General features: G+C 42.3%; 1 protein-coding gene across 2 annotated transcripts; it reads left to right on the forward strand.

The window, feature by feature from the left end:
- Positions 1 to 8,665: 8,665 nt before the first annotated feature.
- Positions 8,666 to 14,099, forward strand: ADCYAP1 (adenylate cyclase activating polypeptide 1). Of its 2 annotated transcripts, none has more exons than XM_059039981.2 (5): positions 8,666 to 9,339; positions 9,666 to 9,776; positions 11,976 to 12,107; positions 12,554 to 12,652; positions 13,762 to 14,099. In XM_059039981.2, the coding sequence occupies exons 2-5, from the start codon at positions 9,667 to 9,669 to the stop codon at positions 13,949 to 13,951; spliced, it is 531 nt and encodes a 176-aa protein (XP_058895964.1). In that variant the 5' UTR covers positions 8,666 to 9,339; position 9,666; the 3' UTR covers positions 13,952 to 14,099. The 2 variants fall into 2 exon arrangements, with proteins under 2 accessions (XP_058895964.1, XP_066872178.1); XM_067016077.1 differs by lacking the exon at positions 8,666 to 9,339 and adding an exon at positions 9,375 to 9,564.
- The last annotated feature ends 57,990 nt before the right edge of the window (positions 14,100 to 72,089 follow it).

Here is a 72,089-nt window from a genome sequence, read left to right on the forward strand (position 1 = left end):
CATTTATTGGAAAAGTAATAACGAAAAGCCATGAATTATATTTAAAAATAAACCTCATATTTATTTTTCTTATTATAAAATACATGTTCATTAAAAAAAACTTTCGGAAAAAACACATAAGCATTAAAAGAAAATAAAAAGAATCCATGATCCCCTTCATAATTCCAACACTGTCAATGAATTTTGTTAATGTTTTGGTATATTCCTTCCGGAGGCACATGTATAAACATTTTGCTTTTACAAAGCTGGTATTGTACATGTGGGTTTATAATCTGTTCTCTGTCTCTTTTTAACAACATGTTATAAGCATCTCCTCATGTCATTAAAGATTTTTCTACAGTGTCATTTTCTTTCATCATTCTGCAGTGGAAATAAAGTTCCATGGTAGGGATATACTAAAAAAAATTAATCAGTCCCCTACTATGGGACATTTTATGGTTGTTTTCAAATGTTTCTTATTATAATCAATGGTGCTGTGATTAGGATTGTATTAATCTTTTGATAGACCTATGCTTATTTTCTCAGCATAAATTCATAGAAGTAAAATCAGTGGGTCAAATTTATGCATAATTGACAAACTGCTCTCTGAAAAGATGGATCAGTTTACACTCCTGCCAATAGTGCTTGAGAACACATATTTCCTGGCATATGTGATAATACAACATGGTAGAATATAAAAATATCATTCCAATTTAGTAAATTAAAAAACCAACACTTTAATTGGCATTTGTATGACCATTTATGCTACATAGAATAGATCAAAGGAATAAATATAAAAGATGTAAATATAAGGAAATAAACACTATTATGGGGCTTCCCTGGTGGCGCAGTGGTTGAGAATCTGCCTGCTAATGCAGGGGACACGGGTTCGAGCCCTGGTCTGGGAAGATCCCACATGCCACGGAGCGGCTGGGCCCGTGAGCCACAATTACTGAGCCTGCGCGTCTGGAGCTTGTGCTCCGCAACAAGAGAGGCCGCGACAGTGAGAGGCCCGCGCACTGCGATGAAGAATGGCCCCCGCTTGCCACCACTAGAGAAAGCCCTAGCACAGAAACGAAGACCCAACACAGGAAAAATAAATAAATAAATAATTAAAAAACAAAACAAAACACTATTATGTAATTTTCAATGCAAAGAGTAGGATACTAGGACAATTGACTATCCAATTGGAAAAATAAAGATTTTGTGCAAATTTATTGGCCACTCGTATTTCTAATTTAGTGAATTGCCTCTTTATGACCTTCACCAACTTTGCATTTAGGTGTGATTGTCTTTTCTTTATGGATCTATTAGTGTTCTTTGTACTTTGAAAATGTGAATTCAAATTTTCATGTTTATTTTTCATAAGCAATGGCAAAATTTTCCTGTTTTCCTGTTTAACTATTTAACTTTATTTGTGAACTTTATTTTAATACAGAGAAATTTTTAAAAATTTTAGTCAATTTATCAATCTCATACTTTTTGGTTTCTTTTAAATTGCCAGCCATACAATTTTCTTTCCAATTCTAAAAGTATTTCTATATTTTTTTCTAGTATTTTTGAGATTTCTTACATTCAACATTTTAATCCACTTGAACATGTTTGATGTTTTTGTAGGACATGAGTAGCGATCTAATTTTTTTTTTCCAAATGGATAATTAGTTGTCTTAGTATTCTATTCTTTCCCTTGGAAATTACATAGTAGTATTAATTTCTTCATATTTATATACTTGATATTTATTCCTCTGATATATTATTTCATCAGCACCACACTGTTTTAATTACTGCAACTTTATCACATTTTTTAATACCTGTGAGTGCAACCTTATTCATTACTTATATCTTTAAAATGTCTTTAAAATGATACTTACACATAACTTCATTTATTTTAAAATGTCAAGAAAAAGCAAGAATAATTGTTCTAACTACTGCTTTAAAACTCATGTTTTGTTAAACAGTCGTGTGCTTTTATGAAAGTTGATGCTTCTTTCCCCTTTAATAATAATAATGGTAATTATACAGTAATAACAAGGAGACCAAATGGTAGGAGAAAGTACAGTAACTTTGGAAACAGGCAGTCCTGGATTGGAAACCTCACTTTGTCATTTGTTAGCTGTGTGCTTTGGTCAAGTTAGTTCACCTTTAAGAGTCTCAGTTTATCCATTAGTAAAAAAAGAATAAAACTACCAAATCTACTTCTCAGGGCAATAAGAGGATTAAATGGGACATTGCTAATACAGAGCAAGTCACTGCTGTCAAAGAAGGACCCCAGTAAATGTAGTTTCCCTTCCCTTATATTGGTCTAAGATTTATTGTTTGTAAAACATTTTTATATACATCACCTCATTTGACTCACAAAAGTCTTGACTCATTGGCAATCATATGATTTCCGTGGTATTAAATTACACGATGATTTAATAAGATATAATGATGATATAATGGGTATTAAATGGTCATCTTACAAGATAATTTTTTTTTACTTAAACACATCACTGAAACTTCTGCTACACTCTTAGGTATGAAATCACTTTAAATAATGACTCAGGATGGCAATAGTTTTAACCTTTTCAACAATTTGATAACATAAGTAAGAATATGTGCACCATTAATGCACATATTTTTAGACACATATCTCTTTTCTAAAGCAAAGCCCATAAGTATGTGATATGTTTGTAGTCTAACTAAACCAGTTTCTGTTGTGTTAATAGCATTGGATTCCAATTACATTAAACATCATTTTTAATTTAAAAATTAATAAGAGAAGAAAAATTTTCTTTTCAGTTGAGTCAAATCATGGATTAAATCTCATATTAAATTAGTAATTTGTATTTATAACAACTCTGGAACAAATAAATATGTAAACTAGTATAATATACTACTGTCATTAAGACTGTCTGAAGTCACTGAGACTTGAATTTGAGTGTCTGCTTTACAATGTAGCAGCTGTGTGACTTTGGGTAAGTTACCTAAGCACTTTGAGTTTTAGTTTCTCATCTGTAAAATGGAATAATAGTAGTATCTAGAAAGAAGATTGTTTGAGGGTAAAGGAAATAACTCGAATCAAGCATTTATTATAGTAAGTGTTCAATAGATATTTTTGCTGTTGTTATTGCTATTATTGACTGGCGAGTAGCAAAATTATGCAGCCCCATTGGAAGGAAGGACTTAAAAAATTTTAAAGAAATAATAATTGAAGCTTTCAAATAGTAAACTCATGGCTAATATAATTGTATTTCAAGCAGATGATAGTTTCTTAAAAAATTAAATCATGCCTCTGTATATTTGGGTGGAGAGAAGAATTAAAAATTAATTAATTAAAAAATATTTGTAGAGATATTATTATTAACACAAAGTGTTAGTAATAAGGATAATGAAAAACAAAGGCTCCAAAATTATTACAAACAGACCTGTATTCACAGATAGATAAGGCTGAGTTTGAACCCCAAGGACAGAGGTTTGGGATGCTATGAACTCATAGCGCAACATCCTGTTTTTATTTATGCATAAAAGCCTTGTTTTATTTTGCACACAGATCTTCCTTCCAACTTTTTTAGAGGCTGTCACAAAAACTCATTTAAGATATTGGGTTTCCTGTATCCTCTTCAAGCTTTTCTTCCTGCATTTAAGACTTACATGAGCAGAAGATTTAGACTGAAGTAGAGAGAAGACTTCCTTCTCCTTGGCTTTTAAGAGGACATGTTCTGGAAATCTCTGGAGAATCTGACAGATGCTGCACAGTGAAGTATGGGGTATATATTTTTGGAACCTAGGGTAGGGGAGGAAAATCCTTCTTGTCTTCCCTTCTAGGTTCTTTGGTTGGCCTACTAATTAAATTGACATAAGACAGATTAACAACAACAGCAACAAAAAAACCAAATTTAACTTGTGTGTATGGAAGCCCATAGAAATATGAGACTACAAGAAGGACCAAAGCAGGCAGCTTTTATACCTTCTGGACAAAGAAAAACATAAACTTGTGAGGAATTGACAAGACAAAGAAGTTTGGACTTGGGGTAGTAAGTTAGTGTAGAAGTAACAAGGTTTGTTTATATACCCTTCTTGGCCCTAAATTTTCTATCTCTGGTGATAAGGACACACCTTCTACCTCCTGGGACAGGGAAGGTACTTTCACATGGGAGATTTATTTCCTGCTTTTAGTGGGACAAAGGAGGGTTAGTGTTTTCTTGAACCAGCTGTTTCAAAATAATCAATATGCCAAAGTGGTATATTTGGGGCAGCCTGCCCTGAACCCCATAACCAGTAAGCTAATGCTCAGAACCAGGCCTTAGAAGAGCCATATATATGAGATAGTTGAAGTCACCCAAACCTTCAGCAAAGGTTCAATCCTAGTTTGTGCTTCTTGAGTGTCTGCTTTGTCTTAAAACTGGCAAAATTTCTCGGCCCTGTGAACAGGCAGTTCTGTTCTTGAATTAGAAAGGGATGCTTTCGCTCATGTGGTTTGGAAAGGCTTCCTTTGCTGATTGTTTTCAGAGTGTGTGAAGCACTAGATTCTGAAGGTCAGAGAAACCATGACACATTCTGGGTAAGCTCATCAGCTCTTCACTACTTCATGAGTTCAGAGGGGCATGATGCAGGCAGTCCAGTAAATGATGGTCATGATGTTCCACTGCAGAACATTTGGGTTTCCCTACAGGTATAATCGGTATGAAGTGAGTCATTAGTCATCACATTTTCTGGAAGAGTCAGGAGAGAAAAGTTTAGAGTGAAATTGAATACAGTGTTGCAATTTACTCTTGTCACTCATATGAGAGGATAATGTTTTGCAATGAGCTTGCTCACTGAGAAAGCTTACTGTAGCCTGGTTCCTAGCTAAGTACTGACTTATAAATGAATAGAATGAAAATATAAGACTTTCTCAATCTGGTTTAATGTTATTTATACTAGGAATGTATGAAGATGTGTGCAAACGTGTCCTTTCATATGGTAAAAAAAAAAAATCCATGGGGTAGGGGATGGGGATGGTGGTGGTACAGAGCAATGGGGAGAGCTACACAGTCTAAGAAAGGAAAAATGAACACATGGAAACTGTGTAGGATGGGTAGCTAGGCCAGAAGGAAAGTAGTGGAAATCTCCTTACCCTAGGGAACTGAGTCTTGTTTACGCCAGGTGTTTGCTAATGTTGTGAAGCCTTCTGCAAATTCAAACTCTCAGTAATATACTAGACATATTCCTCCTGTTTGAATACAAACCTCCACTTTTTCAAGGGCTAATGAGTTCTTTAAAATCGAGTGTTATTTGAGGGTTCAAGGCTTGAAACTTCAAGGAGACAGATGTGTTTGTGACCAGGAAAAACAATTCAGGGAAGTGTTAGTTTGACTCATAGCTAGCATCCACCATTTCAGACCAAAAGTTTTGTTTCCATATCTTAAGGACCAACGGGATAAAAAGGAGTTGATAACATTATATGTTTGAAATTAAGGATCTTTGATCATTTCCAACAAATATTTCCAAACAGCCTCTTCTGGGTAGGTCACGGCTTAGCGGGAAATTGCCTGCCTTCTGTCCCTCTCCCTCACAGAGGACCTAGGTGAGGCTTTGCACTCTGAAGGTTTCCGTGGTACCACTAGCTTCTCTGACTGAACATGATTCCAGTTACCTGCCATTCTTTGCTTCCATGGTCGGGAAAGAAACTGCTGCCGAGGAATTCTTCTACTTCGTATGGTGAACGTTGGGGGTAAGGGTCGGGACTGTTGGAAAGAAGACTTGAAATTCCTCTGCGTTACCTGTAAATAGGAAGTTCTAACTCTTGGGTCCCTTCTTCATCCCCTCCCTCTTCTCCCTGTGTCACTGTCAATTACACTTGGGCATCTGGAGGTTTCTCTCTCGTCTGCATTTGTAGTGAGTGAACAAGTCCATATCTGCCGCCGCGGTTTCCTGCGCGGCCCTGGCCGGGACCCCTTGCAGCTCACACGGGGTGGCTCCGGGCCTCTCCAGCCTCCTCGCTGCTCCCCCAAACCCCCGGACACAAAGGCCCCCTGAAAGCAGCGTCAACACTCGAGTTAGAACGCTCCCCAGGTTAGAAGCAAATTACCACTCTCAGGGAATTTGGGGGTAGTTTTGGTCTTTGAGACATCGGACGCCCCATATTCCCCTCCATCGAATAGACAGCAGAAAGGGTCTGCGCTCGCGCCGAGGGTCTGTCGAGGCAGGGGTGCAGCCCCAGACCCTCCAAGTTCTCGAGCCGGGTCCTCAGCTTCTAGCTCCTCCCCTTCCTCAGCCTTCCCAGCATCTCCCGGCCCAGCGGCACAGGACCAGACCAGAACTTTCAACAATAGGATAGCATCTTTGCCCACGGGACACCAAACTCGCCTAATCGGAGACGCTGCAATGGGACGAAAGTTCTGCTGGACGACCCTTTTCCGGGTTCGAGCCCCCCAGGTAGCAGTGGGTCGGGGCTGGGCGGGTCTTTGGATTGTGCTGAGCAATGCATGGGTCTCCGAAGCTTGATTGTTTTTGGAGTTCACTGGCCAAGAATCTCAAATTAAATTCTCTGCTTAGTCTTTCACTTCAGTGAACTGGTTCGGGCCTCGAGGCCGATAATTCTGGCGTGCTGGGCCCTGAGGTCCGAGCTCACAGGGCCCACGCTCAGAACAGTCCAGTGACACATCTTTTGTAAACCAGAGGCGCAGGTCGGATTCTTGGGGTGGGTGGAGCCAGCAGTTCCGTCCTCCTCGCATAAAGTTATTGGTGTTTGTGGATTTCCCCCTTTTATAGTCCATGAAGTCAACAAATTCCCCACACGGTGGCTCCCTTTACTAAAGTTGAGTAGTGAAATGGTACAAGGAGTCTTGGAAATTTTCAGATATTTCTAAAGATTTAATTCATTTCAGAATTCTCGTGGGAGGAAAGAGTAGGATTTTAATCGGGTTCACCTTTGACGTGAAGCAAGGCGGAAGACAGGAAAGCCACGGTAATAGCTCCGGGAGCTTTTAGTAAGAAAGCCGTCTCTGCTTGATTAACCGGTCGTGTTCACCGCCGGCTCTTTGTGTGCGAGCTTACTCCAAAGGCAGAGCTGAACACGGAACACACGCATGTAAACACTCCAACAAAATCAGCGAACATATGCAGTGGAGACAAAGAGATTCATCCCCATGTAGATGTGGTTTGAATCTTTATTGCAGATAGGCAACCTGGAGCATCCCCAGGAATAAACCAAGAGGAAGTGGCCGTTTCTGGCCATGAATGGTCAAAACGAAGCAAAACTTTGTCACCTTGGAGGAAGTATGAAATCTCAAATAAGAGAGCGGGAAAGGCATTGAAAATGAGCAGCATTATAATTTTGTCTTAGAAAAAGCGTGCAGAATATAGCTTCTCTAAATGTTAGATCTAAATCATAGTAACAGGAAACACTCCCACTAAATTGCCATTTCCTCTCATTTTTGTTTAAGATCCAAATAATTAAAATGCACACTAATGGTTATCGATGGCTCTGTTTCCTTTTTAAAAGAAATAGACCCGAGTTCTCCTACTGGAGTAGAAATTTACAGATCTTCTTAAATAACCCCGGGACTTGGAAGCTTCCGGGTGGATATGGTCTTCCCTTATTGCTTTCCTCGCCCCACCTCATTTTCAGTTAAAAAATTTTAGCCATCCCCAACGAAGAGATTCCTGTTAGAAACCCTCAGTAAGTGAACTTGTACTGGGTATCCTCGTGCTTTCCCCGTCTGTCTGTATTTCCCCAAACAGAACTCAAGCTGTAAATAAAGGGGAAAAACATATTTCTCACTCCCAAATTCTTAAAATTTCAGTTTTTGTGGAAAATACAATTTCACAATTTCAATGTTAAAATTAGTAAGAGCCACAGAAAGTGTGAAGGCGTCCAAATAGGTCATCTAGAGATCCAAAAACCAGGACTAAGGGGAGACAGAATGCTCTTTACTCAGAAGGGCAGGGGCAGGGGTTGGACAGTTCTCACCATTAAGGGCATTCGTGGACACTGCAAGGGAGGAACACATCTGAACAACGGGGGGACTTGGACGATGAATCGCCACATTAAGGGCACCACTACCAAATCTTCAGAGGCTCTGGTGGAAAATTAAACTAGTGGCAATTCTCAATGTTTGCAGCATCTGCGACCAAACAGTTCAGCACTCCAAGCCTGGACAGCTCCACAGGCCGCGCTCCGGACACGGCTTTAACTCTAATCAATTCTACTCAGAGCCAGACTGTCAAGGACATCCAGACTCCTTAGCGATTTACTGAAAATCCTCCAAGACTTCCCTTTAAAAACAAAACGACTTCCACATTTAATTGTCTATCTAAAAGAACATACGCAAGAAATTAGGAGATCTAAATTAAATTTATTAATAGGAGGGCTTGATGGTGCTTAATTCCAGAGCTCAGAGCTCTGATTGCTGGGGCTTGATGAAAAAGCAAAAAGAAATAAGAAGGACATAGTTAAAAGCATGATTTTCACCATTCTCAAAATTCTATGTATTCTTTACCCATCCTTGAGAAGTGGGTAAAGTTGAAAACAGTCAAAACAATTAAACTTCTTTAAAATTGTACTGTATGAGTGAAAGGTGTTTATGAGAAGTCGATGACTCCGGATCTTATCCAAGAGGACGGCACAGAATAGTTAATATGTTCCTTGAGGGACTAGGATGCTGACGTCTTTTTCTGATACCCGATCATTACGTGACTGGAAAAAAAAAAAAAGGAAGTCATTCCATGAATAAAAATCGGAGCGCAACAGTGCAACAAAATATCCTGTACTTAAAGGCCATAGGCAGACAGATGTTGACAGAGAAGGCTCTTCCAAAAACCATGTTCGGATAGATTTCTGCTAACTGCACATATAAATAGGAGCAGAGGGCCGGTCACCTCTGCAACCACCGGCAGCAGCAGCAGAAGCCGCAGCTTCAGACGCAGCCGGAGGGACTTCTGAGCAGAGAAGGCGCTGCCGACTCGCGCAGCTGCCTGACCGAGCGGCTCCCACAGACGCCGGCTGCGCCGCGGGCCTCTCTCTTCCCTTCGTCTCCTTCTAAGACTTTCCCCCTTTCCTTATCACTTCTTTCTCTCCGTGGACTTAAGGCCACTTTGTCCCCCAGACCTCTTAGCTCGTCGCCTCCGTCTTCTTCCTTCTTCATCTCTCTCCTCGCCCCCTTCTCTCGGTGTCGCGCTCCCTCCTAGTTCTGAGCGCCTACAAACTTTGAACAGAATACTGGCCTCAGCGCACAAGCCCTTCAGCGCCTCCGGCTGCTCCTGCCCGTTGCTGCGGCTGCTGCTCGGACACGAACGCCAGACGGCGATGCCTCTTGGGTTGTGACTCCAGCGCAGAAACTTGGAGAAGCCCTTTGCCCGCCGTCCTACTTGGCAGCAAGCCCTCTCCTGGCAGCGGTAAGAGTTGAATGGTACGGGGAAAAAAAATCTTACCAAACCAACCAACTCACGGGACTGCTAATTCTTTCGCCAGCATCAGGGTACGAGTTAGCTCTCCTTCGTACTGGATCTGGCGAGTTATTGGGCATTGGATATATACATATATTTTCTAACTATAGCGAGAAGGCAGTGGCGGGGGCGCGCAGGCTGTCATTAAGCCGTATTCAATACTGGGAGTCAGAGGTGAGCGCCGTCCCTCCCTCAGTTCAGGGAGTTTCTAGGGGTCGGAGGGTGGAAGGCCAGGGGCATTCTGACTGCCGTGTGCTCTTTCGCGTCCTGCGCAGAATGACCATGTGTAGCGGAGTGAGGCTGGCCCTGCTGGTCTACGGAATAATAATGCACAGCAGCGTCTATTGCTCACCTGCCGCCGCCGGACTCCGGTTTCCTGGGATCAGGTAGGTGCTGGCCTCCCGAGCTGAGCTGAGGCCGGGGATTCCCTTCCCCCGACACCTCCTTGTGGTCGCCCTCCTGCAGTTCCTCGGTCTGGCTACGACCGGTTAGGCTACCACCACCTCCCCATGCGCCCCCACTGCACGGCCACCAGCCTGGGTCCTGTCGCGGGTCACTGGCCGTGGCTCAGCGGGAGGATCCCTGCAGACTCCACTGGGCCTCGGCCCCCCTCCCCCAGCCCGCCGCAGCAGAGGCGCCCCGGTGGACCGAGCGCACTTCGGGCGGGCTGGAGAAACCTCCCCTCCCCCAACCCCTCCCACGGCAAGGGGGCAGGGCCGGGCCCCGAGTTGACTTCTTTCCCCTATTCTTAGCTTGAGTTAGGAGAACTTTGGCTCCCGGAGCTAGTTTGGGGTGGGGGTGGGGGTTGAGAGTGAAGCTCCCGTGGACTTTGCTTTGTTACAGCTTGTTCGGGACTATCGGGGCGGGGTCTCCCTCTCTCTCCTCTGCTCTCCTTCTCACCTCAGTTCTAATTCTTTCTACTGGAAGAGCTTCCTCTCAAGTGATAGGTTTTCCAACTGCATTTTGAGTCTTGGGGAGAGGGAGTGTTGGCCGGGTAGAGTTAAGAAGAAGCGATTTGAGAGAAGGAAAACAAAGATGAGGGAGGGGGAAATAGATGAAATGGATGCAAAGGAGGAACAGAGAAAGCAAGCTGGCAGGCAGTACTGGGAAGGCAGCCCTACCCACTCCAGGCAGGAGTAACCCTGGTTTCCCCCCCCCGCCCCCCGCCCTAATTCCTGGTTTCTAATCGGTCGGCGCTGCCCGGGTTCCCCGCTGCAGCCCCAGAGTCCCGGGCCTGTCAGCGGGAGAGTGGAAGCTCGCCGCGCAGCGCAGCATCGGCACTCCGCTGTGCACCGGGCTCCCGGCGGCGAGGAGCGCGCGTTCTGCCCGCAAAGCTGCTGCTCGGAGCGGCGCCCAAGAATGATCTCTTTAGGGGTTGCTGACCATTGATTTGGCCGGAGAGATGGGTTCTGGCTTCGGTATTAGGATTCCAGCATCTGGGCACGGGCTACGGGGTGGAAGTGCCCAGAAAAACCAGGAGACTGCGAGCAGCCGGGCCAGGGCAGAGTGGCGCGTCGCCGAGGAAAGGCTGGGTGTGGGGCGAGCGCAGCAATGCCTTGCCTCTACCTCTCCAGGGATGGAGGAAAGGCGAGCGAAGTAACGAAGTATGGCTAACCCCTCCTAAAGCGCGCTACTTGCCTTGGCCGCTTTCCTAGTCTCTCCAGCGGCCGGAAAGCTAGTGGGTTGTGTATACTAACCCACCTCTCCCGTCCTATATCAAGGATTGAGTTGGTAGGTAAAGGCGACTGCGAGATCGTTGTCTCTCGGTCCCCTGTTGACCCTTTGACCCCTCTCCCTTTGCCTCTGGGTTGAGATGCTGTCCCGCCGCCCCGCCACCGCTAACATATTAGCGCGAACTATCTACTTACTGGACTTAAAAGTCCTATTTCACCCACAGCTATTTTCAAAGTCCCGTGTGCCTGGCACTTTCTCCGGGCAAGAGGTACCGGAGGGCGCGGACATGCCACAGAATGAACCGCTGCCAAACAGGCTAAGTTTAGGGGCATCTATTACTCATGTTCCTGCCAGATCCTCTCCCGCCCAAAATAGAAGCCGGAGGTTCTCCGTGACCTACATCTGCGCAGGGAAGGACTCCCCTGGGCTCGGAGGCTGGGTGGGGGTGGCTGCTGGCGTTGGCCGCCGGACTCCCCAGCCATCCACCCTCTGGCTCCCGGCCTCCCCCATCCGGTCTTCGCGTGGCCAGCGTCTCTCTCCTAGAGCCCTTCTCATCTCCGCCCGCCGCTGCTTGTGGATGGAGGCTCAAGCGCCAGGCTGGGAGAGGAGCGGTTCTTCTCCGTGGCCAGGTGTGCTAGGTCGGCGCAGACTCCTCGGCTTCCCAGTGCCCGTTGAGGCCGCGGCCCGGGCAGGGCGACCCTGCACCCGCGAGAGCAGGGGTGGGAATTTCCGTTGGGTGTAGTTTTCTCCTCCTACTTCTACCCGCACCCCTGTCCTAGAAGAGGCAGTTCTCCGAGGGGAGCCTTTAGGAAGAAGGAAAATCGTGAGAGCCCCTAAGGATCTTTGAGTCCTCGCAGAACCGGGGAGGGACCTGTACTGACCACTCCTTGTGCCCCCGGCTACCGCTGCAGGCCGGAGGACGAGGCGTACGACGAGGACGGAAACCTGCTGCAGGACTTCTATGACTCGGATCCACCCGGCGTGGGGAGCCCCGCCTCCGTGCTACGCGACGCCTACGCACTCTACTACCCGGCGGAGGAAAGGTACCACCGCGCGGCCCCGCGCCGGCCCAGGGCTGGGAGGGAGAAAGGGGCAAGGGGTGGCCCATCGAGTAGGTTCTTTTTCATAAAAGCCCTCAAGCCTCTCCTCTCCCGGGATGGTTCCCACGAGAGCGAGAGAAAGTTAGTAGCTGGCCGGTTTGTGTGGACATGAGGGCCGCGTGGGGACCGAAAGGTCCGTGGCCCAAGGAGTGGCAGTGAGTGCGCGCCCCGGCCGGGCTCCACACCTGCTTTCCCCGGAGGGCAGGACGAACTCCGGTTCCTGGCACTCACGGGAACATCCCAAGAGTCATTCCCGGTTGCCTTGACTCTGGGGTTTTCCGCGGCAGCCTCCCGGAGCACCGGGGGGGCGTGCATGCCCAGCTGGGGACCTGGGGCTGCCACCTGGGGACAGTCAGTGATTCCAGGTGTGCACTTTGCCTCCTTGTTAGAGATTTCACCCACGGGATCCTTAACAAGGCCTACCGCAAAGTGCTGGACCAGCTGTCCGCCAGGAAATACCTGCAGACGCTCACGGCCAAGGGCGTGGGGTAAGAGTTTGCGAAAGAGTTAACCCGCGCGTAATGGCGCGCCCGTGCGCGCCCGGGGTGGGTATCTGTGCCAACGCGCGCTGGGCGGGCGGCGCAGCTTCTACGTCCGTGCGTGCACGTGGGGCCGAGGGTGCGTCTGCGCCGCAGGGTGTGCCGGGGCAGCTCCCGTACGCAGACTAGGGTTTGGAGACCGCGCCTTAAGTTTGGCCAGAGAGCTCGGGAACTGGGCGAGGAAGGGAGAATGCAGGAAACCCGGGGAATCTGATCCGTTTTGAATAATTGAAAAAAAGAAAAAGCCCCCCTCCCCACCCAAGGCCTTCAAAACCTTCAAGCTTCGTGGGACGATTGGCTAGGATATCCTCTAAGTATGACTTTTTCTTTCCTCATTTTTCTTTCACTGTAAATTCAGTTCGAAACAAATCCTCAGATTTGGACTTAAGGAAACAGTTTTTGCTCGTGCCAGACAAACCCAGAGCACAGGGCTTGCGTGGAGCATCTCTCAGCAGAAGGCAACATTTTAATAAAGCCCATGGGAGAAAAGATTACATTTTCCGCAATTAATAATTCATGCGATGAAAAATATTGCCTACAGCCTGTCGACTTATATTATTATCACGTTTTTCAATTTAGCGCGCAGGAGAGGAGTGTTCACGTCTGACTAGGAATTGCGGGATCGATGTAAACTCCACGGCAGCAGCCAACTTGGAATTTAGGGCTCTTCGGTTATTTTCTCTGTACGTGGGGGCGGGTGGGGGTGTGCCAGGAACGGTCAGGACGATTGAGCGCAAAAGCACGGATATTCAAATCTCAGAGGGCAGCGTTTGCAGAGAGGTTGGCCTTAAGTCGCTTGCCTTTGGCCCGGACCTCATCTGGGGCCCATTCTGTAAGGACTTAGTGCCCCAAGATTGTCGATGGGGAGGGAGGAGTGAGGGTTCCCATCACAGCCCTCCCTCTGGCAGCTCTCTGGCCAAGCAAGGCGGCGCGGTGGGCGTGGAGAGCCGGCGCCCTCCCTGAAGACTCCTGCTTGGGGTGGGGCCCGTCAGCCTCCCGCAACTATTCAGCTTGTGTCTCCCGCCCCACCACCCTCTTCCCGACCTCTTTCCTTGCAGTGGGAACCTGGGCGGCGGCGCGGACGACGACTCGGAGCCGCTCTCCAAGCGCCACTCGGACGGAATCTTCACGGACAGCTACAGCCGCTACCGGAAACAAATGGCTGTTAAGAAATACTTGGCGGCCGTCCTAGGGAAAAGGTATAAACAAAGGGTTAAAAACAAAGGACGGCGAATAGCGTATTTGTAGCGATGAGTTACCAGCTACCCTGTGTATACAACCCTGACACACTGAAAAGTCATTTTCCCAACTGACTGAACAGTCATCGCTCTTATGTTCTGTCCAAACATGTATTTATGTATGAAGTAAAGCCATTAAATGAATATTTTGATAATAATATTGTTTTTCTTTTTACAAAGCACTAGAGAATGCACAGATATACTTTGTGGACCAATTATTGATATTGATATATATATATTACAAATATATATTAAGAATATATATATAAAAGTATAATCGAAAGCAGTTCAAAGTGTGCACAAGGATTGAAAATTCGCCTGAGCTGTTTGTTTTTATATAAAATAAATAGAAAAATAGACAATCATTGTTTTGAATATTACTCCTATTTTTGTAAACTGGAATTAAAAGGATAGTATTTTTATCCACTACAGGCCTGAAGATATTAATACCGACCATTTGCTACTGTACATAAACAGTGATGCCCTGCTCCAGGGAGATTTTGAGTAATGATTTGGGAGAATTGCTGAAGGGCACTCTTTCCCAGTGAGTCTTTGGGGCAGAAAGGCTGCTTCAATCCCAGCTGGACTCAACTAGCCACTGTCCCCCTCGCTGGGTGGCAATTCCAATACTTCTGCTTTCTTGGATTCTATTTTTATGTGTATTTGTTTCTCTTCAGATTCTCATCCCAGAAGGAAATTCTCCTGATAAAACAACAGCTGGACCCAAATTGCGCTTCTCCCCAGGATTCATACCACTCCCTGGGGGAGGAATTGGACTGTACAGAGAAGGGAGACTTGAATAGGAAGCTCCCTTTTCTGTACTTCCAGGGACCCCAGTATTCCAAGGTTTGGGCAATTGGAACAAAGTGAAGGAAATGTAGGAATATTGGAAAAGGCAGGGCATAAGGCAGTAGGAGGAGGACCCTCCTGTAGAGGGACTGGCTGGGGGCTGCCCCAGGCCTGGGAGCTGGGCATAAGCCGAGTCCCACCCTAGTCCCCTGCCTGCCTGACTTTGGGCGCTGGGTATTGGAAATGGATGCAAAGTACAATGTGTTTTTCTCCAGTGCTGTCCATGCTTCTCATCTTGTGAAATGGCCAGGATCCTCCCCTTTGAACCTTGCTCTGTAGGAGCCACCCTTTTCTTTCGTGGTTTTCTGAAGACTCTTCTTTCCCACCCTCTGGCACCAGTTTTTAAAGTACTGTTTACCATTTTTCATTCACTTCTCTTAAACTTGTAATGCTTCTTAATTTTTTTTGTTGTTTGATGCTAGCACTTATTGTAAAGTGTAGGAACCCTTGTGTAGTTACCACTAAGTAATTATGCACTAAATATGAATCTTTTGTTTCTTGTTGATTGAGTTTGTAGGTAAAATGTATTTTTCTACATTATGGCTTATTGCTTAGTAAAATTTATTTCATAAAACCAACCTTTGTCATATTAGAATGTGTAGTGTTCACATGTTCGTCAGTTGTACTAACTGATAAATCATTTAAACCTCATCTTCATATGTATGAGTACTATCTTATATTTGTGGTCAAGAGTGAGGTAAGCAAGCTCCAACAGGCCCCGAGAATGTCCCCTTGTATTCTTTCTTGGCTACAGAAAGCATGTCTGTCTGTTTCCTATCAATTCCTTGAACCTGTCAAGTAATCTCAATAAACAAAAGAACCTTCACCCAGCAACCAGATCAAGCAACAACAGGCAAACCAGCCAGCCAAACTCCCAAATTTCAGGCCCAAGTTCTTTTGAAAAAAAAAAAACCAAAACAAAACAAGAAAAGATTAAACATTAGCATGTAAAGTTTAAAGGACCTTTCCTTTTCCTTTACGGATTTGATCAGTATGAAGTCATAAATCAAAAAAAAACTGACTTGGATTTGCATTCCCAGGCGGGATGGATGCTGCCAGGAGATCACATTGCAAACAGTGAAAGCACAGAGGCATTCGATCTATGCCTGAGTCCTGTGTACAGAATCAATCTTTCTTTAATTCTGCAGTCTCCTCAGGCAATGTGACACGGGATGCAGTTTGCAGCTTTAGTGCCTTTCTTCGCCTTTTAAATCGCCACGAATCACAGATGGCTATTTAGTGGCCCTACAATGCTGCAACACATCGGCTTGCATTTTAGTCTTAATTATTTGTTTCTTGGATAATGGGCAGAGTTTTTTCTGTATTTGTGTCAGCTGTTAGTGGTGAAATAGGGCTCTAGTTAACCTTTTCTTTACGAAGTCTAATTTAGTGTTCCCGTGGCTAGTTGCAAGCATTTACAGTGATCACCCAGTTTAATCTTTTGTATACTTTTTAGAAATGCCAAGAGCCTTACTAACCTGGAGCAGATTTATGATATAGTGATAATTTAGATAGATGTTAGTCTTGAAGCTCTTATTTTATGTGCAACTGATTATAAAAACATCTTCCCGAGTATTATTACACACATGATATCTATAATTAGGACTTTGATAACTGTTATATAAAGTGTGTAAAATTTGTATGAATAAATTTTTATAAACAATGCAACTTCGTCTAATGTGTGGGGAAAAAAGACATTCAGGAAATAACTACTTTAAAATCTCTTAAAGTATTTTCTTTAGCAACCATAAGATTTTTCATGTCTGGAATATCTATCTAATCATCCATGTATTTTCATAAATTGTACTTTAATATCTGCTTGATGAGTTACTGAATTCGACTAAAAATTTAAAGTAGCTACTCAGATGGAGACGCCTAAGAAGACACTAAGCTCATAAATAGGTGAAGATATTGGAACCTTTATAGGATGCTCAATTTAGATTAATTTCCGTCCCCTAGTGTGTAAATACATTGCTCAGTATTCAGAAAGTTGCTATCCAGTGGTGGGAGATAGTAACTGGGTATTAGTTACACCTTTGAAATAGAAATCTAACATTGTTATTTTGTAAGTAAGTCTGCACACTAAATTGGTCTCCATAAAATTCTGTATAAAAATGACTTAACTTTGGAGGTTTAAAAATATGTTTAGAGATCTATAAACAACTGTCTTTGGTTAAAATGCTTTGGGCGAAGGAAAAAGGATATGAGTAAGCAAAGAGTTAATTAAATATCTTTAAAAGAAAATGTACTTTGAAGTCCAGGACAAAATGTGAAAAGTCATTTGTGGATTTTTTTTTTTAGTCATATTAACAAACTTTAAAGCAAAGCCTTCATAGGAAGTTCCCATAAATTTCTCAGTGGTGTTTATTTTGGAGCCCTTGCTATTTCTGGGTTAAATAAAAGTCACTTATAATAAGTCACATACAATTTAATTTAAATTGCCAAATTTTCATCCTAAATATTAATGCATACAATGAATAAATCAATAAATATATCACAATAATATTAAAGGACCAGTAAAGATCTGCAAGGATTCAAAAACTCTTTAGAACTTAGCTCAGTATTTAAGGCCCAGAATCGTATAAGGAGGAGCTTATGATCTAGAGGTCTCATTTGTAGTGTATCTAAAAAAATGAACAGTAAAATTCATATTTACATTGGATTTTATTGGATAAGGAGTTTTTCTTCTCCATCTTTTAACTGCCCCCCCTGCTGCACCCCCCCATGGAGTCACTGAGTGTATATATATATATATATATATATATATATATACACACACATATGTATATATATAGTATGCTAGTGTGGTAAGTGGCAGAACGAAGAAAAATAAAGCTAATTTATTTGGTTGAGGGCTAATGACTTGTTGAGAAAATAGAAATAAGCCCCAGACTGGCTGACTTCAAGTGAAGTTAATTGTATTTAGCAACTTTCTATATTCTCTTACATGGGTTAACTCAAATGATGGTTTTTCCTTGGAGGGATTGATATATTTAGGTACCCAAGAAGTCATCAGATGTGCCCTATTGGTGATAGGGCTGGGGACACATTGATTGAATACAGTATGTATTTACTGAACACCTAAAATGGACCAGGCACACTGGCTGAGAAAGCTTAACTAACACATGGGAGTTAAGCTAGTATTTTTTGAAAGAATATTTTTCTGCAACAGGATCATATGGGGGAACTTGTTAATAATGCAGATTTCAGGGCTTCACCAGAATCAGTGAATCTGCATTTTAAATAAAAACCATAGATTAATGGGCAATAAAGTTTGAGACTGCCTAGATCTAGAATTTGGCAACATATGTAGGCACATATGGGACTATTTATTTTCATATTAATAAGCAACAGGTTATGCTATCCATACACAGTAATAAACACATCAATAAGCTGTATTCTCCCAGGATGGACATTAGGTTCTTGGGAAGTTGTAATATTTTCTTTAGGTCACTAAGTCCATAGTTAGCATTATTTTACTTATACGTTCTGGTTGGACCTCTCTGTTAGAGGAGCTTCTGGAAGAAGAGTGATCCTGTAAATAGAGTGTAAGTAGTTCAATCACATGACTGAGAGATTAATGAAATGATAGAACCTGTGCAGCTTGCTGGCAGTAACTGCGGATCCAGAAGTCAACTTGCAATTGCATTATGTCCAAATTTGGCTTGAATGTGTCCCCCCAGCTGTTTACAAGATGATTTTACTTGGAGGCTCCACTGACCTCACACTCAACCCTACTGTTCACACTGTTACAGGACTGGGAATCAACATCAAGCCTGAGCTCTTCTCTTTGTTTGGAACCCTTCTTTGAAGAAGGGAGATGCCTGCTTCTCTTTTGGCCTCACCACTGGCTTCCTACGCTGGTTCGCAACAGGTCAGCCTGTCCTTGGTCATTTCCCCTTCAACCAGGTAGCTTTAGCTCCTTCTTTTTATCCCTCTGATATTCGGGGTAGCCTCCACTGTCACAGGGTCCAAAGTTCCTCCTACTCTGGACCCAACATGATCCTTCTTCTTTAGAAGGACAAGTTTTTATCGGTCTTGGAAACGTGAACGCTCCTTTTCATCTCCCACAATTCCTCCGTGGCCACAATGTCCTTTCTCAACCTAACCCAACCTAAATAATCTGTAAGGGCTGACTCACACCCTCCTTTTTTAGGGATCTTCCTCAGCCTCTCTGAGTAACATATTGATACCTCCACCACCATCCTTGCACTTGTTTCCGGTGACCCTTACTCTCTGCAGCAGTACTTCTGATCTTTTTTTTTTTTTTTTTGATGTACGCGGGTCCCCCACCGCCGCAGCTTCTCCCGCTGCAGAGCACAGGATCCGGACGCGCAGGCCCAGCGGCCACGGCCCACGGGCCCATCCGCTCCACGGAATGTGGGATCCTCCCGGACCGGGGCACGAACCCACGTCCCCCGCATCGGCAGGCGGACCCCCAACCACTGCGCCACCAGGGAAGGCCACTTCTGATCTTTAATTCCACGCTGCTCTGCCCTGTTACTGAACTGTTTTGTAAGTGCCTGGCTTGTCTCCCCAGCTCCATGACCTCCTGGAAGTCGTGGATGACAAAATGCACGTTAATGCCCAACACACTTCTGGGAACATAATAAATACCTCTTTTGAGTGATGTAAATAACCAGAGGACTTGCAGAATTCACCTTGACATTTCCCCCTTAGTCTAATAGGACAGCTACAAAGTGTATGTCGGAAGTGAAATTAACTTATTAATTAGGTGTTCATTATAAATCAAACTAGATCTTACTCCAGGAAAAGCTACATAGAAAAGAATGCCAAATTAACTAGGTGTGTTTCTGCGATAAGATAAAATGAACTTTAAATTTGTATGTAGGCAAAAGGCTGCGACAGACTCAAGCCACCAGGCCTTAATTTCTTCATCCTGATAAAGAAGAATTGTATTTCCAAATTAGAGGGAATTCACCTTATGCCTCAGGAAAGTCATACTTTTTCCTAGAATAAAGGAAAAGGGATTTCTTGAGAAACAGACTGGGAACTGGACTGCTCTCAAAGTGATCATTAACAGGGTAGTTATCTGCAGCTGTCAAACTTCTCCCATTAACAGAGATATGATTCGGAACATAAGTTCATAAACGGGAAGAGGCACATAAGGAAAGACATTTTTTAAAAAAAAAATTTATTTATTTATTTATTTATTTTTGGCTGTGTTGGGTCTTCGTTTCTGTGCGAGGGCTTTCTCCAGTTGCGGCGAGCGGGGGCCCCTCTTCGTCTTGGTGCGCGGGCCTCTCACTATCGCAGCCTCTCTTGGGGAGAACAGGCTCCAGACGTGCAGGCTCAGTAGTTGCAGCTCACTGGCCCAGTTGCTCCGCAGCATGTGGGATCCTCCCAGACCAGGGCTCAAACACGTGTCCCCTGCAATGGCAGGCAGATTCTCAACCACTGTGCCACCAGGGAAGCCCACAGGTAAGACATTTTTTTAACTAACAGTGGAACATCGTGGTAGGTGATGTCATTTGGTCTAAGTTTATTTTCTTCTAGCTATATCTTTGCTATATATTACAGAATCCTAATTCAGGGAGGACTATTACCTGTAAACCTAAAAGAAAATAGACAATATGATATGCATCTGAGCACATTCGCCCTCCTCTTGTTAACTAACTGGATTTACTCTTGAACACAGGTCCCTCATGCAGCTCTTGGCTTTTATGGGATGCAAACTGCCCTTCTAGCTGTAACTAATCAGGATAATTGTCCCTCCTGACCACAATTCAGGGCTTGACATGTTACGCATTTCAGGATAGTGGGATTAGAGATTTTTTTTTTTTTTTGCTGGAAGCTTCTCAGAAAGAAGTTCTTTTTTTATTTCTGAATGGCGTGGTGTATGATTTAGCACAACATATAAGAAGCCAGCCTCGCAATGGAACTGACACCATGAAAGACAGACAGGAGTGATAGGAAGAAACACGTCCCTGAAAACAACACTGAGCCCTTGAATCAAACAAACCCTGAAGCCTGAACTGAACGTTCCTGTTAAATAAGCCCATAAATCCCCTTCATTGCTTAAGTCCGTTTTGTTTGTTGTTTGTAAGTTAAGAACTGTGTTGCAAGTCATGGAAACCCGACTCATACTGGCTATTTTTTCTTCATAAATCAGGAGAGTGTTAAAACTGGTCTGCAGAAATTCCAGCCAACAGGAAGTGTTACAGCTTCCATTGCCCCAGTGTTCCAAAGCCTTCACACTCTCTGCTAAAATTTTACTTTAATGTTTAAATATTGTAAAACATCTAGAGGTAAACCCAGTAACTGCTTTTAATTATAGTAAGAAATATCCTGTGAGGACCCTCACCATCCTTTGCCATCAACTCTGTTACTTCTCTGAACCACTAGCATCTTAGAACTGCTCTGCTCTGAAACTTTTTTGAAATCCTGCCTTTCCCTGTACCCATGAAACTTGTGATAAAACTCAATAGAGAGCCACTTTGGAAGACAATTTGGCTGTTTTTTACAAAACTAAACATACTCTTACCATAAGATTCAGCAATCAGCCTCCTTGGAATTTGTCCAAAGGAGTTAGCAACTTATGACCACACAAAAACCTGCACATAAATGTTTAGAGAGTCTTTATTCATAATTGCCAAAACTTGGGAGCAACCGAAAGAAATGTCCTTCAGTAGGTGAACATCTATGATGTTCTGATGTGCCCACCCCTACAGTCCTTGTGAGAGTTCAAATGTCCAACTGACATATTCACCTGGATGTCCAAGCTCACTAGGTACCCCAAGCTCAGTATGTTCCCATATGAATCATTATCCACATTTATTCCTCCTCTCTGTTTTTGACATCATTATCCATCATGTCACCCAATCTAAATACTTCAGTGTATTCTTCTCTTCCTTTTCCTCCTCTTTACTCCATTTATTTAATCGGCCAGTAAGTCTTAATGGATTTTCCAATCCCATCTTCTGCGGAACTCCATATTCACATAATCTTTTGCTGTTTTTACAGTAGCCTCCTAACACTTTGGCTACACTTACTTCTTCCTAGTCATTCTCCTCTGCCTCCAGAATGATCTATCTAAGATAAAATCCTGGTTATCTTACCTCCTTATACTGGCCTGAAAAAATTTTATGATTTCTTCTGGCCTATTGGATGGAGTCCAAAGCCTTTAGCATGTCTTTAATAATTTCCCTCTAACCTACATTTCTCTTCTCACCTATCACCTTCTATTTGTGGGTCCCTCTCTCTAGAATGATCTTCTATCCTTTTTTTTCCCCTGGTGAAATGCTACTAGTCTTTCAAGGAAGGACTAGCTCCTTTCTCTGTTTTCCTGCTGCATTTCTTCAGACTATTAGACATGTATACACATCTTTTGCTGATAGGATGAGAACCTAAGGACCATAATTATTCAACTTCCAACACTTAGGGCCTGTAGTTTCTGGCACTAATGGATACTCAGTCACTACATGTTGAACTGAAATTAATTCCATGAAGTTGGTGGATGATTATTCTTTATTTAGACACTAGGAAAAAAAATAATTTAAGGTATAACATGAAGTATTTTGGTTGGATATTAGGAAGGATTTTGACAACAACAAATACTTTTTGAATGATTGAGTCAAAGCATATTCCTTTGAATACCCAGTGTTTGTGTGCTGAGGTTGTTTGAGTTCTGCAGGATTGTTTCCCTCTTTGTTTTTCTTATTCTCTTCTCACCCTAGCAGGTGATAAATCTTATACTCTCAGGTGACAGATGGGAACAGCAACACAGAACTTGAGCACAGTAGGTGCTCACTGGAAGTTGTCCGTTGACCAAATGGATCTGTTTTCTGAGAAAACATAGGCCACCAATTTAGAGCCCAAATTCCTTGGAGTTGCTTAAAGGCCCCAAGTATATTTGACCTTGTGCATTGACTTGTGTTTCCAAAATTTAAGCTTTGATGAGAAATTAAAAAAAAAAAAAAAAAGAAACACATTCACACAATGGACATGAGACTTTCTTGAGTGGTTGGGAATTTTCCAACTTGCTTATATATGCAGATGTTCTTGGATGAGCCCCTGCTAAGATCTCTTCTGGTTCTCCCACTTTGAGTGTAAATAGGGAGCATCAGAGAAAGGCCGTCTGACTTCTTTAGTGTCATATACTTGCCTGTGGAAACCAGATGCTCAGTCCTACAGTGAGCTGGGGAAATAAATGATGCTCTTAGCATTAATTAGATGGAAGCTATCTTGGGATTGTGATTTTGCAGGGGCACATCTTGCTCACATAACTTTCATAATTATGTAAGGAGCTGATGATCCCATTTGCAGATTCTGTCTTCTGATCATGAGATTATTTATTGTGCTTCAATTAGAAAGAGCGAAGGAGAAGAAACAAAAATGTGAACCAGATCAATCTGCTGATTGCGAGGCATCCTGGTGAAAAAGGATATTGAAGCTGCTAAAGCAAGTCCTCTAGATTTCCCATAAATCTAATCAGTGTGTGTTTTCCTGTAGTATCATCAGTAATGGAGAAAGTATCCTGTCTTTTCTTTCTTGGATCTTTGTTTGAGATGTAGTAAGGGAGAACTACTGTTTTTTTAAAAAAAAAACTTTAAAGCTGATAATCAGTCTATCTTTTTTCTTTTTTAAACATCTTTATTGGAGTATAATTGCTTTACAATGTTGTGTTAGTTTCTGCTGTATAACAAAGTGAATCAGCTATATATATGTATACATATATCCCCATATCCCCTACCTCTTGTGTCTCCCTCCCACCTTCCTTGTCCCACCCCTCTAAGTGGTCACAAAGCACCGAGCTGACCTCCCCATGGTATAAGGCTGCTTCTCACTAGCTATCTATTTTACATTTGGTAGGGTATATATGTCAATGCTACTCTTTCACTTCGTCCCAGCTTACCCTTTGCCCTCCCTGTGTCCTTAAGTCGATTCTCTACGTCTGCGTCTTTATTCCTGTCCTGCCCTTAGCTTCATCAGAACCATTTTTTTTTTTTTTAGATTCCATATATATGTTAGCATACAGTATTTGTTTTTCTCTTTCTGACTTACTTCACTCTGTGTGAAGTAAGACTCTATGTCCATCCACCTCACTACAAATAACTCAATTTCGTTTCTTTTTATGGCTGAGTAATATTCCATTTTGTATATATGTGCCACATCTTCTTTATCCATTCATCTGTCGATGGACACTTAGGTTGCTTCCATGTCCTGGCTATTGTAAATAGAGCTGCGGTGAACATTGTGGTACATGACTCTTTTTGAATTATGGTTTTCTCAGGATATATGCCCAGTAGTGGGATTGCTGGGTCTTATGGTAGTTCTATTTTTAGTTTTTTAAGGCACCTCCATACTGTTCTCCATAGTGGCTGTATCAGTTTACATTCCCACTAACAGTGCAAGAGGGTTCCCTTTTCTCCACACCCTCTCCAGCATTTATTGTTTGTAGATTTTTGGATGATGGCCGTTCTGACTGGTGTGAGGTGATACCTCACTGTGGTTTTGATTTACATTTCTCTTGTGATTAGTGATATTGAGAATCCTTTCATGTGTTTGTTGGCAATCTGTATATCTTCTTTGGAGAAATGTCTGTTTAGGTCTTCTGCCCATTTTTGGATTGGGTTTTTTGTTTTTTTGATATTGAGCTGTATGAGCTGCTTGTAAATTTTGGAGATGAATCCTTTGTCAGTTGCTTTGTTTCCAAATATTTTCTCCCATTCTGAGTGTTGCTTTTCATTTTGTTTCTGGTTTCCTTTGCTGTGCAAAAGCTTTTAAGTTTCATTGGGTATCATTTATTTATTTTTGTTTTTATTTCCATTTCTCTAGGAGGTGGGTCAAAAAGGATCTTGCTGTGATTTATGTCAAAGAATGTTCTTCCTATGTTTTCCTCTAAGAGTTTTATAGTGTCTGGGCTTACATTTAGGTCTTTAATCCATTTTGAGTTTATTTTTGTGTATTGTATTAGGGAGTGTTCTAATTTCATTCTTTTACATGTAGCTGTCCAGTTTTCCCAGTACCACTTATTGAAGAGGCTGTCTTTTCTCCAATCAGTCTATGTTAATAAGTAGCTTATGTCCCTGAAATTACTCTGATGGCATCCTAACATAGGAGGGAAAAAAATAAATTTATGGAATAAGGGTTTATCTGACTGTACCTTGAAATAACTAACTTTTAGTCATTCTTAATAAGTTATCTCTGTGTAGACTCAAGTCGTTTAGCCTTTAGGCTTAGTTTCATTTTTCATTCAGTTTATCTAAAAAATTATAGACAACTGATCCCCAGATTCTTGCAAAGGTATTCAACTCAAGTCTTTGAAAGTATTCTTTCTGGTTCCTTTAAATGACTCTGAAGAAATCTGCCAGGGAACTGAAGGGTTGGTGAAAATGGGGGCTTGCACAGTTACATATTTTAGAAATTACCATTAATGTGATAAACACAAAGGATCCATTTTTCAGCAAAGGATTTCAGAAAATATAAGGCTGGAGGGGGTTTGATGAGTGTGGCTTCCTAGGTCTCCCCAGTTCCTTCGGGGAGATGGGCTTGGGAGGGTAGCAAAGGTAATTTGCCTGCCAAGGGTGGGTCCTGTCAGGCAGAGGGAAGCCCAAACTAAGGGATTTCCAAATCTCTTTTACCCCCAACTACAGTGCCCCAAATCCCCAACTTAACTACTTTATATAGTTATAATAACTGACCTTAGCAAGTCACCTGTGTCTAATGTGCTGCTATATTTTCTGATTTTACAACCTTTGCCCCACTGTGTACAGATTATATAATAATGACTGGACTCCACCAATTTATAGTCCCATGGAATGAACTATGTAAAGATGACCAGTTGTGAACACATGCAAACAGGACTAGCTACATAATTTTGGGAGCCTACAGCAAAATGATAAGGCAAGACCCTTTATAAAATTACTTAATAATTTCTAGACAACAGCAAAGTACTAAGCCAAGTGAAGACCTGTTGTGAGCTCAGGGCCTAATGGGAGTGTACAGATCATACGGCCATGAAACTGGCTCTGGTTCTAGATTTGGGAGTGCTGAGTATGGCAGGTCTGGCCAGAGCTTACCCCAGAACCCTGTCTTTATTTGTTCTTAAATGTTCTATCCTTAGTGTGTGTGTGTGTGTGTGTTGTGTGTGATTTGACATGCACATAATTTTATTGTCCATTCAGTTTGCCATTTGCAGTCGAGGAGTAGAGGAGAAGTAGAGAAAGTAGAGGAGAACAGATTTTTTAAATTGTGGCTAAAAAACACATAACATGGGGCTTCCCTGGTGGCGCAGTGGTTGAGAGTCCACCTGCCGATGCAGGGGACACGGGTTCGTGCCCCGGTCTGAGAGGATCCCACATGCCATGGAGCGGCTGGGCCCATGAGCCACGGCTGCTGAGCCTGCGCATCTGGAGCCTGTGCTCCACAATGGGAGAGGCCACAACAGTGAGAGGCCCGCATACCGCAACCCCCCCCCCCAAAACCCAAAAAACAAAAAACACATAACATGAGCTCTACCCTCAACAAAATTTTAAGTGTGCCATACAGTATAGCTTCCTGTAAGCACAATGTGGTACAGCAGCTCTCTAGAACTTTTCATCTTACGTGACTGAAACTCTCTACTCATTGAACAGTGACTCCCTCCCTGCCCCTCCTGCCAGGTCCTGGCAGCCACCATTCTACTCTCTGCTTCAGTGAGTTTGACTACTTTAGTACCTCATGTAAGTGGAATCATGCAGTTTTTATCCTTCTGTGACTGGCTTATTCACTTAGTATAATGTCCTCAAGGTTCATCCATGTTGCAGCATAGGCCAGGATTTCCTTCTTTTTCATGGCTGAATAATATTTCATTGTAAGTATGCACCACATTTTCTTTATCCACTTATCTGCCAATGAATATTTAGATTGTTTCGACCTCTTAGCTAGTTTGAATAACGCTGCAGTGAACATGGGAGTGCAAATCTCTCTTATCTTCATTGTGTCTTTTTATTTGTTTGTTTTTGGCTGCGTTGGGTCTTCATTGCTGCACGCAGGCTTTCTTTTAGTTGCGGCAAGGGGGGGCTACTCTTCATTGCAGTGTGCGGGATTCTCATTGCGGTGGCTTCTTTTGTTGTGGAGCACAGGCTCTAGGCACACAGGCTTCAGTAGTTGTGGCTTGCGGGCTCTAGAGCGCAGGCTCAGTAGTTGTGGCACACGGGCCTAGTTGCTCCGTGGCATGTGGGATCTTCCTGGACCAGGGCTCGAACCCGTGTCCCCTGCATTGGCAGGCAGATACTCAACCACCGAGCCACCGGGGAAGCCCCAAACGAATGTACTTTTATTAGTGGTATTTAGACCAATTAAGATACAATGAAGGGCTTCCCCGGTGGCTCGGTGGTTGAGTATCTGCCTGCCAATGCAGGGGACACGGGTTCGAGCCCTGGTCCAGGAAGATCCCACATGCCACGGAGCAACTAAGCCCGTGCGCCACAACTACTGAGCCTGCGCTCTAGAGCCCGCAAGCCACAACTACTGAAGCCTGTGTGCCTAGAGCCTGTGCTCCACAACAAAAGAAGCCACCGCAATGAGAATCCCGCACACTGCAATGAAGAGTAGCCCCCCCTTGCCGCAACTAAAAGAAAGCCTGCGTGCAGCAATGAAGACCCAACGCAGCCAAAAACAAACAAATAAATAAAAACAAGAAAAACAGTACATTCTTTTGGAAATAGTGTTCAACTGTTAAATGACTAAAATAGAATAATTTTACTGCTTTTTCAGGCTGCTCTCTATTGAAATGACCATCTTAGGTTACCCAGCTGGCAATGCAAGCATTGAGCTAACATTCCAGAGGACTAAACCCATTCTGGGAGAACATGAGATGGTCCAGGCCCCACGGTGGACTCTCTGTGAGGGTCAGTGACACATGGTGCTGCCTCCCTGACCTCTGCATGGCTGCATTCCATCAGCAGAGTAAAGAAAAATACCGCTCTGGAAAGGATGCTCTGAGACTGAGTAAATATTTGCTAGCAGGGCCTCAGCCCCTCCAGGCAGAGAGACCTAGGGCATTCAGTCATGAAGACCTTATCATTGAGAGCTAAGTCTTGACTTTTGTGTGTTAGCAATGCCTCTAGCAGCATCAGCTGGCTCTTAGCTGATTCTGCAATCTGTTTCTTGTCTGCCAAAATCTTAGTTGTTGGGGGTTTAGTTCTTATTCTTGATTAGGGTGTTTCTGGGGCTTTTACTTACACAATCATGTTTTGCTTCAGGGAGGAAAATGGGGAAGTTCAGGTTACAATAGCTTCCCTTTGTGAGGAGCAAATAACTTGGTTTAATATGCAGGTGCAAAGGGAAAAAGAGAGAAAGCAGGCTGAGTGATTGCTGGCCCTGCAGTGATAAACTTTCTAACAAGCTCCAGGTACATCTGGCTTTCTCAGCTTCAGCCTCTTTGCTGATCAAACCTGTGAGCAGGTGAATGAGGGTAAGGCTTCCCTTTATACAGATAGACCTAGGTGTATAAGTCACCTATGCACGTTCTTGGGCTATTTGTACCAACAGAGGCTTCACTGAGCACCTACATATACTGCGAATTCCTTCTTTCCTGTTGTGCTAGATTGAGCATCCACTTTGTTCTGAAATTCTGTGATTCTCCAGTCATCTGTGATAGTGAGAAGTGGTTACTCTTATTATATTTTAAGCTTGTGAGCTGCCCTGGATCTCTCCTCGCTAATGGTCCTGCTCAGGAAGGGTCAGGGTAGGGTTATATACAGGACCACTCAATGTGGGCCACAGGGACACAGCTGAGGAGGGAGGGAAAGGCACCAGGGGAGCTGTGGTGAGTGAAGCCCACACTGAATGAATTGACAAGGCGGTGCTGTTATTAGTGATATTTGGGAATGAATATGACCCCGGCTTTTATTGTGTGATCTCCTTTTGGGAGCTTGGAAACCAACCTTTTATTGGTCTGTTCCTGAGAGTGTTACATCCAGAGTACCGTGTTCTGTTTTTCATATCTAAAGGTGTGTGTGGTAAAATTGGAAAGGGACCACAGATGAGCAATGGAATTGATTAAAGGCATGAAAAATAGGACTCATGCCTTATGAGGAGATGTCAAAGGACATGTAGCTATTTTACTGGAGATGAAATACTGAAGGGATTCTTAGCAGGCGTTAAAACATTAAATATGTTATTTAAATGGCACTGATTATCTCTTCTCGAGCAGACCTATGGAAGCTAACAGAAAATATTTGTTAGATACAAAAGAGCACATTTTTAAAAAGAAAAGATGTCTGAACATGGGAATGGGTTTCTTAAGAAAACTGAAGAATGCTTCTTTTTCACTATTTACATCCAGGCTAGATGACCCCACTGGGTTGGATAGTTGAGGGGTGGGTGGGGCTGTATCCTCGAGGCCTCTCCCAGAACCTGTATTCTGTGGTCTCAGATCTCCCTTTGACCCACGGGAAGATGTTAGCAACATACTGTCCTGGATTAGGAGGGTAGGGATACCTTCCTTACCTATCTGACTATTTGCTTCGCTCTTAAGTTTCTCCTTTAGCCATTTGCCCCACACTTTAGGGTAAACTGGCTCTCCTGATATGAGCAGACTGTAGAGTATTGCTAGGGAGCATGTGTCAGTTCTTGCCACAGGGGTGGAAACCCAGGGGTGGAGTCTGGCCACAACTGTGTGTGTTGGAGGGGACAGAACCATTTGGTACAGCCACTGCTTGGCCTGACACATGTAGGCAGAAAGGTATGTTTCCAAAAATCTCAGCTTCTCTACACTGGTGCCAAATAGAAATACGGAGACAGAATTTAGGAGGAAAGAGAAAGGGTAGCCTTATTTCTTTGCCAGGCAAAGAGGGAACACAGCAGGCCTCCAAAAACTGGGCCACCCCCCTTGGAGAGGGTAGTAAGAAGTTATTATTATTTTTTGCAGTACGTGGGCCTCTCACTGTTGTGACCTCTCCCGCTGCGGAGCACAGGCTCCGGACGCGCAGGCTCAGCGGCCACGGCTCACGGGCCCAGCCGCTGTGCGGCATGTGGGATCCTCCCGAACCCGGCCATGAACCCGTGTGCCCTGCCTCGGCAGGTGGACTCCCAACCACTACACCACCAGGGAAGCCCCAAGAGAAGTTTTTATAGTAATGGTTCAAAGAGGGCGTGATCAGCTCAGGAACGTTTTTCTGATTGCTTGGTGGTGAGGTAAGTGGGAGTCAGCATCCTCAACCTTCTGGTTCCAACTGGTCTGGGGTTTAAGTGTTTGTGGGCAGCATACCATCTTTAATTGTTAATTAAACTTTTCCTACCTGGAGGGGGTTTCAGTGTCTGCAAAACAGCTAAAAGATATCTTGTGTGTGTGTCCATTGATATGGGGAACCAGGACCTTGCCCGAAGGCTAAACTATTGTTTCTCTTGACTCTGTTTCTCCCTTGTCTAGGATCACCTCCCTTCCCCAATTAACAACTGCTTGAATCTGCCCTTTGGAACTCAGGGAAGGTCATGGAGGCTGGAAGAAGGCATTATTTCTTGTAATCAAAGAAATGGGGGACACAGAAAGGCTTTATGTCCAGGAGCCCCACAGGGCCCTGCTGGGTATCAGCTATACCAAGAAGACTTGCTGGATTTTGCAGACCATGGTTAGCAGCCCAGGTCTGCCCTATAACAGCTGAGTGAAATTGGATCAGCCACTCAGTTTCTGAATCTCTTATTCTTTCTCTATGAAATGAGGATGAAAATAACAATACCTAATTCACCAGGATTTTATGAGATTCAAATGAGATGAGAAAGTTCTCTGTAAACTGTAAATTCCCATGCAATGGTCACTGGCCTGAGTTAGCCTTTTGCTTCTACTTAACCTGGCTTCTGGTGTCCCTGTTCCTCTCACCTGCTGCTTGCTCCTCCTGCCTAGACCCCCATGTGGCTGCTGGACTGTCCAGGTTTCTGATTTCCTTCCCTGAGCGAGATTCAGGGCTTCTCAGCCTCCCTGTATGTAGCCTTCCTCTACTTCATTCTTTCAGAATCCTAATCTCAAAGGAGTGACTATAAATTGGCTGTAATGGGCTGATTGGACAAACTAAGCTCTCTAATCACTCAGATTTTTTTTTTTTTTTTTTTTTTTTTTTTTTGCGGTACGCGGGCCTCTCACTGTTGTGGCCTCTCCCGTTGCGGAGCACAGGCTCCGGACGGACGCGCAGGCTCAGCGGCCATGGCTCGGGCCCAGCCGCTCCGCGGCATGTGGGATCTTCCCGGACCGGGGCACGAACCCATGTCCCCTGCATCGGAAGGCGGACTCTCAACCACTGTGCCACCAGGGAAGCCCATCACTCAGATTTTAAATGGGCAACCGTTGCCAGGTGATAGTTTCCTGATCCAGGTAAGATGCATGGGCTCTTTAAGAAAACGCTTAAAGGATGGAGGGAGTGCCGGTGATGACTGGAGCCTCAGGCTTCTCTGAGAAGCGTGTGGGGGATTTCTGCTAGACCCCCTGTTAATCACCAAGACACACCATGTGGCATCTGCCTGCATGGCTCAGTGCAAATGGCATCAATTGAGGAGAAGCTGGGCCGGGAGAGGGTGGGTTTTCCTGTCTTCCCTGAGATACACACACTCATTCAGACACAGACTCTCTGAGGAGAACAGTCATTCATAGAGGTTAGGCTGGGGGCAATTTGGAGAGCTAAATTCTGAACATTTGTCAGTAAAATAATGCTGCCTCTTAAAATAGCTCAAGGATGTTTCTGTGCAAGGTGCTTTCTGTGGATATTTGCATATAAATATATTTATATATATAAAATCTATGTCTATGTAAAAGGTATATCTTTAGCTACAGTACGTATAAAAACATATTCAAGCACATGCCCAAATATAAGTCATGAACCAAAAATTATTGAATTTACATAAGTTACAATATTTATGTCCTAAGGATGGCTAAACTTAGCTACAACTTCTAATTTGCAGTGACGTCTTTCTTTAACAAGTTTTATAAGAGGGATGATTTAAGTCAAGGAAGAGCAGTGACTCATTCACATGGTGGGCCCATGGCTGAGCTAAGTTTAGAAAAGAAGGGAATGTTAGGATCTTCTGGGGCTTAGAGTTTTACTGTGAAGTCATTTTGCTCTTCCGTACTGTTTTTTGACATTCATTAGGTAAAACCAAGAACTTGTAATGCAATAGCAAAATTCTCATTTTCCTTATTTAATTAGTTCACTTAATATAGCTTTCTGTTTTAGGCTGTATTCTGGGTCGCCAATCAAATAGTTTGAGCTTAGTTTGGTTGTTTTGTAATTCATGGTACAAGATGTTACCAAGTTGATTTTTACCTTTAAATTTTGACTAAAGTAAAAGCCTCCAGCAATTAGATATGGATATAGAGAGACAATTGGGAAGAGTAAGAAATTCTTTTGCTCTTAAGGGAGGCATCAAAGATCTGAAAGATACATTGTTCTACATTCATTCAAAAAACCTGATCTAAATTCTAGGGCGGCTCTAAGGAAGAGAAATTAGCCTCAAGGAGTTCCTATTATTCTGGGAGGAAGATGGAAATGCAAAGTAATTGTGATGCAGGGAGAGAAATATAAGGTCAGGGCTGGGGTGGCCACTCCAGGCGGTCACTCACTGATGGATGTATGCAAAGGCTAGGAAACATGGTGTGTGTGGAGCAGCAAGGCCTAAATGAGTCCCCTTTGGATTTTACTATCTGGGGCTGTTTTGTTTTGTTTTTGCGGTACGCGGGCCTCTCACTGTTGTGGCCTCTCCTGTTGCGGAGCCCAGGCTCTGGATGCGCAGGCCCAGCGGCCATGGCTCACGGGCCCAGCCGCTCCGCGGCACGTGGGATCTTCCCAGACTGGGGCACGAACCTGTGTCCCCTGCATTGGCAGGTGGACTCTCAACCACTGCGCCACCAGGGAAGCCCTCTGGGGCTGTTTAAATGCAGAAAACCTGCCTCCAGCTGGAATTTCTCCAAGGAATCCTGTGTAGATGTTGCAGAGGGAGGAGTCTGGAGAGCTTTTAAGAGTCTTTAAATTCCTCTCTAACGGATTTTTAAGATTCTCCAAAGATGAGAATTCAGATACTCTTGTTTCTGGTAGTCAGGACTTGTGACCTGCACACCTTTTCACATGCCTCATGCATCATGGTGTTGGGCACTGGTTCGAAGTCTTGACTGCGCTTTTGCAAATCATAATGCCCAGACTGTGATGGAGACAATTAATCAATATCAGGGTGGGGGTGGAGGTCCCAGACGTCAGAATTTTTAAAGCTCTCTAGGTGATTCCAATGTATAGCTAAGATTGGGTATCAGTGGTACAGGGCAAAGTGTGATCCCTTCGACCAGCAGCATCACCATCACCTGGAACTTGTTAGAAATGCTAATTCCTAGTTCCCACCTGAGACCTACTAAATTGGAACTTCTGGAGATGGGGTCCAGCCATCTGTATTTTAACAAGCTCTCCAAATAAGCACACGAAAATTTGATTCAGCAACTCCATACTTCACTGATTTGCTACCTGGGACTGCTTGCTACCATGACCTCACCTGGCCACAAAATGGCTGTTCTTTTCTAGTCTGGATAAGAATCAATAATTCCTCATTTGTTCCAGCCCGGTCAGACTGGAATTTTCAAAAGGACCTTTACTGAGGGAAAGCAAAAAGGGAACAAATGATATTCGAAAGCATAAAAAAATTGATTATTCGGTATACTGATAACTAAAAGTCGACTAAAGTCTGTTCACTTACTAATTCATTTAACACATCTGCATTGAATAGCAGAGACACAAAGATAAATTAGAAGCCTCTCTAACACGAAGGGGCTCAGGGTTTTAGGGAAAGACAGATCCGTAAATAAATGTGTGTAAGGAAGTGTGAGAGGTGCCATCACAGGAATCTGGTCTTCACAGAACTCATTCGCAGAGGTGGGCCCAGATTTTGTGGGACCCAAAGCTTGTACATTTCTGGTGGGCTCACTGAAAGAACAGAATACACAATTATGAAAAACAATTAGGTGCGGGCCTTGAAATGCAGTCTGAAGCTGCGACTCAGTTAGCTGGGTGGTAGATGTGTACCGCTGCTTGTCACAGTTTAGGTGATAGTCTCTTCAGGGCAGTTCCTATATTAATCTTTCTCACTGATGGATCCTCTATATAGCACAGCGCCTGGCACTTAGTAGGGGCTCAGTAACTATTTGTTGAGAGAAATAATGAATCTATGCAGATGAAGGAGGATGCACAGGTTAGTTCTGTCTTTATCCAGCCTTGGTCCCATGCAAGGCCTGAGAAATCTCTTCATCCAGAGCCCACTCTTCTCTCTAAGGCAGTTCTAAAACCTGGATTTTCTATACTAATATTACCTGGTGCTCTCATTGCCCCCTCAAGCATGGACCAGTGAATAAGAAAGGTCCACCCCATCCTAGCTTCAAGAGTCCTACTGTATTAGGTTTTTTTGTTGGAATGTTGCTGATACAACTTTCACCTATCTGGAAGCTTCTTTGTTCTAGCTTCTGAACCTCTTCTACTTGGTCTATATTATGCTTAATTTAGCTACGCTTATGCATAAACCAGATGGTGCTAGCAGGTTATACCAATGAGTTAAGCTTGGCCTTCTCATCATTGTCTTTGTCTATAATCTGGTTTGATGTTAATGTTCATTGTATGATTCAAAATGGTGGACTCCATCTTTTCTCAGCATGGAGGACTTATTTCTATATTTTCCACCCTCAGTCAGACAGCCACCCAGATCTGCTTCTCCCCTCTGTGCTTGCCTACTCACTTTCAGCATTTGGTTTAGGGAGCATATCAATTAAGACCTCATTTGCATACCCAAGTGGCATGCCCTGACCTGAGCCAAATGCTTACTCAGTGCCTGTGTGGCTATGATTCTCCCAGGCATTCTGCATAGAGGCTACTTGGTACAATTTCCCATTGCCTTGGCCACACCTCCAGTAATATAGCTCTTGCAAGCTTGTGACTGAGGTCTACAGCAGTGATCCCCAAACTTTTTGGCACCAGGAACTGGTTTCATGGTTTTCCATGGCTCGGGGTAGGGCGGGGGCGATGGTTCAGGCGGTAATGAGAGCAATGGTTCAGGCAGTAACGTGAGTGATGGGGAGCGATGGGGAGGGGTAGATGAAGCTTCACCTGCTTGCCTGCTGCTAACCTCCTGCTGTGCTCTCTGGTTCCTAACAGGTCGTGGACTGGTACCGGTCCACAGCCTGGGGGCTGGGGACCCCTGGTCTACAGGGATCTTCATATTTACTGCTTTGTCTCATTGCCTTTGGGATTTCTAGATGCCTTTGTTTAAGCTGCTTAAAATTTGCCCAGGTTGTCCCATCTTAAAATTTTCTCTATTTTGGACACTAATTTTTTTCCACTTCAAAAAGTTATTACAGGAGACTTCCCTGGTGGTCCAGTGGGTAAGACTCCATGCTTCCAATGCAGGGGGCCTGGGTTTGATCTCTGGCTGGGGAACTAGATCTCACATGCATGCTGCAACTAAGAGTTCACATGCCACAATTAAGAAGTCCACGTGCTGCAACTAAAAGATCCCACATGCTGCAACAAAGATCCTGCGTGCTGCAACTAAGACCCAGAACAGCCTAAATAAATAATAAATAAATAAACAAATAAATAATAAATATTTTAAAATAGCTATTACATTCTGAAGTGCTGGTAATAATCTGCTTTCCATCTGGAGAAAACCATAAGATGAAAAGATACATGTACCCCAATGTTCACTGCAGCACTATTTACAATAGACAGGTCATGGAAGCAACCTAAATGTTCATCGACAGATGAGTGGATAAAGAAGATGTGATACACACACACACACACACACACACACACACACACACACACACACACACACTCTGGAATATTACTCAGCCATAAAAAAGAATGAAATAATGCTATTTGCAGCAACATGGATAGACCTAGGGATTATCATACTAAGTGAAGTAAGTCAGACAGAGAAAGGCAAATATCATATGATATCACTTATGTGTAGAATCTTAATTTTATATATATATATATATATAAACTGAATCACTTTGCTTTGAATAACATTGCAAAGCAACTATACTTCAAAAAATAATTCCTAAAAAAGAAAAAAAATTTGCTTATTAATTGGGTGATGGTTACATGGGTGGGTACAGTTTGTGGATGTTTATGGAATTGTACACTCCTCTGTAAGTATGTTATACTTTAATAAAAAGTAGACAACTATTTATCAAAATGTGCATATTTGTACAAAAAGCTTTTTATTTATTTCGGCTTTATAGGCATAGAACTACTGGATTACAAACCTTTTAAAGGCTCTTGCTAAATTGCTTTCAAAGGAGTATATGAGTTTACCTTCCCTTCATCAGCAAGTAAATCTTATTACTTAAAAAACATTTTGATAATATATAAGCAAAATTGTTTCTTTTTTCTAATTTAAATTCCTTTAAGTGTCTACACTTGTGTCTATACTTATACATGTTGAACATGGTCCAATTTAGAAACTTCAAATTATAGAAGTAATCTCTTTGTATATTTACACATACATACATATATATTTATATATACACATAAAGCACACATGCCTATGCATATCCATATATGTAAATATATACATTATATATATCCATATACCCATTGTGGAAAAGCTGGAAATGTAGAACACTAGAAAGAAAAAAATTGGGCTAGATGATCTCTAAACTCTGAATGCTATGACCGTAATATCAGAAATTTCATATCCAAGGCCAAATGGCAAAAGTCATGATGAAGGAGGCTGTCTCAAATATCATTTCTAACCAGAGCTGCCTTACTTTTTAGTCATAAATAAAAACCTAGGTACATTTAAATCTAACTGAATCCCACCCTGAAATGGTGGACACCATTGTTGCATGTCTGCAAGTTGTATCCACATTTAAGCTCTAAAGATAGATTCTTTTAGATAGAATTCCATTAAGCATTCAAATGACGAATATTTCACTCCTACTTAGTTGTACTTCACTTAAAAGGTTATGATTTCTTTGCAATTTTGAGCACCTACGAAAGCCTTGCTTGTTCTGGTACATTCTGAATTTCGTTTAAGAGACATTTCATTTGGAAACAAGCAACAGTGAAGAGTCTGATTACCCTAACTTAGGAGTGATTGCTGCACAGAAGGTGCATCTTATTCCAAAATGCATCACTGTGTTTATACTTCTCAACTCTAATAGTCCTCCATCTTTCATACTGAAGGACAAAATGCCTATTGCTACTCTCTCAAATGCTCAGAATACTAAAGCTTTTGTGTCAAGCCTTGCAAAGACTGAAACATTTTTCACGCAAGTGTTTACTTCTAACCATGCTTTTGAAGCAAGTACTTGGGCCATTAACACTAACCTGTCTTAGGTTGGTTCCCTAGAAGAAGATCCTGAGGAGGATGCTCCAGAAAGCAATTTATTGATTAGGAAGTGTCCCCTGGTAGGGGGTTGGGAAGTGTGACTTAGAAGGGGAAGAGGTCAAGTGAGAGCATAGCCTGAAGCCAAGTCCAAAAAGGCGAGCACTCCCTTGAGTCGTCTACCTCAGGTTGCAGAGAAGAAGGGTTTTATCATCTGCACCTGTGGTCATACAGGGTAAGGCTCCCCAGGGGACATACATTTGGGTTTGGACAGTGGGAGGGAGATCACCAGAAAAGAGGCACAGGTGCTTGCAGTTGGGAGTGAATATTTACTGGGAGCCATTGAGCACGAAAATGGTGAAGGGATTCAAGGACATATGAAATCTTGTTCCATGTCCCCAAAACTTGTCTTTGTGACCAGTGAGAATATTCTCTCTAGTTTCTGCCAGCTAGAAAGTGCAAATACCATCTTGCATTTGGTGGCCAGTTGAATAAACTGGGGTTCCGAGACATGAAGTCACAGCAGCATTCTCATTGTCCAGCTCTCAGAGAAATTTGGCATAAGGGTGCACCTGTCTACAAGGGGCCTTTGTTGTCTCAACTTTCATTGTCTGGTTAGCGCTAGAAAAGTCCCATTCCAGTAGTACCTGCCCAGTGTTAACATATTAGTGGGTCTGTGACTGAGGGCATCTCAGAATCTTGTGAGGAACTGGAGACACCCTTTGCACTAAAATTTTCTTACTGCCTTTGACAGTGAAGGTCTTTGCTTTCACAGGCTTTGGGGGTGAACCTTCTGGATCTTGTGAGGGCTGCATCTTTTGCATTCTGCTTTGGGATGTCTCTTGTGTCCATGGTTAAGCCATAAAAAAGCTTACTGGTTTGAGTCATTACTGAAATAAATATAAGATCCTACTCCTCAATGACCAGACAAAAGATTGAATTAGAAAAACTTCTGTATTTCAAAAAAATTTCTTTTAGAGACCTCTCATTCTAAACAATTGTTTTATTGGTATCCGTGGAAAGACCAAATTGAAAAAATGGCTATTAAGGAGTATCCTAGCCTTAGGGACTCCCTTAACAATACGAAAGAACAGAGATTAGACTTAAAAAGTAAAGTCTACATCTCACATAATTTCCCCTTCTTAAGATCTGGCCCTGTCTCCTCAGCAAATTCCCTTAGCTCCCCAAATTCCTCCACCTTCCCCAGAAAATCCCTTAAACACCCTGCTGCCTGATTTTTTAAAAAATTAATTAATTAATTAATTTTGGCTGTGTTGGGTCTTCGTTGCTGTGCGACGTCTTTCTCTAATTGTGGCAAGCGGGGGCCACTCTTCATCGCGATGCGCAGGCCTCTCACTATCGCAGCCTCTCTTGTTGTGGAGCGCAGGCTCCAGACACGCAGGCTCAGTAGTTGTGGCTCATGGGCCTAGTTGCTCCGTGGCGTGTGGGATCCTCCCAGACCAAGGCTCGAACCCGTGTCCCCTGCATTAGCAGGCAGATTCTCAACCACTGCGCCACCAGGGAAGCCCCCTGCTGCCCATTTTAACTTCCCTTTCTCTGCAAGATTTACAGAGAACACTCCAGCCTAATATCTATGGTATACAGGTTATTCACATAAATTCTGAAAGTCAGGAAGTGAATTTAGCAGAAGCACCCAGGACAAAAAGTTGGGTTCACTTTGCTATCCCTTACAACTCTTCCTACTCGCCAGGGCTCTGTAATCAGGCCTTGCTAGCTTTAGGCCTTCCTATGCAATGCCCTTTGCAGATATATAGTCTAGAACTCCACCCAAAGAATTCATGTTCCCCAGACAGCAGCAGATCTTTTAAATTATAAAGCCCCTTCACTTCTACTTTTGTAAGATTCTACCAAATTTAAGGAGGGATTAATGGCTTTTCAAAACCCCATTCACAGTGACCTTGTTTGGCTGCCAAGGGGTGTTCTTCCCACCCATATTAGACTATAATTATCAGATAAGTCAGACAGCCCTCGTGGAGAAAATCCCCCTTGGAGGAAACAGATGACCAGAAATTCTCCCAGGCCTTCCTGCAAATTACCAGGAAATGGCTCAGCCAGAGGCTGAGACTGAGGGGCTGTTAGAGACATTAGTGGAGGCTTTCCCCTCTAAGGTGAATTGGTCTAAGTTTAAACTGAGCACTCAGAAGGAAGGAGAGCATCCAAGGCCTTTGTTGAACGTTTTATACAGAGTTTTGAAAGGTATACTGCACTAAACCCCGAAGCTCTAGAACATAAAAAATCTTTTAATTTTCGCCTTAGCAGGAAAATTTCTCCCTGATACAAAAAGGCAGATTCAAAATTGTGTGGTTAGTGGGCTAATCAACCTCTAAGCATTACAATGAAAGCATCACTCAATTCTTTGAGGATAGTTTGCAGGGATGCAAGAGAAAAAAAGAGTTAAATTCTTGAGTTGCAATTTGAAACTTTAGATAAACAAAAGCATAACTCTGAGAGCAACTCAAAACCCACTCAGACCCTTTCTTATTTGCCTTCAGACATTTGCAGATATTGTAAAAAATCAGGACATTGGAAGTATAATAGCATTTAAGAAAGAGAAGGAAAAATTTAAATAGTAATTATCCTAGACTTCTGATAATAGACAAATATACTCCAAACCTCCTAGGAAAAATTTAAGTTCTTTCTCTGTCCCTTGAAGATATAAATCTTACCATGTCTTTAAAATGTAAACACCCTAAGAGATAACTAAAACAATGCTCACACATGCTTGGGACTGACAGAAAAAAGTAGGGAAAAGAGGCTTTCTAAAATACAAACTGCTACTAAATAAAGCTCTCTGGCCCAAACTGTAGTCCACAGCCTCCGTAAGATTATTTGTCAAGGGCAAATACAAGTTCTGAAAATCTTCTCCATAAATAGTAAAAAGCTTTAGTCACCTGAGCTGGTAAACTTATTTTAACTGTTATTTATTAGCTAGTGAGTTTTATATTATTGTACCCCATTCACAGCTAAAGTTTTGTAACAGAAGCTATAGGGTCTCTATGCCTGTCTATACTGTCTCTGTGTTTATGTATATTCATGGATGTATGTTTATGTATATATACACATTTTTTTCTACCTTCAGATGGTACTGCTAAAATAAATTTCTAAAGAGCTCATTTAATTGGCATAAAGACAAACAAGTGCTATATAAATTAAGTATACTCTTAGAGATATAAAAACTAATCCGAATGTTTTTCAAGTTCATTTGATCTAGGATAATATTCAGTAAATAAAAACTAGTTTAAGTGTCTTGGTTTAATTAAAACATGCATAGTTTTAGAGTTATCAACATTAAGCATAATACTTTTATTTTACTTGGTTTACCAAAAGTCAAATAAGCTTGTAATGTCCTGTTCTAAAATTTGTGAACAAGAAAAATAAGATGATGACTAGCTGCTTTAACGTCTCTTGAAATTTTCATGAGTAATCTAAGTATGACTGTTAACGGCAAGTGAATTAAATGCAAGTGGAATACAAATTTTAAGTGAACTTTTCAATAACAATTATGTTTTATGATATGTCTACTTAAATATTTTCCTAAATCTCTTAGGTAACTTACACCCTTAGGGTTTTGCTAAGTTAAAGTAAATGATGGAAATTTATTTAATATCTAGATCATTTCCAAATAAAATAAAATACAGAAACATTAGTTATTAAACATAGGTTTATCCACTTTTAGCTCCTTATTACCCCCCAAAAAATTGTACTATGAGAAAGCATTTCTAAAGGTTATGAAATATATTCATAAATTTGCCAATCTAAAGAATGCTGTTATAACAGTTCAATTCTTTGAAATGCTTACTTCTTAATTTTTAATAGAAATTAAGGTTTTTAAGGGTTAAGAATTCTAATAAAATTAAAACTATTAGAAATAGTAATATTTGCAAATTTTCCCTGCAACCCTGTATACAAGGAAAGTAAGTTGTGTTTTTGGCTTAGAAAAGGTATGAGGTATGGAGATGTACATTTTTAAGGGAAAAGAAGTAAAGTAAGGTTGGATATTTTAGAAAGGGAAAGAGCAGTCGAAAGGGAAAACTATGGACATAGAAATTTGGAAAGAGAGAGAGAGAGACAGATAGATGGTGGGGGAGAGAGAAAAAGAATCTTGTGTGGTCAAGTTGGCTAAAAATTGAATTGTTATTATAAGGGTTTTAAAAATAAGCTTTAACACCAATAGTATACTAATGTAAAAGTACAATTTAATTTTATTTCATCTGCTAAAAGGAGACAGTTCTTTTGGACAATGGGTCTACTCTCGATAAGACATTGTGAAAGATTTCTCTTTACTTTTTTTTTTTTTTTTTTTTTGGTATGCGGGCCTCTCACTGTTGTGGCCTCTCTCCTTGCGGAGCACAGGCTCCGGACGCGCAGGCTCAGCGGCCATGGCTCACGGGCCCAGCCGCTCCACGGCATGTGGGATCCTCCCAGACCGGGGCACGAACCCGCGTCCCCTGCATCGGCAGGCGGACTCTCAACCACTGCGCCACCAGGGAAGCCCTCTCTTTACTTTTTAAGTAATCTGCCAAGAAAGCAAAGGTTTTGTGTTTTATCAAAATAATTTTTTATGTTTCATATTATCTTTATCATCAGGTCTTTGATTACTTAAGTAAACTGAATCTTCTAGATACTAAAAGAGCTAAACTTTGCTCAGAACTATGTAACTTTCTGTATGTGCCCTTGAAATTTTTTTATTGTCACTTTGGTTAAATGGCTAATTAAGTATTGTTTCATAATGATCTGTGATCCTTTTGAGTCAAGTGTCCAAAACTTTTTGATATTTTTTTGGAAAACTTCCCCAAATCAAGATTTAAATGAAGTCCTGTTGACCTCAAACTAAATATGGGATTTTCCAGAGGGTCCCTGAAACATCTTAAAAGATTTGTTCCATCTCCTTATAAAAGAGAGATGTTACACTAATTAGGCTTATTTGATATGCTAAATTACATGAGAAGAATTGTCAAATAAGTGATGCTAAACCTTTTTAGGTTACTTTTGTATGGATATATGTTATTAATATAAATGTTCCACAAATTGTATAAAATTCTTAGAAATCTGATATCTCCTGGTATGTTATCACTTATAATTCTAGTCATTATCTTGAAGTGTTGTGTGTCACAGAAATAATCAAATTTCCTTGTCAACTGCATTATAATGAACTCTCATCAGATCTTTAACCATGACCATTTAAAGTCTTTTGGCATTTACAGTTATTGTTTGATGGCTTTGGCAAATGTGTTTCATCTTTAGAGAAATTCATAGAAAGGACTCTGACAAGTACTCTAGAATACAGGTTTCTGATAACTTTCAGATCATACAGCTGAACTGAGTAAGAATTTACAGAACTTTAAGGAAAAACTGGATTCATAAAATTGCTAACAAAGTTCAAGGTCAACAAGAATTAATTGCATAGGACTGAAAGAACTAAGGTGGATGATTTTAATTTTTATGACTGAAACACTGCTGGTTCCCTGAATTCTTCTAGTTTCCTCCAGTATTTGGGTACAACTCTCCAAATTAATGTTTCCAATTTCTCTACTACCCTTCTTGACTTGGAATCACTGAGAACTAAAACTGCCCTTTTCCCAAAGCTGTGCAAACTAAAGTTGGACAACTTGATATAAACTACAGAGAAGTCAACACAACAGCTCATATATGGACAATCTTCAGGCCTGTTGCTGTGTTATCACTCAGAAAGGTTATCAAAGACATTCAAACTGCAAACTAGGAAATCTGTCAGGTTGCCACTGCCTGCCTTCACTCCATCTGAAGATGTTTTGAACCCAATATCTAGAAATCTTCTTGACCGACTACTCTCAAAGCTCAGATTGGGTTTATAACTTGCCCCAACCATTGACTTGTTTTTCTTTTGTTTCCTTAGAAATGTTTATTAAAAACCTTGTTGCTAGCACAATACAGGCCTAACTTTGGGAGCCCACCTTAGCATCACCACCTCCTGAAATAAGTTTGACTGAACCAACCTATTTTCAAGACTAAAAGAGGAATTCAATGAAATAATGGAGCAATCTGCCAACACAGCTTCTGAATTGTGAAACTTCTTGGAAGTTTCAAAGGTAGGACTGAAGGAGAGCAGAGTATGGTACCCCAAAATATGACTCTTTGGCATATTGATTATTTTGAATCAAAGTTACTTTAGAAACAGCCAGTGAAAGAACATTCTGACACTCCTTTGTCTCCCTGAAAGCAGGAAATAATTCTCTCATATGAAGTTACTCTTCCTGTACCAGGAGGGTAAAAGGCATCCTTATTGCCAAGGATAGGGAATTCAGGGCCACGAAGTCTGTGTAAACAAACCTTGTTACTTCTTCACTAATCCCAAGCCTAAACCTCTTTGTTTGGCCAATTCTTCACAAATTAATTTTTTCCTTGTCTAAGAGGTATAAAAGCTGCCTGCTTCGGTCACTTCTTGGAGTTTCATATTTTTATGGGCTTCTGTACATTTGAAATTAAAATTTTCACCTGTTAATCTGCCTTATGTCAATTGAATTATTAGACCAGCCAAAGAACCTGGAAGGGAGAAGGGAGTTTTCCTCCCCTACACTATCAACAAGAAAGTATTTCTCAAGTAGGTTGAAATGTATTTGTTTCCCTACACTTCTGGTCCATTCAGAACAGATGCCTGTTGTCATGGTAACAGAAACAAGAGCAAGTAAGAGTTTCTGAGTGCCCTAGATGCTTTTGTACAGGGGGAGGGGTGAGGTTGAATTGAAATGTGGACTTAAAATGAAATATCATTTTCATCTTTCTCTCTCCGTAGGGGGCAGATGTCATGATTATGCCTCAATCTATTCCCCAAGAGTAAGCATATTCAGTCAGTGCATTTGAAGATGAAAGAAAAGAGAGAAAGGGAGATGAAGAGAAAGGAGGCTTCCTTTTTCCCTTGCTCCTTCCTAAACTATTTCTTCCAGTGACATGCTTCTGGAAATATTTTGCCTCTCTCTTGGGCTCATGGACTATAACCCAAACACATATCAGTTTTGAGGAAATTTATAACTCCTCCCCCATCTCTATATTTCAAAACACATAGGTTAGGTTCACTTTTTAAAAACATAGATATGATCTAACTGGTGTTTAATGAAGAAGAGTGAATTTTACTTATTTATTGTGTCTAACCCAAACTGTGCTCCCTTCCTGGAAACTCTCCTTTCAGTTTGGATGCCCATTTCCCTCACTTCAGCACTGACTGAGGCTCATGGCTGCACATCTTCTCAGTTCTGTCCTTTTCTGTCCCTTCTTTTTCAAGGTACAGCAGACACTCACCCATAGCACACTCCTGGCACCAGGTGCACCGTACGTGCCCCATGCTCTGACTTACCACCACTTCCTCTGGAATCTTCATGAATCAGCTCTGGTTCCCTCATGCCATCATGGGGCATAGCCTGCCTGATTCCCAGGTACCTCCAACTCCAGAGTATCTTTCCTTTCCTGTGCGAGTGTTGAAAGGCATCCATCCCCTGCCCCCAAGCGATTTCTACATTCAACACAATAAGCAATTATAACCTGGGGTCAGAGACCTGATGTCTGAGTGGGGTGGGGCAAAGCTGAGCAAAGGTGAAGATGAGAGAGTCTCAGGAAGAGAAGAGGCAGAGACCTAGAGAGGATGGTGGTGCTCGAGGCAGTGGAGTACACGGCAGACAGCAGGCGCTCTGCAGGCTGCCCAGCCAGCTGGCACCCAGAGGTTGTCCCTTCCACTGTGGAAACTCGGACAAGTTATTGAATTATTGAACTTCTCTATACCTTAGTTTCCTTATCTGTTGAATAAAATAATATTTTTACCCACTTTAGAGTCTTGAGAATTCAATGGAATAATGTATGCAAATTACTTGCTGGTGTACCTGGCATCTGCTAAATGCTCAATAAACTTCATTATTATGTGTGAATATTATTACCACCTGAGATGAACACTGTTGACATTTATAGGCTGCTTAAAGAAAACCTATTCATCTGAACCAAGGCCCTTCTGTTGGTAAGTTTGAGATCATAAGAAATCTCAAAGGTTTAAATGGGCAGGTTCTCACCTGTGATACTTCATTAAACATATTCAGGACATTTGGATATTTGAAGTTCAAGAAAAGAATTTGAGGAGAGCACTCCTAATATTTGCAAAGCCAGGGGCAGTAGTGTACATAGACGTCCACAAACCATGTGTCTAAATTCTGAAACATACATCAAGCTACGAAACTGTTAACTGTTTTACTTTTCATCTTGACACACACATTTTCATGGCAACCCAGAAGTCTGCTTTTTTTTTTCAATAGTACTTTAAAATAGCATTTATTGCCTGTGTTCCTAGTTACAAAATTAGTATGTGTATGTAATACTAATTGTAGTTACAATTATTTTATCAAGCATTTATCCTACGTCAGGTACTGTGCTTCAACTTTATATGCATGATCTCATTTAGTCTTAATAACAATTTGACGGGGGATGTCCTATTGTTATTTCCATTTTATAGACATGAAATGTGAGGCAAAAAAACCATAAAACACATAGAAAATAAAATGACCCATAATGCTATCCTCCAAAGTTAACCAACACCTTGATGCCTGTTTTCCAGTAATTTTGGAAGGCAGCTTTGAATTTAGAATTCTTGGTCTTCTTGGTGGTCTGTGCTGAAATATGGTGACACAGGGAAGGCAAGCCCTGGTTCTTAGCCTGAGGCCATCTGCCTCTCTCCCCATCCCTGGCTCTCTCTTGCATGCACTTATGTGGGCATCCTTCTCCACTGCGTACATTAACCCCCTCAGGCTGAGGCATGAGCACTCTAGGTGTGGTCCAGCCTCTGGGGGAGGGACCCTGGGAAATGGTGCTGCACAGTTCTGGAAGTAGCTTGGGGTCGTTTGACCTGGAAACTCTGGGGTCCTAGATACCCAGAGCGTGTTCTAGGAGGGGGGATGTGGGCTTTGGGTATTCATATCCCTTTGGCCCGGCAGACTCTGTCACTGGCAGGGGCGGTGGTTGCAGCTGGACAAGTGCCAGATAGGGGATCCAGGACAAGGGCCCTCTTGCCTGGGTCTAAGGGAGGTACTTCCTTCCTATTCCTGAGGAAAAATATATCTGGTAGTAGCATTTTAAAATTTCTGTATAACTTAGTGAAGGCCCAATTAAAGCATATTTATAGCCTGTACTTAACAAATAAGTCTAGTAATGCATTAATATAATTATACGCTAGTAGCAGAATTACCTTTGTAGTATCAGTATCTCAGTGCTTGCTTATAGTTTAATGAAACACATTTAGAATCAATACCATATGTTGTTGAATTAATTAAAAATACCATTTGTATTTTGGCTGAATAAATACGAGTCACAGATTTCAACAGTTCATTCATTCATTCAACAAATATTTATTGAGCGCCTACTCAATAGATACTTGCCAGGCACTGTACTAGGCACCTGGATCTGCATCTTGTAAACAATTGACACAATGCAGTAAATTGGAGATTCAGGCTCAGAGAGGGAAAAGTCTAGGAGTTTTCCAGAAAGGATGGGGGTGATTATTTGGTTAGAAAATATTTCTCGATTCATAACATGCTCTTGTTTTCCAACACCACTTCTTGATTTCCACTTGCTTAAGAAAATGTAAATTACAGAGTTTAGAAGCATTCCTCTTCTAAAAATGTATCTTTTCTGCAAATACGAAATCCTTCTTATCACTTATCTTATGCTTCTTTGGAGTCATATTCTAAACGTATAGACTTGGGTTGACTCTCCTATTTGTTACATGACTAGACTATATGATGGTGGGGTCCAAGGGGATATGTAGTGATGGCCTGATCAAAGGCATTTGGGTGAATGCTAGCATCTCTCTCCAGGGATGAAAAAACTGGGATATAGCAGGAATTGGATCTCAATGGCTAACATTTAGTAGATGCCTAATACAAGTTGGTTGGGTATTGTAACCCCACACTATGCCAGAGGTTCCACCCTAAAGGTTTAGACCTCTGTTAACAGTGCCACCAGACCACCGATGTTTTAATGACCATAAATCTAGTTCCTGCTTTGCTTTTACTTTGTGGTTGTATTTATGTATTTGAAACAATGGAAATGGAAAGCATGAAGCAGTCTTAAAAAGAGTGAGTTTGTGAAGCTGGGAAAATTGTGAATAACAGACTCCCATTTAGAGATCATGGCCATATACTCTAGCTAAGTTAGAATTCTTTCACCATTTATTTGAACATCCATTTCTGAACAACATTTTGGTATGACATTTGAAATATTACCTGCACAAATATATGCCTATAATTTATTGAAATCTTGTCAATCTAGAAATGGGAAAAAAGGCTGTGAGGAGTCAAACCATGAAGCTCCTTGTATCATGGGCAGTAGCCACCTTCTTTAAGAAGTGACAGTAAGGTCCCTCTTTTCCTCACAGTACTGGAGTTCTTTAATTTCCTTGGGCATACAAGTTGAAATCCATATTTCATCTAGTAGGAATTTATGTGGATAAATAAGCTCTACTTTTAAAATATGACTACCTTGGAGAACTGATCTTAGAATAAATGTTTTTCAGTCCTGTTGCTTTCTTTCTGTTACCTCGCTGAAGTCAGCCACACTGGTGGCTTGGAGGGAGGGAGAGGAATGCTGGCCCTCTCAGTACGAGGAGAGCAGTCCTAGGTAGGTCCTGATGCAGGGTCCTGATGCAGGCTTCTGGGAAGGACCAGGGCAACTTCAGGGAGATGAAGGGGAGAGAGGGGGGCACTACAATTTTTCACATTGTCTCAAACTGAATTACCTAAAGACGTTTGAATCCACTTAACATTTTCTTTTTTCTCTTGGTAGAGGAAGCATATAAATTAAGTAGAAGAATGTTATATACTGTCTGAAGCAATCAGAAAACTGAATGTGTGTGTGTGTGTGTGTGTGTGTATGTGTGTGTGTGTGTGTGTGTGTGTGTTTAACTTTTTCTGACTGTAGGTTGCAGTGGTCTTATTTATTTTCCAGCTTTTTGGAGATATAATTGACATATTGTGTAAGGTTAAGGTATACTATGTGATGATTTGATACATGTACATATTACAAAATGATTACCATAGTAGGGTTAGTTAACACATCCATCACCTCACATAATTACAAATTATAACTGGAAGTTTGTACCTTTTGGGCAATATCTCCCCATATCCCCCATCCCCTAGACCCAGGCAACCACTATTCTACTGTTTCCATGAGTTTGGCTTTTATAGATGCCCTGTATAAATGAGATGGTACAGTGTTTATTTTTCTCTGTCTGCCTTATTTCACTTAGCATAATCCCCTAAAGGTCCATTCATGTTGATGCAAATGGCAGGATTTCTTTCTTATGGCTGAATAATATTCCATTGTATGTATATAGAATATTTTCATCCATCAGTGGACACTTAGGTTGTTTCCATAACCTGGCTATTGTGAATAATGTTGCAATGCCCAAAGGAGTGCAGATATCTTTTTGATATCCTGTTCTCTTTTTCTTTGGATGTATACTGAAAAGTGAGATTGCTGGGTCATATAGTAGTTCTATTTTTAATTTTTTGAATATCCTCCATACTGTTTTCCATAACGGCTGTACCAGTTTACATTCCCACATCCTCACCAACACTTGTTATCTTTCATCTTTTAAAAATTTTTTTAATTTTTTAAAAATTTTTACTTATTTTTGGTTGCGTTGGGTCTTTGTTGCTGCAGGTGGGCTTTCTCTGGTTGCGGCGAGCGGGGGCCACCCTTCATTGCGGTGGCTTCTCTTGTTGCGGAGCACGAGCTCCAGAGCGCAGGCTCAGAAGTTGTGGCGCATGGGCTTAGCTGCTCCACGGCACGTGGGACCTTCCTGGAGCAGGGTTCGAACCCGTGTACCCTGCACTGGCAAGTGGATTCTTAACCGCTGCGCCACCAGGGAAGCCTTTTCTTTTGTCTTTTTGATGATAGCCGTTCTGATAGGTGTGAGGTGGTATGCTGTGGTTTTGATTTGCATTTTCCTTATAAGTGATTTTGAGCATCTTGTCATGTACCTGTTGGACTTCTGTATTTCTTCTTTGGAAAAATGTCTATTGACGTCCTCTGACTTTTTTTTTGCAATGAGTTATATGAGTTCCTTATATATTTTGGATATTAACCCCTTATCAGATAGATTGTTTGCAAATATTTTCCCCCATTCTGTAAGCTGCCTTTTCATTTTGTTTGTTTCTTTCTTTGCCATTTAAATGGGTTTCCTGGAATAAGCAGGGTCAGTGTTTGAGTCCTGTTTGAAGCAGTGGCTAATGTACTGTTTTACAGTTGAAGAGGATCTTTCAGACTCTGAGAGTTATTTTAAATCTTTGAGAGGGATGGTTCATAGGTAGAGATTTTATTTTCAAAACACACATCATGTGATGAGCCCAGATGGGCCAAGTGCCTCTATTTACCTCTTTTGAAATGAGTAACTTCCAGGAACTGCTGCAAATGTTTAACCTTGAAGATGGTTTTAACTTTGGGAAAGTAATTTTTTAGCTTTCCCAAACTATTTTTATATATAGGACCTCAGGACTACAGGTTTAAAATTTTTTTTTAATTTTTAAATTATTTAAAAAAATTTTGGGGCTTCCCCTGGTGGCGCAGTCGTTGAGAGCCTGCCTGCCGATGCAGGGGAAACGGGTTTGTGCCCCCATCCAGGAGGATCCCACATGCCGCGGAGCGGCTGGGCCTGTGAGCCATGGCCGCTGAGCCTGCGCGTCCGGAGCCTGTGCTCTGCAACGGAAGAGGCCACAACAGTGAGAGGCCCGCGTACAGCAAAAAAAAAAAAAAAAAAAAAAATTTTTGGCCATGCTGTGCAGCTTGCAGGATTTTAGTTCCATGACAACTGATCGAACCCGGGCCCACAGCAGTGAAAGCACGGAGTTCTAACCACTGGACCACTGGAGCTTTCATGGTTTCTCCTCCCAGGAGGGCATACTTGAGTTGTTCCATTTCAAGGGGTTAAGGTGTCCCTTCTTTAGGACTTAGGGAATGGGTCTACCATACAAGAGCTCAAATGCACTTAACTTTATCTTATCCCTTGGGGCTAAAATGCATGTGGAGCAGGGCAATTGGAAGCAAAGTAATCCAATTTTTTTGAGTTTCCTGACCTAGCTTGGCTAAGGCCGGTTTCAAGGTCTGATTGGTTCTCTACTTTCCCTGATGATTGGGGACTCCACCCATTTTGGGGCTTTGTCTAATTCTTCCTTTGTGTAGATTAGGGAATAATTGGATGGATCTGGCCTTTGAGATGTAAGAGGTTGTTGCCAAGACACTGTTTCTTGGGCCACCCTTTTGGTAGTTGCATCTGCTCTGTTTACCTTTATTTCCTCTGAACCCCCCCTTTTGGTGGCCCCTACAATGACTGGCTGCCACTTTTTTGGAAGCTGTACTGCTTCTAAGAGCTTCAATATGCTTAAGCCATGTTTCACCTGTTTATTCTCTGCAGTAATCATACCTCTTTCCTTCCAAATAGCCCCGTGTATGTGTAGGATGGCAATTGTGTGAATGTTCAAGATCTTTCCTGTCCCGATGAATGGATAAAGAAGATATGGCATACACATACAATGGAATATTACATAGCCATAAAAAATAATACCACTTACAGCAACATGGATGGACCTAGAGATTATCATACTAAATGAAGTTAAGTCAGAAAGAGAAAACCAGGGAATTCCCTGGTGGTCCAGTGGTTAGGACTCCATGCTTTCACTGCTGAGGGCCCGAGTTCAATCCCTGGCTGGGGAACTAAGATCCTGCAAGTGGTGTGGCCGGAAAAGAAAAAAAAAAAGAGAAAGACAAATATTATGTGATATCATTGATATGTGGAATCTAAAATATTACCCAGGGACTTCCCTGGTGGCGCAGTGGTTAAGAATCTGCCTGCCAATGCAGGGGACATGGGTTCGAGCCCTGGTCCGGGAAGATTCCACATACTGTGGAGCAACTAAGCCCATGTGCCACAACTGCTGAGCCTGTGCTCTGGAGCCCGCGAGCCACAACTACTGAAGCCCATGCATCTAGAGCCCATGCTCCACAGCAAGATAAGCCACCACAATGAGCAGCCTGCGCACTGCAACGAAGAGTAGCCCCCATTCGTCGCAACTAGAGAAAGCGTGCGCACAGCAACAAGGACCCAACGCAGCCACAAATAAATAAATAAATAACGACCCAAATGAACATATCTATGAAACAGAAACAGACTCACAGATATAGAGAACAGACTGTGGTTGCCAAGGGGGAGGGAAGGATTGGGAGCTTGGGATTAGCAGATGCAAACTGTTATATATAGGATAGATAAACAACAAGGTCCTACCTGTATTCAATATCCTGTGATAAACCATAATGGAAAAGAATATGAAAAAGAATATATATATGTATAGCTGAATTATTTTGCTGTACAGCAGAAATTAATACAACACTGTAAAACAACTATACTTCAATGCAATTTTTTAAAAAAAGGGCTTCCCTGGTGGCGCAGTGGTTGAGAGTCTGCCTGCCGATGGAGGGGGCACGTGTTCGTGTCCCGGTCCGGGAGGATCCCACATAGGCCCGTGAGCCATGGCCGCTGAGCCTGCGCATCCGGAGCCTGTGCTCTGCAACGGGAGAGGCCACAACAGTGAGAGGCCCACGTACCGCAAAAAAATTTTTTAAAAATATAATAAAAAATATATAATAAAAAAAAGATCTTCCCTGTCCCGAACTCTAAGGCTTGGGTGAGGGCTATCAACTTCACCTTTTGGGCAGAAGTCCCTGGGGATACCCTTCATGCATATGTGATTCGGGTTTGGGAGGTTACTGTATATCCTGCCAGCCTTCTCCCCTCTCATAAAACTGCTCCCATCTGTGAGCCATTCCTCTTCGGTGTTTGGGAGAGGCTCACATCCTAGGTCAGGTGACTGGAATAGATTGTGTCTATGGTTTCCATATAGTCATGCTCCAGGGGTCCCGTTTCTGTGGGTGGCAGGATTAGTGTGTGACAGATTTTTACAGTAACCACTGGGTTGTCTAAAAGCATTACTTGAACTTGAATCAACTTTTGGTGGATAGCCATTCTGTTCCCTTGGAACTTACTAAAGGCTGAACCTGATGTGGAGTCCATATAGTGATTCGCTGACCAAACATTAACTTTTCAGCAGGGTTGTAGTAGCTGCTACTGCCCATAGGCAAGGAGGCCATCCTTTAGCAGTTTGAACTAATTGTTCAGAGAAATTAGCAACCACCTGAGCAAGGGATCTCAGTTTTTGAGCTAATTCCCCAAGGGCGATTCCCCTTCTTTCGTGAATGTAATGGTCAAAGGGTTCAGCTAAGTCTGGGAGGGCCAGGGCAGGGACCCGTAGTAATTGCTTTTTCAATTCTTTTTTTTTTTTTTTTTGCGGTACGCGGGCCTCTCACTGTTGTGGCCTCTCCCGTTGCGGAGCACAGACTCCGGATGCGCAGGCTCAGTGGCCATGGCTCACGGGCCCAGCCGCTCCTTGGCATGTGGGATCTTCCCGGACCGGGGCAGGAACCCGTGTCCCCTGCATCGGCAGGCGGATTCTCAACCACTGCGCCACCAGGGAAGCCCGCTTTTTCATTGAAAGGCCCCTTCACATTCTGAGTTCCATTCAAAAGGGTCATCATTCTTTCCTTTCAACTTTTCATACAGAGATCCAGCTATTAGACCATAGTTAAGGATCCAGATGCGGAAAAACCTGGCCATCCCCAGGAAGCCCCTAAGCTGTCTTCTATAGGAGAGGCAAAGCTGAAAAAGCCTTTTTTCCTTTCCTGGGGTGGGCTTCTCTGACCTTCTGTGAGAATGAAGCCTTGGTAGGTCACCTTAGTTTGTGATATTTGAACCTTTTTCTTGGATACCTTATATCCTTTCTCATCTAGGTGGTTCAGGGTGGTTACAGTATTTTTGTCAGAGGCCACCATAGTAGGGCTGGTGATCAGAATGTTCTATATACTGGAGGAGGGTTCCCTCCTCTGGATGTAGTCTTTTGGGTTGTTAGCTAAATTTTCCCCAAAGATGGTGAGGGAATTTTTGAATCCTTGGGGCAGGACTGTCCAGCAGTATCCTTTTTATTGTGTGTTTGGGTCCTGCCACTCAGAAGCAAAAGTTTCTTGTGGCCCTGGGGCTAATGGAATACAGAAGAAGGCATTCTTTTAAATCTAATACAGAATATCAGGTCCTGGAGGACAGTGGAATGGACAGCAGGGTGTAGGAATTAGGGACTGCTGGATGTATATCCTTGGGGCTTTGCTGACTGCTCTGAGGTCCTGTACCATCCGGGATTCCCCGCTGGGTTTCTTTACAGGGAGAATGGAGGTATTACAGGCTGATTGGCCTGATCTATTAAGGCCCTGGTCAATTAGGCCTGTATTGCAGAAGCAGTGGCCAATAAGGCCTCCCGACAAAGGGGGTGCTCTTTTCTATTGGGCATACGTGTCCAGGCTTTTGATGGACTATCACGCGATTGGCTCCTGCAGCTCATCCCACCTGTCTGGGCCCAGACTTCAGGATTTACTCTGGGGAGATGGAATTGCTCTGTCTGGGGAGGTTTGCTCTCAGCCATTAACATTATCATCCTGTGCCCTTTGTCTAAGGGGACGCCAATCTCCGATTTGTACATAAAGGAAGGAATGGTGTTCTAATGGCTCTATGAATGCCTGTTCCTAGGCCTTCCCTGATACCCCCTTAATTTTACAACTCTTGTTACTGAGTTTGCCCAGTCTGGTGTTCAGAACCCAGTGTGACACTAGTTTCGACTAACAATTCGACAGGCTTTCTCCCATGTCCAAGGTCAGCCAGGGCTCCTCGGAGGTCAATTGGAGCCCCCTGACCCCGTCGTTCTTCATCTATTTGGACCATCTGTGTTTTAGGCTAGTGACTGGGATCTGCCATTTCCCTCCCTCTTTGAGGGTGGCTAGGGCGTCCTCCCTTCGAGCGTCCCTCTTGTTTACAGTTGGCACACTGATTGGGTCCTAGTCCTTGGCTTGCTCTCCCTCGTGGGGGGCAGGGGTCACTCACCGGAGATGAGCGTCTCCGTGGGCGGTTAGTCATTGAAGGGCAACAGCCAGTAGGTGGGCTTGTGTCGGACCTTTTTATCCTCTGACTTTTCCTCTTCTGCATCCAGGTTATTAAATACCCAGTAGGCAATCTCAACCAGGCAAGAGGTAGGGGTTTCTGGGTCTACTTCCAGTTTGGTGATACCCAAAAGACTTCCGATTCTGCAGGGTGCACCCTACTGGGCTGTCCTTCATATGGTGGAGGTTTGTTCCCCATACGTTAGATGTTCTGTCTTAGATTTTTTTCCAGCTACTGAGGGGGCGGTTGGAGTGATTTGTTGGCACACAAATGACACAAGATTTGACCGAAATAAGACTTTCAGTTCTGGAAATTTGGAACCAGCACCAAATGGTTAATGGATTCCTCAAAAGACCAAAGTAGGAGGCATCTAAATGGCGTGGACTCTGATATAACTGGGGTCCCCCTTGACTCTGTAGCAGCCTGGGTTTGAGATAGTCAGCCCCTCCTTAGTCAGAATGTCCCTCAGGAGGTGAGATGGGGCCACCTGTGGCCAGAGCAGCTCAGCTGCGTGAGTTCCCGACCAACTTGTTCCCTTGGGGGTTGGCACCGCTGTCTGAGGCAGGGTCTTCTCTTCCCTCCTTTGGTTGAAAAGGAGGAGTTTTTGGACCTCCCGCCCGGTGAGAGCTGAAGGCACGAGGGAGTCCATGGCGTCTGCACCCGTTCGCTGGGGCAGCTGGTATTCCGTGCTGATCCAGGGAGGGGATCCTGCGGAACCTCAGTCGATAAAGAATCACCCGAATACGGATTGCTGGGCGGAGTTGCTCTGAATTCGGCTGAAGGCTGCGGCCGTCCTACCTGGGCAGGGTGTCCTCAGATACCTGAGGTGATCATCCTCACGTCAACCTCCCAAAGCCTCCGCAGTCCTCCTGCTGGAGCTGGGGCGAGCCCAGAGCCTAGCGGATGGGCGCAGGCGAAGAGGCTATCGTCCGACCTGACAGAGTCGCCAGACCCGACAAGGGGCCTCCTGCCCCGGGTCGTTTGAGCCAATTGAATGGAGCCGAGTTCAGAAGCAAAGGAAAATTTTATTCTTTGATCAAAGAATGGAGAGGTGCGAGCTCCCGCTCTAGAGCACACGCTCTCCAGGGGCAGAGCTGCTTTACAGGGATCTCGTCAGCCAGCGGGGGAGGGGGCAGCGCACAGCTGTGCTGCTCGGGGGCGGGGTCTCTGCGCACGGCCCGCCGCAGCCACCATCTTGGATTGAGGTGCTGTGCACGCACCTCTGCACCCGGCCCGCCGAGCTGAGGCGTCAGCACACCCATTTCCCACAAGGAACCCTGGTACGAAGTGCGAACGCTGGTACAGGGTGCTGCGGGACTCTGCCTGTGACGAAGCACAAAGGGGGAAAAAAAAGGTTAGACTTTATTACCCAGCCTGTATTTTTATTTTCCAGGAATTGTTTATGGGCGCTGCCGGTAACACTTAGGCAAGTCTCTTATACTCTGTGAGCCTCAGCTTCCTCAGGGTGATGAGAACTGCACCAAAGATTGGAACCACTGTACGTGTTTTTTTAAAACAACCTTTTAGGGCTTCCCTGGTGGCGCAGTGGTTGAGGGTCCGCCTGCCGGTGCAGGGGATACGGGTTCGTGCCCCGGTCTGGGAGGATCCCGCATGCCGTGGAGTGGCTGGGCCCGTGAGCCATGGCCGCTGAGCCTGCGCGTCCGGAGCCTGTGCTCCGCAGCGGGAGAGGCCACGGCAGTGAGAGGCCCGCGTACCAAAAAAAAAAAAAAACAGTTAAAGCAACCTTTTAATGAAGCATAACATACATCCAGAGAAGTGCACAAATCATAAGCGTACAAATTCAGTGAATTGTCACCAAGTATCCACACTCATTTAGCCGGTAACAAGATGAAGAAATTACCCCAGAGGCCTACCCTCACTATCTTCTGGAAAAGGTAGCACTATCAGAGTTCTAACAAGGTAGATTATTGTGTCTGTTTTTAAAAACAGAAATAGAATCACACAGAATGTGCTCGTTTGTGTCCAGTTCCCTTTGTGCAGTATTGGATTTGTGTTCAGTCTGTGATGTTGCATGTAGCAATGGTTTGTTCTGAGTTATTGAATTTTTTTTTTTTTTTTGGCCCACCATGTAGCTTGTGGGATTTTAGTTCCCAGACCAGGGATTGAACCCGGGCCATGGAAGTGAAAGTGCTAAGTCCTAACCACTGGACCACCAGGGAATTCCCTGAATTTTCAATCAAGGAGAGAGAACCTTCTCATTTACCAGAAAAGGGAAGTGAGGACCAGAGATGTTAAGTGTTTTTCCCAAATTTACAAAGCTAGTTAATAGCACAGAGGCAATTAGATCCCAAGTCTCCTGACATCCATCCTAGAGGTCCTTCCTGAAGTTCTGTAGCAGTAGCCTACACAGTTCAAATACAGCTCAAAAAAAGAGGTGTGGGAAAGCCAACCTCAACATGTGTGGATATATCTGAATCCTAGAGTTAGTGATTTTACAGTCATCTTTGGATCTGGTCCTTTCGTTTGTATCTCCTTTACATGAGAATGTATAGACTGATCTTTGCTTGGATGTTCTTAAGGTGTGAACTAAGCATCTTCAAGTGTCGGGGCCAGGAATGAATAGTAAGAAATATATATACCTAAACGTTCTCATATTGATAAGACAATATCCTAATTTTAAAAGTTTCTAGAGGAGATTCTAATTCTGTAATGTCTACTACTTTTTAGTCATGGGTTGTATCTGCCATCTGATTTTGAATCCCTCAGTGTACGTTTTAGGGTTAATTTACTTTTATTTAAGCCTAAAATTTCATTGGTGTTGCTTCATAATACCATATATTTGCATATTTATAATACCATATATTACATAGTACACAATTCAGTATCATTCTGGTTACCCCTAATTGGATGAATTCCTCCAGAGACCCACTTTTTTTTTTTTTTTTTTTTTCGGTACGCGGGCCTCTCACTCTTGTGGCCCCTCCTGTTGTGGAGCACAGGCTCCGGATGTGCAGGCCCAGCGGCCATGGCTCACGGGCCCAGCCGCTCCACGGCATGTGGGATCCTCCCGGACCGGGGCACGAACCCGCGTTCCTTGCATTGGCAGGCGGACTCTCAACCACTGCGCCACCAGGGAAGCACTGCCCATTTTTATTTTTTAATTTTATTTTTATTTATTTATTTATTTTTTTTGTGGTACGCGGGCCTCTCACTGTGGTGGCCTCTCCTGTTGTAGAGCACAGGCTCCGGATGCGCAGGCTCAGTGGCCACGGCTCAAGGGCCCAGCCGCTCCGCGGCATGTGGGATCTTCCTGGACCAGGGCACGAACCCGTGTCCCCTGCATCGGCAGGTGGACTCTCAACCACTGCGCCACCAGGGAAGCCCTAAAAGGTTGTTCCCTGGGCCACCAGGGAAGTCCATGCCCATTTTTAAATTGGCTTATTTGTTATTTTGATGTTGAGTTGTATGAGCTGTTTATATATGTTGGATATTAACCCCTTATTGGTCATATCATTTGCAGATATTTTCTCCTGTTCAGTGGGTTGTCTTTTTACTTTGTCAATGGTTTCCTTGCTGTGCAAAAGCTTTTTTTTTTTTTTTTTTTAAAGAAGATGTTGAGGGTAGGAGCTTATTAATTAATTAATTTATTTTTGCTGTGTTGGGTCTTCGCTTCTGTGCGAGGGCTTCCTCTAGGTGTGGCAAGCGGGGGCCACTCTTCATTGTGGCGCGTGGGCCTCTCACTCTCACGGCCTCTCTTGTTGCAGAGCACAGGCTCCAGATGCGCAGACTCAGTAGTTGTGGCTCACAGGCCTAGTTGCTCTGCGGCATGTGGGATCCTCCCAGACCAGGGCTTGAACCCGTGTCCCCTGCATTGGCAGGCATATTCTCAACCACTGCGCCACCAGGGAAGCCCCTGTGCAAAAGCTTTTAAGTTTAGTTAAAATATATTATAAAAAATATTGCTACGATTTATGTCAAGGAGTGTTCTGCCTCTGTTTTCCTCTAGGAGTTTTATGGTATATGGTCTTACATTTAGCTTTTCAATCCATTTTGAGTTTATTTTTGTATATGTTGTTACAGAATGTTCTAATTTCATTCTTTTACATGTAGCTGTCCAGTTTTTCTAGCACCAATTATTGAAGAGATTGTCTTTTCTTCATTTTATATTCTTGCTGCCTTTGTCATAGATTAATTGACCATAAATGTGTGGGTTTAGTTCTCTATTCTCCTCCATTGATCTATGTGTCTGTTTTTATGCCAGTACCATACTGTTTTGATGACTGTAGCTTTATAGTATAGTCTGAAACCAGGAAGTGTGATTCCTCCAGGTCTGTTCCTCTTCCTCAGGATTGTTTTGGCTATTCAGGGTCTTTTGTATCTCCATACAAATTTTAAAATTATTTGTTCTAGTTCTGTGAAAAATTGGTATTTTGATAGGGATTGCTTTGAATCTGTAGATTGCCTTGGGTAGTATGGTCACTTTAACAATAATAATTCTTCCAATCTAAGAACATGTTATATCTTTCCATCTGTTTGTGTCATCAACCAGTGCTACCCAATAGGCCATCTTAGCAGTGATGGAAATGTTCACATTTTGTGCTGTCCAGTATGGTAGCTACTAGCCACAAGTGTCTATTGATCATTTGAAATATGGCAAGTGTGACTGAGGAACTGAATTTTTAACTTTTTAAATTTAATTAATTTTACATAGCTGTACGTGTTGGCTGGTGGCTATTGTATTGGACAGTACAGCTCTAGATTGTCAACTTTTTGATTAAATGATCTGTTGATAAAAAGGATAAGGGGTCATGATAAAGGTGATGGTACCAATTAAGGTCTTTCTTCAAAATATTTCTTATATTTCCCTAAATCCTGCCTCTCACCATGGGGCTTAAATTCCTCCTCTCTCCATGGTCCAGCCCTTCATTCAGCAGCCTCTACACTCAAAGCAAGAATATTGTCCTCAAGTCTTTTCATGGCTTGAATATCAATAATAGAATATCAGTAATTAATAGAGGGACAGGGGGTTTCTTACAGCATATCATGCTTCAGTATTGCAGGTCAGGAAGGGGCATTTGGAATGTTAAATCATAGACTGTTGGGTAAAACAGATTTCTTGTTATAGAGAAATCTGCAGAATAGCATTTGTTATAATAGTAGGTGTGTTCCATGGAATCATATGTTATTATAAATGTTGTATTCTAGCTTCCTTGGGAAGCAGACTCTGAGATGGATTTGTGTGCAAGTGGTTAATTGGGGAGTGGTCTTAGGAACAGCTCTTACAAGGAATTATACAAAGCAGGACTGGACAAAGGGGGAGGTGAACTGGGATGCAGCAGCAGCAGAGGCCTCAGTTGATCCCATAGTGTGCTCTGAAGCTGGGAGGGCTTTTAAAGTTGTCCCGAGTTGAGGCAGAAGGACCTGCCCCCAGTTTGGCCGAGGGCAATGCTTGTAGAGGGACAAGCTTTGTGCTTTCAGTAGACTTTACTCCAGCAGCCCCGGAAACGAGCACCTCGGCTATATCACAGCATCCACTGCAATCAATTTAATTTTCGTTGGGAAAGGAAACCTGCCCGCTTTCCTTAGGCTTTATTTAGGTCTTTTGCAGGAGGCAGCGTGACATCATGGTTTAAAAGCAGGGCTTTGGGATTGGTTCAAGTCCTGTTCCCAGTGATCTTGGGCAAGTTACTTAGTCTCTTTAGGTTTCAATTTCTTTGACTAGAAATTGAGGATGCTGCTGCCTATTAGTAAGAACTGCTATGGGAGTGGAAAAACATGTTGCGCGGAAGGCACTTTGCACAAGACCTGATGCTTGGTAAGCACTCTATAGTGGCCGCTGTTTTAGGATTCTAGGAATTTTATAAGACACAGCTTTTGGGCATAAGCATTTCCCACTGGGAGCACAGTAGAGCCCAGTGATGGATTTTGGCAACAGAGGATGAAAAAGAGCTGTGCTTCAATGCTCAATGCTGAAGCATTTATGAACCCGCCCCTTTACTTCTCCTAGCTGTTGCCTTTGCTCTGGCAAACGGGCCCAGAATTGGGATAGGCTAAGTTTGAAAATCCAGCCATAGAAACAAGGCCACTGCTGTTCCTGCATCCAGAGGGGAGAGAAGCCACTTGGAGAGCTCTTGATCCTTTGATCAGGAGGAAATACACCCAAGAAATGATAAGAAGCTTGCTCATTTATGTTTAGGTTAATGATGTAATCCTTAGAGATTTCCTGAAATGCATCCTGCAGATACACACCCCCTCAGTTCTCATCACATCTCTGTAACCTTGATGGTGTATGGCATGAATAGAACCTGTTACCACTTTCAAGAACTTCACAGATATTAACTGTAACAGTTAGTGCCAGAGCCAAGGGACACACCTTCTTAACTTTGTTACCACAGGTTTTGAAGCTGAAGTTCCAGATGTAGGAAGAAATAGCTGTCAAAACCAGCCCACTTCAACTGGCCCCCCAGTTGGGGTGTTTCCTGTCCTTGCTTTTGTGATACTTGAAGACATCATCATCTGCTAATCCTAGAAGAGGGGGTATTGTGGTGCAAAGCAGAGCATCCCAGACTTGGATTTTATAAACCAGTAGATTTTAAAAAGAAAAACTCATTTCCTGAGTGAGGACGTAAAAAAGCCCCTATAATCTTTTACCACTATCATTTCAAAAAAAGGAAGGAAATTTTAACAAAATAAGAAAGATAATCTTGAGAAAAAGGATACCTTTTAAAGCTGAGTACATCTAGCTTTATGGAAACCTACACTCTGTATTTTTTTACCTTTTGCCTCCAACAGGTGCAAACCTTGTCATGGGCTGGCCTGGTCCCAGGCATAGGAGTGGACCATCAGTGGAGGTACACACCCTAGTGGTCCTTGTAGCCACTGAACCCCTGAAGGGCAGTGACCAGGGCTGTTTTGTTTATCACTATTACTGGTGCTTAAAACAATACTTGGCACATACTAGGGACTCAATAAATATTTGTTGAATAAAGTGATGAATGTGATTATCTGGTTGTGACCTTGGCCAAGTCACATCATAGCTGGCGCTCAGATATGTGCAATTAGATCTGTGAAGTCCCATCTGTATGGCAATTGGAAAGTCACAATGGATGCCTGCCAAGTTCTCTTGTGTTTAACAAACAAAAACCAAAGCTAGGACTGCAAAGGAAAAGAAGAGTATTTTCTGTTCTCTTCCTTTTTTTAAAGGATAATTCAACTTTTTGGGCCACAATGACTTTTGCAGAGGTTTGTTGCAATGCTTTATCTCCTAAACAAAGGTGCTGATTCTTTGTAGGTAAACCCTGCTTCTCAGGGGCCCCAGGTAAAGAAGGGACCCTTGCATAATGAGTTATTAATTTAAAAACTAAGTGTTGGGGGATGGTGAACCTTGCCACAATTTTTATTTAGAGGACTAGATATTAACTTTAAACAACTGTTCTTTTTTTTAACATATTTTTTAAAGATTTATTTTATTATATATTTTGTTATTATTGTTATTGTAAAGTGTCCAATGGTCACTATGTGTAATTGAGTTTAAAGGTCTGATAAATCTTTGATGAATAATACAACAGTCACCCTAGCTTATACATATTTCAAAGCCAGTTAAATCCCAAGAGCTGGCAGCAGGCAGAGGGTTGAATACACATTATGTCTCTCTTTCCACTTTCTTACTTAATCCACTTTCTTTAGGGAAAACCTTCTTTTTGTCATGATCAGCCAGAGGTGAGGAATGAAAGAGAGATGTATTTTCATTAAGAATAGAGGCTTTGTATGAAATTTCTTCATCTGTCTGAACATCTGATAGGAGCAGGGCTTTGAAAATGATCTCAGATTGAATTGTATATGCATTTTGATTTTGAATGATGCTGAATTGTGCAAACATTTCCCTGAGTTATGGCAAATGTTCAACAGAAAAAAGGATTCTTAAGACAACATATTAATATGGATTTCCTGCTTTTTAAAACAATAACCATAGTCTGCATCCTGTGTATTTCTTTGGGAATACAGAGCATTCATTTTCAATTAGCAAATTTCATATGAATTTAAAGGATTTTTTTTTCATTAAAATTTCTTTGCATTTTTTTCTAGCTCAAACATGGCTAGAACATAATGATACTATTATTTTGCATTAGAAAAACTAACTAGTTATTATGGTATCTTCAGCCTGTTGTTTCAGGTGGAGGTAATTTTTATTGAGACACTGACAAATTGAGTATTTTAAAAATATGATCTGTCTTTTACAGTGCTATTTCTTTAAAACTGAGCGAGGCTTCCTGTCCACTAAGAATGCCCAGCCTGTCTGCTGTCACCCTACTCCTAAGAGAAGTCTGGCTCTACCCTCTCTTGCTCTCACTTTGGTTGGTGCTAAACTGCTCTTGAACACATTTTTCCAGAGCTGGGATGAGAACCCAACCTCTGCTGATGTCACTGTTGACCATGATCTGGGGGGATATTTGCAAATGGGAGGAAGTTACAAAATAGTCACTGGCCTTCTTTTTTTCTCTGCTCAGCTCACCTCCCCACTCACACCCTCTCCTCTGTTCTTAGAGGTTTGTGAGATGCTTCATGAAGGTGTGAAGGCGAGTGTGAAGACTGAGGTGTTTGCTGTAAAATTATTTAGCTGCTCTTAGCCTCAGTTTTGTCATCTGTAAAATGGGAATAAACACATATTTCATGGGATAAAGATTAGGTGAGATAATATATATATATATATATATAAAGTACTACCATAGTGCTGGGCATATAGTTTCTCTTTCACATGTCTGCTTATTTCTATAATCTGGTATCCAAATCAGCAGAATCATCTGTTGCCATTGCTCTAAGAAATTCCTTTTGTCACACGTTGAAGCTAGCCTTCAGCCGAAGGGCAGCTTGAAGAATATGATAGCTGGCTGTCTGGGGACTGACCACTGGACCTGAGGGCCAGTGGGACTGCATGCTAGGATGAAGACAGTCCCATAGGAGGAGGATGTTTTAAAAATGTCCATGTCTAGGTCACCGTAATTTCATTTATAAACTGCTCAAGCAATGTGGGTCTTGGAGAAACTTCCTCTTTATGAAAGATTTCCACATTCAACCCACCCTAAAGCAGCAGGAAAGTTCTGCATTATTTTTTCCTTGCTGCTGTGAAGCAGAACGCAGTGTTGAGTGGGAATAGACCAAAGAAATAAGAGCAAAAAAATGCTGTCCTTATCAATCTTTAGGCATGATTGGGTTTCCGGTGTCCCAGTTCTGTCTCCTACCCTGCCACCCCCCACCTACACTTCACCCTCCTTCGCTGAGTGTTCTTGTTGAGCTCTGGAGAAAATCCTTAAAGCACTAACGCAGGTAGGTAAGAGAAATAACTTTTCTTTTTTAAAGAAAAAGAAGAAGAAAAACTAGCTCCAGGTCAAATATTATGGCTGTGAAATAATTGAAAGCGCTTTGGAATTTCTTTTGGTATTTTATGAAAAAATGATTAGATATAGTATTTAGACATAGTATTTGCATTTGTTTCTGAACCCATGCTGGCCATTACTGCATGGAGCAAACTAGCAGAGTATTGATCCCACATCTCCAAACTTATACCCACTGTCGGGGAAGCTCGGGCTGGAAATGAAGCTCTAGCCTTCTCTTGTCTGTGCAGGTAGATTTGATGTTTCAAGTCACCAGGAGTTTTACTAGGCTGGGTGGCTTAATGAAGGAAAATAGCTACTTGGTCTTTATGGTGTGCTTGGTGTTATCTTCTGAGACAAAGTTGTTTAGACAACAGTGTATTTTTGCAGGTAATAAGCAACAATGATAACCACCAGTTTCAATGGCAAATATCATAACAGCTAATAGAGCTACTTTGTGAGAGGCACTGTGCTAAGAGCTGTATAATCCATTTATAATAATTCATTTAATTTCTGATTCATTTAATTTTTCTAGTCACTCTACTTTTATCCCTATTCCACAGATGAGGAATCTTATGCTTGGAGAGACTAAGAAATTGACCCATGATCACACAGCCAATGAGGGCCAAAGATTTGAGTCCCTGCAGCTTGGGGTCAAGCCTATATTCTCTAACTACTGCTTAGTTTCTAGCTGTTTGATATAAGCTGAGTCTTGAATTAAGTTCCCCTAAATTTGTCTGAATAACTTTCAGACATTCAGCTAAGTTTTACTGCATATTCCTGATAATTTTCCAATGTTCAATCTCCTTAGACTGAAATGTTATTGATATATGCAGAAGAATGGATCATTGCTGATTGTCATCCGATCAGACATGTGATTTTAAAAGTATTTCATCTTAATCTGTAGTAAGAATTATATTTTTACATTACAATCCAATACATACATACATATATATGTAATGTAAAACACAGTACAGTAGCTTTCATTATGTGGAACATATTCTGATACTGTCTCTTTTCTCCTGTTCCTTTCCATTCCATTCCATTCCATTCCATTCCATTCCAGTCCTCTGCTCTACTTTACTAAAAACGAGCCTCTTGAGATCAACTTCACTTCACTTCCCACTAATGGTTCAGAGCCGACATTTTTGAAAAACAGTCCCTTGGCTGGACAGCTTTTGCTATTCTTTAGAAATCCTCTGCACAATGTTATTCATTTCAGCATCCTTCTAGAGGATTTTTCACATTGTGAGGAATAGCCAGGGTGAAATTGGTGTTAGAGGACCCTGAAGAAGGTAGCATTCTCTCTCTGAAGGAGGTCAAGGCTGTAAATCCGGCTTGCTCTGGAACACTGAGAACTCCAACCTTAGAAGCTGGTCCCAGCAGCCTAATACCTTATATGGACAAATCCAGCCAGTGAATAAAGACTTGAAAGACTGACCAGCTTCAGGCAAGGGTTCTTCAAGAATATTCAAGGGTGCAAGTAATCTTGATTTTTAGTAGTTCCTCAAGCAGAAACACACTTCTCACCCCTCTGAGGCACATTGAGAACTCAAGTGACTTGTGAAGTTCCTGGGGCACGTTATTTGACTGAGAAATGCTGCCATGTTGACCTGTTGGTTCCCAGTGTCATGGGCTGCTGCCCCTAGCAAACAGGATGAAAGTGGGGAATAAAAGTGAAAGTGGGGGAAAAATACAACAGTTAGGCACAGCCTCTTTTGATATTCTCTGGTACCAGTTGTTTTGTTTATTTTCTTTCTTATTCCCTTTTTTGGGTGTAGCTGATGGGAAAGGGCTTAATGCTAATAATAGTTAACATTTCTCCAGTGTCAGCTCTAGCCTAGGTACTTGCTCAGTGCCTTGTGTGGATAAATTCATTAAGTCCTTGCAAAAACCTAGTGAGTTAAGGGATTACCTCCCCCACTTTACCACTATGAACATTGAGGTTAGGAGGATCACCTTCCAAAGATGATACAGATAGTAAGTGATGCTTTGGGATGGAATCAAGGCATTCGGAACCCAAAGTCTATATAGTGAGCCACCACACACCACAGTCTGACCATTCAGCTTCTCTTCATTGATGTCTGGTGGTCAGTTTCACAGGGAAGGGGTAGAGGTTGGGGTGGGGGGTATCTGTGTGTAGTGATGGGCCCTCAAGTTGTTCTTTCAATGTATGTATTGAGCATCTTCCCTGTACTTGTCACTGTGGGTGTCTGCTGTCTGCCTAGTGAAACTTTCAGGCACTGGTTCCTCCAGATTTGCAGTGTCTTTGGAATAGTTGAACACTCTGGATGCTTATACTCAAGTGCATGAAACTTAGTACTTTGATGGACTGTCTAGGTGGCTGAGGAAGGTACTGGAGAACAGACATGGCATTCAGGGTAACTAGGTCTCTGGGGACTATGCCTGGAGGCTGGAAATGGGAAATGATCTAAGTGAGTTGGCAGAGCCCAGGCACAAGAGTAGTGGATGACAGAGGATGGAACTCCGTTGAGACTTTGAAGACAGTGGGTGGCGTCTGGGGGGGCTGGAGTAGCCAAAAGCTGAGCCCAGCCTTGGCATGAGATTCTGGGACTAGACTTAGTTCTGAGAAGGCCTCAAAAGGCAGAAGAGCACCAGTGATAAAGGAATGGAGCATTACTCCAGCATCAAACCTCAGCCTATGGATTCCTAAATTCCCTTTGAAAAGTAAAAGTACTGGCCAAGTATTAACCTAAATTTAGAGATTAGGACTACAGGTTAGGTGTGGAAGTGAGAACTTCTTGAATAGTGGGCTGGGTTGTCATTATGTTAGGAATGGAGACACAAATGGCTTTACCCAAATAAGCATTTCTGCTGGGTAAAATGCACCAGAAGGCCAAATTAAATGTTGAAAATAAAAATGTTACAAAATAAAAAATCCTATAGTTTCTGTTTTGATTTTTTTTTTTTTTTTTGGTGAAAGGAATAGAAATGTCCTGGCAGGGATGGGAAGATAATTGTGTGTGTGTGTGTGTGTGTGTGTGTGTGTGTGTGTGTGTGTGTGTGTGTGTAAGAGGATGTAAGGCACTGGGAAAGCTGTTAGGAAGATTTTCCTTAAATGATAGCCTCCAAACCATTTGAGGGTAAGAATAATAACAATAACTCTGATTCAGTAATCATTAACTCTTTTCATCATATTCAATCAATGTAGGATATTCAATTATTTTAAAGGATTTTAAGTTATTTCAACTGATTTGCCTGTATTGTATTTTATTTTGTGACCTAGGGCAAACGACTATACAATCCCTGGTGGTAGCTCTTGAAAAGGAAAAGTAGATGGCTGTAAATTTATGATGGATACTGAGCTCTTTGGTTCACTGTGAGAATTATGTCACCAAGTGTTCTCTCCTCTGCCTGGGGCAGGGGTTGGTGAGGGAAGTGTGTTGCTCCCTTAGCTTGTTATTCAGAATCTTTGAGGCAGAGATCCTTGATCAAATGTTCCTACTGAGGAGAAGATTCCATAGATAGCACTTTTCACTTGTTCTTTATTTTATTTTATTTTTTCCAAGGAGATGGCCATACACAGAGAGAACCATACTTTTAATTCACAGAGGAACATTGCCATCTAGATGAAAGATTACATTCTGAAGGCTCAGTAAGTGAGTTTTATTTCCAACTTTGTCTGTGACTCTAAGATGCCTTTTCTACATCTGTAAAATCTCCACCTGTGTCACAGTAGTGTTATGAAAATCTGTTACAAAATGCTTGCAGTATACTTTGAGCTTCTTTTGGAGAAATATGAAATATTACTATTATGTGAAAATGGTAAAGCTTAGCATTTGACTGTAAATTTTTATAGCAGTAGACCATGATAAATGGAAATAAAATGGACAGACTTGGATTATAATGTATATTGACATAGATTTTTCTGGATGGTAAGATAATCTCCCAAAAGGAAATTCCAAAAGTAAAGAACAAAATAAAAGTAAATATATACAACATTTAAACATTCTTAAGTCTTCTGGGCTCTAATTAAAACCTAGGTCAGGGGAGAGAGGGTGATGCAAGAGGGAGGAGATGTGGGAGCATGTGTGTATGTATAACTGATTTAGTTTGTTGTAGAGGGAAAACTAACACACTATTGTAAAACAATTATACTCCAATAAAGATGTTAAAAAAAAAATAAAAATAAAAAAAAAATAAAACCTAGGTCAGCATTTTCCAAACCATGTTTATATTTTGTTATTTTTATTGTTTATAAAACAATAAAAATATGAGAAATTAAAAGGTATTTAATGAATAATATATTCAGTGGTCAAATAAGTTAAGAAATGCCAGGTTAAACAGCTAGGTTAAATGCTATATTATACAGCTCTTTTTCTGCATTGTGCTTCTCCAAAAGAGGGAGATGGTTTGTAGCATTTCTGAACTGCTTAATGCAGTTTGGAAAAAGTTGTTATGGGCCAGAAACAAATTTAAATAAGCTTATTTTTAAAATGACTGCTCAGTTTTTGGTTGCTTAAGCATCCTTGGTAATTAGCAATAATAAGATAAATTATTTTGCTACTTTTGTATACTTGCTAAGTTAAGAAAATTTAAAAATAAGACATTAATATCCCTTTTGGGATTTTCATTACATTGTCTATACTTACATCTAAGTATACTGAATATATACTACATGATTCTGTTCTTACCTACATGGATATTCTACATATATACCTATACATATGTGAATAAAGTATAATCCTTCAAGTTATATTCTAGGCCTTTTTCCTGCCCACATCTGAATTCATCCTTTTCTTCCCTATGTGTTTCTAAACTGTACAGATTTGGAAAATAGATGATTTTAGAGGAAGAAGCAAAAGTATTATTAATGATTTCCTCAAAAGTCATGCAGATGATGGGGACTAGCTGTGAGGTGTTAAAAAGAATCACTTTTTTCTTCTTAAAATTAAAAAAAATTTGTAAAAAGCCACAATGAAGGTGTTTCAAAAAATAGTAATAGATATGTCAAGGAAGGTCAAGGTCCTAAAATATTCTCTTAATAGGTGTTGCCTGTATTTGGCGAGGGTTATGAAATTCTGGATGGAAACGAATTGTTTTGCCTTGGATGGTTGGAGGCTGGCTGGTTGGAGAAATGACTACGACATTTAACAGCGACTCCTGGAGTCTAGGGCGTGAAGTGTCACTGGCATAATTTTATTGTTTTAACTTTTCAGTTAAAGAAAGAAATCATCCTTTGGCTTTCTCTTTGCCAGAGACACAGGGTACAGCGGCTCTGTGGTACAGTCCCCCAGTTAGCTGCTGCTGCTTGAGTTCCTGTCATTCTGTCTTTCCATCAAAATGGTTCCATTTGATGATTGCTTGCTTGACTCTCTTGGGCTGTGTAGTGCTTGTTTTAAAGAGGATCGGAAAATCTTCCTTTTCGAATGAACACTGCTTCTCTAATGAGAAAGTGATAAACATTTAAAATCTCTCTTGGGGAAGGAAATGGGAGAAAACGTCTTTCTCTGGAGTTTTCTAACTTATCCATGAGGAAGCAACAATGATGTAAAGCATGGGAGACACTCAGACATCACTCCAAAAGCCATGTCTGAAGTCCTTATAATGGACATTTATTGTGCCACTGCTGTCTATTCATTTCAAGATATGATAAGAGAAATGGTTTGCCTGAGAGCCACTGCTGCTCATCCCACATAGAGCACTTAATGAAAAAAAAAATCGTGTTGTATTTGGAACATTTTGGACTCTTTATCCAAAGGAGATAAATAATAATTTCTCTCCAAACATAATATGCATCTATTAAAGTCAAGCATCATATATCCTGAAAGGAATATGAAGGAAAAGGCAATCAAGGCTTTAACTTAAATGATTTTTATTATTGGTTTGGGATTCAGGTCCTTATAATGATTGCCCTTTCCTGACAGTACAATAGGAAAGATGTATGGGGTCCTTGCCTGGGCCTGTCCCTTATGGTCTGGTAACTTGAAGAAATCAGTGTGGGTAAAATTGAGTAAAAATATCTGTCTAAATCGCATTACAGAATCCCCGTATTGTTAAAAAAATCAATGAGATAAATCACACGGACTTGGAATACGGTAAAGGGCTAAAACACTGTGAGGTTTTATTGCTGTTATTTTTCCAATACTTTTTTTTTTTTTTTTTTTTTTTGCGGTACGCGGGCCTCTCACTGTTGTGGCCTCTCCCGTTGTGGAGCACAGGCTCTGGATGCACAGGCTCGGCGGCCATGGCTCACGGGCCCAGCTGCTCCACAGCATGTGGGATCCTCCCGGACTGGGGCACGAACACATGCCCCCTGCATCGGCAGGCGGACTCCCAACCACTGCGCCACCAGGGAAGCCCCTCCAATACTTTTTACAGTGTGGAGTACGACTTGTTTTCTGATGTCTTTGGCAACAGCAGTAAATAGAATATGGAAGAAGGACAATTTATACTTTTGGGGATGAGCGTGCAGGCAGTTTGGAGCTGTGGCGCAGAGTGAACTGCCTTTGCTGATGGAGGGGGAATTTGCATTTGGCAATGGAAAGAAGTCCCGGGGACCACAGGAATATTTTAAAGACCCTTCTGATCACTTGCTAGAAGGTGGCACGTTGTCTGAGATGTGCAGATGGACCGTGTCAAGATTCACACCTGAGCAGCCGTTGCTGACGGAAAAGAGGTATTGGTTTTAAGATGAGTTTGGCAGGGGATGGTGGCCTTTGGGGCGTCAGAGACTAGCAAGGTGACGATGGGTTGGGATGTATGCTCTGTGAGAGCTTGTGTCTCCTTTTGCCTCCCATATACAAGACTGCAAGGGATCCCAAACTGGCTATATTTAACAATGGTTCTTTCCATAGTACAAAGCATCTTTTGACTTATAGGGCAATTAAAGGGAAGAAGATTTAAAAAATAGCAACAAGCAACAAGATTTCATTGTCTATACTAAATATCTAGTGCTGCTGCCTAGGTGAGACACAGTTATTAGCTGTTGGCTAAGCAGGAATTCAATTCGATGAGAAATAGTCAGCCGCACAGTAGCTGATTCCTTCCTTGCCTGGCAGCTCATTTTACAGAAGAGTTTTGTGCTACTGGAAGTGAGCAGAGCTTGGCATAGCCCCTGGTACATACGAAGGACCCAGTACCTGTTCATTAGCAGTATTGTTGCTGTAGGTGTTCATTGTCATCATCAGTGCATGTAACCCCAAGTGGAAAGGTCAGAGTGAGCTGGCTTTAGGGACAACTAGATCCAGCATATCAAATGCCATCTCTCATTTCTGTCCCTTTGCCTGGAAGCCTCATTCTCTCTTCTAAGCTGCTTCTCTGCTCAGCTGGGGACATGGCAGCAGACATCTCTGTCCTCCCATCTTTGGAGCTTGTGAACAGAGAGATAAAGACACTCTTCCCCACAGCACAAACTAAGAAAAATCCTCAGGGAAAGACCCTGCTTGGTCTGGTGCAGCTCATATGCCCACATTTTAGACCAGTTACCGACAAGGTAATTGACAGTACAACATTTTGTAAATTGTAAAAATATATGGAAAAGCGTGGTGCTGTAATTATAAATGTAATTATTGTTTCATCATTTTTTCTCTCCCTTCTTTATCTGTCTCACTTCTATTGATACTTGTTCTTCAAAATTTGGTACAGATGTGGCCTTTCCAAGAGACCTCCTTTGACTCCCTTAGGATAGGTTATATGTCCTTTCTTTGTGTTCCATAGTATTGATACTTTGTGCTAAATTCACCTGTACCACAGTACCCCTGTCCCTGTACTTCCTGTGTTAAGTTCACCTTTGGACTCTGAGCTCTTTGAGAGAAGCTATATTTCATGTCTCTGTCCTCTAGCACACAATGGGTGCTTAATAAATATTTGTTGAATAAATTATTATTCTGTAGATGAAGAAGCATTGAACTAAATACATACTGAACCCAGAATGTCACTTAGAAGTTATTATTTAAAATGGGGGGGAGGGATAAGTTGGGAATTTGGGATTAACAGATATACACTACTATATGTAAAATAGATAAACGATAAGGACCTACTATATAGCACAGGGAACTATATTCAATATCTTGTAATAAACTATAATGGAAAAGAATTTGAAAAAGAATGTATATATACATACATACACACACACATATAACTGAATCACTTTGTTGTACACCTGAAACATTGTAAATCAACTATACTTCAAAAAAAAAAAAGGAAAAAAAAAATCTATGAACAGGGTTTTGTTATCCTGTGATTTGTCTCTGCCAATATTATGATTATATGCTTTATGATTAACTGCACTGAAGCAAAATTACTTAAGATAATAGCAAGAGTTAAGTTTTGTTGAGGACTTACTATGTGTCAAACACTGTTCTGAGTGTTTTACATGTTTTAACTCATATAATCTTCACAAGAATGTGTTCTTACTAATAATCTTACTGTTTTACAGATAAGAACACTGAGGCACAGAGAAATTAAGTAACATGCTTAAGGTCACACAGCTAATAAATGGTAGGAATGGCTTTCAAATGTAAACAGTCTGGCTCGAGAGCCTGTACTCTGAATTATAGGTTACTAGTTTGTAGTGCTTTGCTTAAATGAGTTTTAATCCTCTAATATGTTCATACAGACACACCTTTCTGTTGGTATTG

Source organism: Kogia breviceps, chromosome 15, assembly GCF_026419965.1.
Source record: "Kogia breviceps isolate mKogBre1 chromosome 15, mKogBre1 haplotype 1, whole genome shotgun sequence".
In the NCBI taxonomy this organism is placed as follows: domain Eukaryota; kingdom Metazoa; phylum Chordata; class Mammalia; order Artiodactyla; family Physeteridae; genus Kogia; species Kogia breviceps.

What these genes read in the sequence shown, in the direction of transcription:
- ADCYAP1 (XM_059039981.2), top strand. Translation starts at nt 9,667, where the DNA reads ATGACCATGTGTAGCGGAGTGAGGCTGGCCCTGCTGGTCTACGGAATA. An exon ending in CTCCGGTTTCCTGGGATCAG is followed by an intron (nt 9,777 to 11,975) that starts GTAGGTGCTGGC and finishes CTACCGCTGCAG; the next exon opens with GCCGGAGGACGAGGCGTACG. An exon ending in CTCACGGCCAAGGGCGTGGG is followed by an intron (nt 12,653 to 13,761) that starts GTAAGAGTTTGC and finishes CTTTCCTTGCAG; the next exon opens with TGGGAACCTGGGCGGCGGCG.